The following is a 57,533-nucleotide window of genomic DNA, read 5'->3' on the forward strand; positions in this document are numbered from 1 at the left end:
GTGTAACAAACTGAGGTTTTAGTAGGGGATGCTTTGCATTGATAATAAAGTGCCCATTACTTTGTAGTTACATGGGATATTTGTTACATAGGATGGATTACTGACTCAAGTCTGGTGTCATTGATATACACAGGAGAGTTAATATAGAATATATGATGTTACTAATATATTTATCAATTGATTGCTTTAGTACATGGACGTGTTTTAGTGTATGCAGGCAGCGCGCAATGGCGCACCCTAGCATCTAGTAAAATTAAAGTTTCTCCTGTGCAACCTATGAGTAGGCAATGGTTAGAAAGTATAAAGGTCCCTGCTGCAGTTGATCTGTTCTGTCTCTCAATTGTCTAAGGTGGTGAGAAGCGGGTGTTCTACAATTTTTAGGCGTAAGGGTAAGCCTCCGTGCACATTTACTTAACATGAGAGAGAGTACTCAAACTGTGCACTTGTACATTTTAAATATAACAATGGTAGCAACTCCTGATCAACAACCAAGTTTATTTTCCTTTCGTCCTTTACTTGGGACGAGCAAAGGTTCAAGCTTGGGGGTTTTGTTGACGGTCGTTACAGACAATATTTGACTGCCAATAGAACTAAAATAATGAAGAATTTAGCTATGCTTACAATGTATGTTTGTTTTCAAATAATATATTTTCACTTGTACTTGGAGAATAACATGTTGCAGGAATTTATCAAATAAAATAAAGAGAAAGTGGAGAAAACATCACTCCTAAACAAGCAAATGGATACGGAGGGCCCACATGTCAAGTGTAACCGCCGGAAACAGCCTTAACTGCTAAAATCGCCATGAGGTCCCACCTGTCAGCCACCCTGCCGAAGCTGGAGGCCTGTTGGGCCAGCCCAGGTTCGGCCGAACCCTGGCGGCGTCCAATCAGCCTAGCCTTACACGTGGATGTCCAAGATCGCTTGCTGATGATGGTTACAGGGGTAAAATCGACATTTCGCATATCAGTAACCGTCATACCGACCCTATAAAAGGAGTTCACTTCACTTCTCAACACACTCAAGCAAGCTCAATTCCTCTTCATACATTAGTATTAGTGGTATAATGCTAAGTGTAGTAGTATAGAATAGTGTTCGGAGTCCTCGGAGTCTTCGGAAGAGTTTTCGGTATGGCTCTAGCAGCTCTTGTAATCTCTTCTGTAATACTTTCCGTATTAATGAAATACTCTTCTTTATATATCTTCGGTGCTTTGCTTAGTCTTAGTACTGGTCTTACTTTATATCTGTATTATATTAATTGTTGTGTGGGTAGCCTACCAGAGAGGTGTAATGGTGTGAGTTTAATGTCTAATTTATCAGTTGCTCTATGTCGGGTGCACGGCTATAGAGTAGTATTTAGTAATGTTAGCATGGTGTTTAGATTATTAAATATCATTAATTGGGCATATATGCTGCAGGACAGTAGAGGTGGGCCGCTGATGGTGATAGCACAGTATGGGTATTTCTCCACGTTAGTATATATTCCTAAGACAAATTCCAAGGGAGGGTACTCCTCCATATGTAGCCCCGGTTGGACGGCCATGACAGGTTGTCGTCAGTATCTCGCCAACCCAGGGTGGTCTCTCGAAGTACCAAGAGGACACTGTTAGGGGGTATTGGCCTATTAGCAGATGTAAACTAAGATTTGAGTGTATATTAGAAGAATAGTAATAGAGTGCTTTCTGTTTCTTCCACTTAGTTAAACTTATTTTACTAGTAATATGCCCGTGCTAACGCTACGACATTATTTATAATGTAAAGCAAACAACCAAAAGTAACAATATATGTTTCAAAAGTTTTCTGACATTATGTTCAAACAAGATCACAAGTATTAAGCACAAAAACGTAAAAGAAAGAAAAAAATCTAAATAAATTATGTTCTGGAGCCTTAGCATCGACATCATCGTTAAGAACTAAATTAGATGCAATACTATTGCATCGTGCTTATGGAGCATTAATGTCTTCCATCTTAGAGAAAACCTACCCATCAAAACCATCATCACTACCAGGCAACCATATGCCTATCTTAGTAAATAAAAAACAAGCTAACTTATTCGTCAGGAACCTTTGGATTCTCCCAGTTCTCTCCTCAAGCAACGATCTTATTGAATATGCCACCATCGTAATTCTGATAGACAATTGTAATATATACCATTAGGAATAATACACTGTAGTGTAGCAAAACTGATGTATAGACTGGAGAGATAAACCTTACCTGAATTCAAAAGAAAACCAACTTACAGAGGCTACATATAAATTGTTTATAAATTATATATGTTTAAATCTACAAATAGTACTACTCCATTTCTTTTTCACAATCTTTGCCATGTACTTTCGGCATAAATTCAATGGTTAATTAATCGGGGTCCAATTACATAGAAGCATGAAAACAAACAATTTGCTTGAAAAGTTCAAAAGTGAAAAATTGAAGCTATTAGTGCAGATTAAATCAGAGCACAATGAAAAATCCAAATACACTCCACTAACCCAATTTAATTGCTAGGCTACCTGTATGGTAGCCAAACCCCTCAGCCATTAAATGCTTAGACAGATCCCTCGAGAGTAGTAGAAATCCCTAAGAAAACATGCAGTTGTCGGTTGCTAAATTATGCTTAGCATCCTAATTACATACTTACGGCAACATGATGATGGTGTTTAACCACCTCTTGCAATTTTCCATTTTGCACCCTTTCATTCCTTCGCATGCCTCCCCAGAAATTGGTGCAGCAAACACGATCCCATCTACACCTCCATACAGTCAGATTGGTTCTTTGACTTCTTCTGGACCATGGCTACATTGGTTTCTAAATTTGTTAAATTCAGAAATGGTCTCTCTGTATCATGTACATTTGCTTGTTGAAATTATAAGCACATAATGATTTAATTTATTCCATAAATAAATCATGATATTGCAGATGTAAACTAGCATGAACGCATCATTAGATCTACACATGTAAACTAAGCAGTAAAACATGAACATATCAAATATGCGCAACATATTGAACACGTACCGAGGTGGTGGAAAGACTGGTTGCTCAGCAGGAACTACTCGCGGTTGCGGGCGTCGACGAAGGCGCGCAGCATGCGAGCGGAGAGGAAGGCGAGCCGTAGCGAACGAACAGGGAGCAGTCGCGCGAAGCGCTTCCCAAAAACCTTATTGCCGCCTTCTCCCGGTGCAGGACGTCGAAGGCAGAGGTTCCGGAGACCTGCTCTCCCGATCGCTGGTGCACGCCGGCGAGCGGGATGGAGTAGTCTACGAGCGACGGCGCAGCACAGAGTAGGAGGCAAACCCTAGATTGATTTCGCGTATGTTGCGTGAAGGCGGCGGCTCGGTTTATATAGAGATAGGTCGCTTGATCAGGGCGCCCGCACGATCTCTACTCCGTGTAACCGAACCGGATAAGTCGCGCGTAACTTATCAGGACTCCACGCCGTTTTCACGCACCGGATTTTTCGGAATGTTTCCAAAACAAAAACAAATCCGAATTTCCCGCAGCAAAACAAAACTGCAAAAGGAGGCTGCATCTGCGCAAGGGTGAGGAGCACGACGCACCTGCCCTGCCCTGCCAGGCGAGGCGAGGCGAGGCGAGCGCGTGTGTTCCCCCTCTTCTCTCCACCACACATACTTCAAGTGGCTAGGAGGGCATCCTCCCTTTTAAGGAGGTCCCTCTCTCCTAGAATAAGCAAGGTGGTACTAAACTCCACATGCATGCCATCCCATTAGGTGGGCTTTTGTGATTTTCCAAAAAATTAATCTTCGAATGGGTCTTAGCCCATCTATTAATTCTAACAATCCTCCACCAAATCTCAAAATCCCACTGAGATTTGCCTTTTCCAATGTACTGTTTATATACCAGCGGTTCGATGGAGACCGATTAAGGTTGAACATCCACCTAGAACTCCAAACTACACTTACTCACAACTTGAACAATAGACTACGCTTTGAATTGCAAGTCTTGTGCAAGCAAGTTTCACTCAGAGTCTTATCTAGTACTAGACCGTCTGTAGACTACCCCTCGGGTGGAGCGTATAAGTCATACTTCTAGGTCTTTAGTAAGCTTCCTAGAAGATTCACCCAAAATCTCCATAGATTGCGACCAACAGTCAAGCTTACAAAGGTGAGTTCTTTCAAGAATGCTCTGCAGGACAACATCTTCGCTAATTAAAGCCAACAGAACTCATTAAGCCATAACCAACCTGCCTTGCAGCTCACGAGAGTACATGCATCTTCACTTAGAGAGGGTATAGATTGGTACTCTCCTCTAGTTTACTAATGGTTTGTTCTTCCCAGGTTCTAATTCACGGGATCTCCGATCAAATAGACTGGATTACCACCATTGTATAACTCACATGGGTCTCAAACCCATCTCCTTCGATGCATTGTCTATCACATTTCGTGATAGTCCCTTCGTGAAGGGATCTGCCAGGTTTCTAGCTGTTTGGATGTAATCCAACGTTATAACCCCGGAGTTTCTCAATTTCCTGACAGACTTCAATCGTCTTTTCACATGTCTAGACGATTTCATATTATCCTTAGAACTATTCACTTTGACAATTACCGTTTGATTGTCACAGTTCATAAGGATAGCCGGTATCGGTTTTTCAACAATAGGCAGATCCATTAGTAGATCACGCAGCCATTCTGCCTCAACATTAGCAGTATCCAGTGCCGTCAGTTCTGCTTCCATGGTTGACCTCGTCAAAATGATCTGTTTGTAAGACCTCCACGAAACAGCACCACCACCCAGTGTGAAGACATATCCACTAGTAGCTTTGATCTCATCCACATCAGAGATCCAGTTAGAATCACTATAACCCTCCAGTACCGCAGGATACCCAGTATAGTGAAGCCCCAATTCTATAGTACCTTTCAGATAGCACATTACTCGCTCAAGCGCACGCTAGTGATCATCTCCCGGATTAGAGGTAAACCGGCTCAACTTGCTCACAGCAAAGGAGATATCAGGCCTAGTTGCACTAGCCATGTACATCAGCGAGCCAATGATTTGGGAGTATTCCAGTTGATTCCTAGCAATTCTCTTGTTCTTGCGAAGCAACAAGCTAGGATCATAAGGTGTTGGAGAAGGCTTACTATCAATGTAGCCAAAGCGATTCAAGATCTTCTCCACATAATGGGACTACAAGAGTGTAATCCCATTCTCACCTCTAATTAGCTTAATGTTTAAGATAACATCAGCTACTCCCAAATCCTTCATATCAAAATTTTGAGACAAGAATGATTTAACCTCATTTATCACCTCAAGGTCTGTCCCAAATATCAGTATGTCATCAACATACAAGCACAGAATAACTCCCTCACCCCCACCATGGCGATGGTACACACATTTATCTGCCTCATTGACTGCAAAGCCTGCAGATGTCAATGTTTTGTCAAATTTCTCATGCCATTGCTTTGGAGCTTGTTTCAGACCATACAAAGACTTCAACAATTTGCACACTTTGCCTTCTTGACCTTCAACTACAAACCCATCAGGTTGATCCATATAGATCTCCTCATCCAGCTCTCCATTAAGAAAATCTGTCTTAACGTCCATTTGATGAACGAGAAGACCATGTGAGGCTGCTAAGGAAGGTAGCACACGAATTGTGGTCAATCTAGCAACAGATGAGTAAGTGTTAAAGAAATCTTCGCCTTCTTTCTGAGTATAGCGCTTAGCAACAAGCCGAGCCTTATACTTTTCAATAGTACCGTCAGGCCTGAGCTTCTTCTTGAACATCCACTTGCACCCCACAGGTTTACACCCATAGGGTCGCTCTGTCACCTCCCAAGTCCCGTTAGCGATAATGGAATCCATTTCACTACCGACAGCCTCCTTCCAGTAGTCTGCATCAGGAGATGCATATGCTTCTGAAATTGACTTAGGAGTGTCATCCACGTGGTACACAGTGAAATCATCACTAAAGGACTTAGCCATCCTTTGTCTCTTACTCCTTCGAGGAGTTTCACTGACATCCTCCTTAGTGACATGTTCGTGTGTATGTTTAGTTTGTTCTGGTGGTGTGATCGAACTGGGAATTATTTCAGAGGGTTGGCTCGAACTACTATGTGTATCCTTCATTGGGAAAAAGCTCTCAAAGAAGGTAGCATCACGAGACTCCATAATTGTACCAACATGCATGTCAGGTACATCAGATTTAACTATTAAAAATCTATAGGCAATGCTGTGATGAGCATATCCCAGAAAGACACAGTCCACAGTCTTAGGTCCCAGTTTGCGCTTCTTCGTTATTGGTACATTGACTTTCGCCAAGCACCCCCACGTGCGCAAATAAGAAAGTGATGGTTTTCTCCCAATCCATATCTCATATGGTGTTTTGTCCTTATTTCTATTAGGAACTCTGTTTAACACATGATTCGAGGTCAACAATGCCTCCCCCCACCATGCCTTAGGTAGCCCCGCGGTGTCCAACATGGCATTCACCAAGTCAGTCAGTGTGCGGTTCTTCCTTTCAGCAATCCCATTAGACTCGGGAGAATAAGGAGGCGTCCTCTCATGTATAATGCCATGTTCCTCACAGAATAAGTCAAACTCGTTTGAGAAATACTCTCCACCACGATCAGACCTAAGTCTTTTTATCTTTCTATCAAGTTGATTTTCAACTTCTGCCTTATAAATTTTAAAATAGTCTAGAGCCTCGTCTTTCGTTTTCAACAAGTACACATAGCAAAATCTAGTAGCATCATCAATCAACGTCATGAAATATCGTTTTCCACCCTTCGTCAACACCCCATTCATTTCACAAAGATCTGAATGTAGTTCTAGTGGTGCCAAGTTTCTCTCCTCGGCAGCCTTATAAGGTTTGCGAGGTTGCTTCGATTGCACACAACTATGGCACTTAGAACCTTTGACAATGGAAAACTTAGGAATTAAACCCATGCTGGAAAGCCGAGACATCAAGCCAAAATTAATATGACATAAACGTGAGTGCCAAACATTAGCCTTATCATCCACACTGCCACAAATATGGTTCACAGACTTATTGCCGAAATCAGAAAGGGAAAAGCGGAATAGGCCTCCGCACTCATAACCTTTACCAATAAAATATCCATGTTTAGAAACGACTACTTTATTAGACTCAAAAACCAACTTAAATCCGTCTCTAGTCAGACGGGAGCCACTAACAAGATTCCTGTCTATAGAAGAGACATGCTGCATGTTCTTCAGCTGCACGATCTTTCCCGAAGTAAACTTCAGATCTACTGTGCCAACACCATGAACATAAGCATATGACCCATTCCCCATTAGGACGGTGGAACCCCGTGCGACCTGATAAGAAGAAAACAATGAGATGTCAGCACAAACATGTACATTGGCCCCAGTATAAACCCACCAATCAGTAGACTAATTAACTAAAAAAATAGTAGGTAAATTACCATACCCGCTTCCATCTCCAGTGTTGCCAATGGTCACATTAGCAGACTTAGAAATGCCCTACAGGTGCCTTCATCCCCTTACGTTGTGGACACTTCCTAGCCAGATGACCATGTTAGCCACACACAAAGCAAGTCCTCTCATCCTGATTAGGATTGTTATTGTTCTTCTTCTGCTTCTTGAAGTTGGTGGTCTATTGAGCTTTGTATTTCCCCTTGCTCTTGTTCTGGGCCTTGTGCACAACATTGGCACTGGACTGCCCACCATCGCCCTTAGACGCAGCATCGTTTTCCCGAGCTTTCTCCTCAACATCAAGAGACGCTATCAACCCCTCAACGAAGTATTCCTGTCTCTTGTAATTGAGTGCAGTACCGAAACTTCTCCAAGATGGAGGTAGTTTCGCAATAATGCACCTGGCCACAAATTTGTCGGGTAAGACACACTTAAGGAGTTCGAGTTCCTTAGCCATGGTTTGTATCTCATGAGCCTGTTCGACTATAGAACGGTTGTCAGCCATCTTGTAGTCATGAAACTGCTCCATGATATACAGATCATTGCTAGCATCAGTAGCACCAAATTTAGTATTCAGTGCATCCCACAACTCCTTAGCGTTAGTCAAATGCATATACACCTCGACCAGACGATCGCCAAGAACGCTAAGAATGCATCCCACAAAGAGAGTAGTGGCTTCCTCGAATTGCTTCTGCTGATCAGCAGTAAGAACTCCTTCAGGTTTGCCAGTACTCACCCAGAAGCATTTCATAGCTGTCAACCACAGAGTGACCCTGATCTGCCATCTCTTAAAGTGCACACCGGTGAATTTATCCGGCCTCAGTGCATCGGCAAAACCAGCCATAGTAAAATCATAGCGCCTATAATAAGGTTTTTGGATTGTTGAAATTATAAGCACATAATGATTTAATTTATTCCATAAATAAATCATGACATTGCAGATATAAACTAGCATGAACACATCATTAGATCTACACATGTAAACTAAGCAGTAAAACATGAACAGATCAAATATGCGCAACACGTCGAACACGTACCGAGGTGGCGGAAAAACCGGTTGCTTGGCAGGAACTACTCGCGGTTGCGGGTGTCGACGAAGGCGCGCAGCACGCAAGCGGAGAGGAAGGCGAGCCGTAGCGAATGAACAGGGAGCAGTCACGCGAAGCGCTTCCCAAAAACCTTGTTGTCGCCTTCTCCCCGTGCAGGACATCGAAGGCAGAGGTTCCGGAGACCTGCTCTCCTGATCGCCGGTGCACGCCGGCGAGCGGGATGGAGTAGTCTACGAGCGACGGCGCAGCACAGAGTAGGAGGCAAACCCTAGATTGATTTCGCGTATGTTGTATGAAGGCGACGGCTCGGTTTATATAGAGATAGGTCGCTTGATCAGGGCGCCCGCACGATCTCTACTCCGTGTAACCGAACCGGATAAGTCGCGCGTAACTTATCCGGACTCCACGCTGTTTTCACGCACCGGATTTTTCGGAATGTTTCTAAAACAAAAACAAATCCGAATTTCCTGCAGCAAAACAAAACTGCAAAAGGAGGCTACATCTGCGCAAGGGTGAGGAGCCAATTTTGCGGACCATTCGACGCGTAACATCGTGCACGCGCGCCGCCTGCCAGGCCAGGCGAGCGCGCGCGTGTGTTCCCCCTCTTCTCTCCACCACACATGCTTCAAGTGGCTAGGAGGGCATCCTCCCCCTCTCCTAGAATAAGCAAGGTGGTACTAAACTCCACATGCATGCCATCTCATGAGGTGGGCTTTTGTGATTTTCCAAAGAATTAATCTTCGAATGGGCCTTAGCCCATCTATTAATTCCAACATTGCTTTGGTCCGATAAGTATGTGGCCTTAAAATTTTGAGTTATCAATATACAAAATGCATTACCGATGATGTAGAACAGGTTTAGGTGTTGCAGCTATCAAGACAGAAACTGTACCATTTAGCATTCTAGCAATCTAGCACAGGTAAGAACTCACTAAATGAGCATCACTGATAAAAATGCGACAGATCAAAGGCACTGGTTGATATCGCACCGTACTAACTCAACATAGCCACGCGTAGCTGAACACATGAACCGCGCTGCCACCGGAGGCCACAAGCGTACGAGCAAATGGAACCAGCTCCCAGAAACACCACAACAGGTAAAATTTCATTAATTTTTTCAGGGTTAGCCTGATCATAATTTTCAGTATAACGCTCTCAGCTGGAAGAACCTTAGGTTGAGTATTGCATATAAGTATTTATCATGGGATTAGAGTAGTACCAAATCTTAATTCAGATGATAAGAGTGCACAGGTGTCGATCTGTGCAACATTACTATTCCCAAACAATGATATCTTCAGAAGCTTCTGAAACTTGAAAATGGTTTGCAAAGTTCCTGCCAAGGAAAAAATAAAATAAAATAAAATTTTGCCATCAGTAACATTGGAAACAAGAGCTCTGTTTGATCAAAGTCACAGACATCTAGCGCCAACAGTCTATGAAGGCCAATATCTGTAGCACGATTTGACAATGCTCAAAATTTTAGATCTACTCAAAATTGTGGTAGCATGTTGTTTCCAATAAAAAGTACAATTAAAGCACAACACAGAGATCAATTGAAGTACAATTAAAGTACAACTTATGCTACAGGACCTAACAAGAAACATGGTTTATTCAAAGGACCTAATGCAAACCATCCAATTTTCATTTTTACATATATAGTTGTATGTGACAAGATGATATCAAGGGATTGTTGGGAAATAATCTCTCGGCTAAGGAAACTGAGAGAAAATCACGCGATCCTGTTTTCCACCCGTTGACCAGCGTGATTAGCTCACGATTAAATTTCCTTAAATGCACGCGCAATAGTCGGTAGCGCGACCAACGTTTCCTTTTGGAGCAGCCCCCGATTCCCTCAGTGCAAAATAAAAGGGGAGGCCGGCCCGTGAGAAGGTGACAATCTCACTCACGGTTCCAATCTCTCCGACATCCCAAAACCCTAATTTCCCGATTCTCAGTTGCGCAGGAAGGGATTCGTAGTGCTGTTCCGGGACAATGTAGGTGGTGACCAAAAGGCCGCCGCCACCCCGCAGGTGATCACCGGTGACCTCTTCGGGATCAAGCCGGTGTACTCACTGCTACGACCACTTCTCCTACACCGACAATTCGCGAGGTGGTTCGAGGTTCTGCATCTCTACATCCACTCCGGACCAAGCGAGAACAATTGCAATGGCTTCAAACAACGGTCAGTAATCCTAAATTCTGCATTAGGGTGATCATGTTAGGCCGACCGGAAGGCCGCCGCCACCCCGCAGGTGATCACCGGCGACCTCTTCGGGATCAAGCCGGTGTACTCACTGCTACGACCTCTTCTCCTACACCGACAATTCGCGAGGTGGTTCGAGGTTCTACATCCTCTACATCCACTCCGGACCAAGCGAGAACAATTGCAATGGCTTCAAACAACGGTCAGTAATCCTAAATTCCGCATTAGGGTGATCATGTTAGGCTTAGCACTTATGTCTTAGTAGATCGCAATATCTACAGGGATTACCGTGCTTGCAGGCAGATGTTCTAGATGATTAGCCGAGGGCGTGGAGCTGCGTTGGTTCAGAGACGGTCGTGGAAGTGGAGCAGCTATCAGCGGAGTAGGCAGTGATGCACAACCTGATGGAATACGCGTAGGCTACGATAGCATAAATCAAAATTTTCTACTGCGTAAACTAGGAACCATGCAAGTATTAGATCATAGATCGTTACCACTCGACACGCTGCGTAGCAGAAGAAAGCGCTAAGAAGTCGAAGGAACTTTCGCGAAGTAGCGCGCGTCGATGTAGAGGAAGTAGTCGATCGCACCGGCTCGACCTTCTCCTCCTCATGCGTTCTCCTCGCCGTACTCCCACGTCGACCAGCACCGCAAACCAGCGGCGCCTCTACCGGTATTCACACGTACATGGACGGAACGCCACACGCAGATGTGCTAGCACCCGCGCGCGGCTAGGGTTTTGCTCGGGGAGGGGAGTGGCGGCTAGGGTTTCTCACATGATGCAATACCTCCGCCGATCACACCCCTCACGAATATATAGGATCCATGATTCGGGCCTCCAAGGCCCATAGGACTCCTATTTGAATCCCTATCCAAATTAAACTCATATTGGATCTCCATCCAATCCCCTTATTCCGGCCCATTAAGCGTGCGACCCTGTAGATTCATGTACACTCGGCTGTAACCCGAAAACTCCTTTCGGTCCACGTGTCAATAGCGGTCCCTAGCAGAACGTATTGACCCACCGGGCATACATAAAGATCATATTGGCTGAACCTCTAGTGTATACTTGTATGATCCACTTTGCCTCACGATATCGATTAAGCTCAAGGCTAGATATGTGCTATCCTCTAATCACTCAATCATTCACTCGAACCTGTGATAGATTATATAATTTGTGATTGACTCCTCAATCACCTTTGGCATGGCCATGCATTTCCATAATCTACAACATCGAGGGGCCCAGAGATATCTCTCCATAGGAGGGGCAAATCCCATCTTGATTATTCATATCACACTACATGTTTCACAGCATACCCGGAAACTACTTTTATAACTACCCAATTACGGAGTAGCGTTTAGCAGTCTCTAAGTAAGCTACTACACATGTTGGGAACCGTGATAATCTCAGGTTTAAGGATTCAACACCAACACTAAATGAGATCACTGATGACACAACACATATGGCTCTTGCGGTGTCTCATGTTGGGTCTATCCAACATGTTCCCCAACATGTGTTCACATTATTAATTTGGTATCTCTACTAGTTGGGTGCCCGTGCATTGCAACGGGAAAAAACTAAACAGACATATTAAATTACATTGCGTAAAATGCTGTTAAATAATCATTGAGCCTAAATTTGTTGTAACAAAAACCTTAATATAACATGAACCATAAAAACCAATCTAGTCGCAGTAAAGGCTTGTCATCTACTTCCTCTGTTTCACAATGTAAGTCATTCTAGCATTTCCCACATTCATATTAATGTTAATGCTAGAATGACTTACATTGTGGAACGGAAGGAGTAGAATAAATAGCCGAAAATGATCTAACTTTAACTCATGCCACCTATTATTTGACCTCCTAATCCAGCGGTATGCAAGACCACCATTCCTCCAGGACGCATCAACGCGTACTTTCATTTGTATATGCAGTTCCTTCGAACACGTGAGTACCACGCACCTTTCATATTATTGAGGAGATCAAACTCATAAGAAACCATGAGGGCGGATCCAACATTGTAGAGATGGTGCCACATGACATCAATTAATTTTTACTGCACATAAATGTAGGTCAGAACTTGTACAATGTATGATTTAAAAATATATATTACCAATTTCTACAGAACTTATGGATAAACAGAAACAAAATAAGGCTTATGAATGAAAAAAAAAGAAAATAATTGGCTGGTAGAACATTTTAGTATATTCATAGCTAGAAAATGTGTAACATAGTTCTGATGTTCTATAGATGGCACATCTCAGTTTTGATAATGAAAGGTTGCTAGCACGGGTGCAAAACAAAAGAGTAAATCAAGACACCTCACAGATACTCTAGTCTGGCCTACCAAGTCCAATAGAATTCATAAGCGAAAAATATATGCTACAACTACGTATGAATATACAAGAGAACACAGTTCGTAAGTACATTCTATCAGCTTGCAATTGAGTTCCCTCTGTAGATCAGAATCTTACCTTTTTCCATAGGGTGTTTTCAAAGTTTCAACTTCATGTCAAAAAAGAGAGGAACCATTCAAAACAAATGATCATATGATATGTTACTGAAGATCCATTTGAAAAGAAGTTGAATAAAAAAGGAACTAAATGAAGCTTACTGGCATCTTCTTCCCCGCCAGGGTAGGGATGCAAGCGGGCCGACCCGCGAGTTCACTTATAGGTCAAATAAATCATATTTCATGGGTTTTCGTGTCGGTCCAGTTTACCGCATCATAGATATGAAAACTCATTTATAGGTCAAATTGATAGGTAACCCGCTGGTCAAACCTGCAGGTTACGTACTAATTTTGCCTATAAGCGGGTTCGTGGACAATGTCACGTCCAGAAATTCACTAGTAATTTCCGAACTAATTTGTGCATAGAATCCTCGTCCAGGAATCAGCCGAGGTACACAAACTGACAATTTAATATAGAAATCCATCATAATAATAACGTTACATACTTACAAAACAGAAGAAAATCAGCAGCGGAATAACGGTCTAGCGATGGCTTCAGCTCCACTCCCACAGGCAGTTCAACTGGGGTATAAGCCAAACGTCTTCTTCTGGATCCTTTTCTTCAACTGAGGTTGATTGATTATTGCAAGGTGAGCATATGACATACTCTGCAAGCCACACAGCAAATATGCAAGTGCACAAGGATACCAAAAGATGGCATAATATAGGCTCATTTGCAAAAGCAGCATTTAGCAAACATTTGAGAATTGAAAAACAGTAGAGTAATTAATCAATGTTATTCAACACTGAACAGCACACCCATGCTGCTCAGGCCCAACCATCCTGAACAACCATACCCAGCTGTACAGATCTAACTCCAAACCAGGAGCTAAGCAAATTATTACCAGTTATAGCATCAATAATTACTGTGAGAGGTGTGAGACTAATCACGAAAAAAATTGTTCAACCTGCCCATGACCGCGGGCACGGCTATTCGAATAGTTTTACTCTTGGCCAGAGGTGTACCACCACTGTACCCACAAGACACAGCTCCACGACATGTCACCATGCACCTCAATACCACCACGGTACCTCGGAAAGGAACTGTGACAGTACCCCTCGCACAACACAACTCACCACAGTGCACCATTCCTGGATCATAATCACCCCCTCTACAACCAGAGCCATGGACTCCCCAGCGACCCCCATGGACTTCTCGCCGCTTCTTAGTCTGGTGCCCCGCAATGAACCATGCTATACGAAAGGTAAAGCCGTTGCCCACGCTGGCTTGTGCTTGGCACGATAAATAATTCACAACAATAGCTCGTGAACCGTTCCTTAATTGTCATGAGCACGACCTTCAAAACCATGTGCTTACAACCCACTATTATCAAGTTTTAATTATCAATTAATTATCATAACACGATTAACCATCGTGAGCTACCATTAAATATAACCATAAGTAATAATGTAGTGTGATTCATCCCATTTATGGCTAAGCAATTATATATATAGCATTTAGCTGAACCAATCCAATATATAAAGTCCAAGCTAATCAATTTATTACCCATAGGAAAATAAAGTCATCTTCGGCCATAATTAATTGGGAATGGCTCACCACCCGATGACATTCGAAAATAATGCATAAGTTGAAATAAAACAATAGCTTTAAATAGGTTCAACATGCTCAAAGGGTTGTTTGAGATCTGTGTGACTTGCCTTGCAATAATCGGTCTTCAATTAATCTTCTTGAACACTTCCGACGCACTCACGAACCTTCGCAACGACGGAAACGACAAGCTAACACACAAAACGAAGAAAAAGACTAATAAAAACCAAATAAACAGTACATAAAAAGTAGACAAACATGTAGATCATGATTTTAGATGAATTTAGAGACTTGAACCACTTAATTCCGACTTCATATGAATTAGTTATCAATTTTACAAGATAAATATGATTTTAGCCTTATACAGAATAGGATAAACAATGTCATGACGACATCATTGCCGGCGATGGAGGGTTTAGGCGTCCAAACTGAGGCACCAGAAGAAAGAGCACGACGAGGGGAACTCACTGAGGGGCGGCACGACGATGAAAAACGGCTGGCGATGAGATCGGGAGTGACGACGGGGTACCGATCGATGGTGGCGGCAGAGTTTTAGCGACGGGAGACGACAACCGAGGGGTGGACGGGGTTCTCCTCGCAGCTGCGATGCCGAGGGAGGCTGTGGCGAGGTCCGGCGACTATGGGGTCGATAAGGAGGCTTCACCGGAGATCAAAACAAGGCAGCAACCCACTGGTTCAAGGTGACGGCAATCTCCCGGCGGGATTTGGGGCAAAAGAACCGGCGGCCGGGGTAGAGCTGACCCTTGCGAAGCCGAGGGAGGCGACGGCTCAAGGCGGCGTTGACCAGAGAGGCGGCGCGGCGCTGCTGGAGATGGTGGCGGCGCTGGAGAGAATGGGACTCGCGGGGAGAGACGGCTAGGGCACGGGAGCTCGAGCTAGGGGTTGGAAACGAAAGAGGAGAGCTTGGGGGTTCTATTTATAGCCACGGGAGAGAGATATCTGGCTTGGAACGCAAGGAATCGCGTCGGGAAAACTTAGGGTTTGGTGGAGAGATAAACTCGAAAACGAATCCAAATTCGCGTCGAATTCAAAGGGATAAAACCGGATTTTTGGGGAAAGAGATAGAGGAGGATAAGGGAAACAAGTCCCCTCAACTAATTTTCGGAAAACACGAGAGATAAGGCCGGATTCGGAGGAGAAAAACCGAGCCAACTCGGTCTCAGTTTGGCTGTCCTGAGGTTGAAGATGAACAGTAGCGAGGGACGTAAAGCAGACTTTCTCCGAGAGCTTCCTTTACTAGGCCGGATTGAAGGAGGGACCTGAAATGGACTTCGGAGGAGGGATAAGGCCAGCCGAAAGGGAGGGAGAATGGGCCGAGAACTAAAGGTGAACCTTTCCAGTTTCGGCCCGAAAAGGAAAAGGGGATTTTAATTACTTTTCCAATTAAATTAATCACTGAAATGATCCTTGAATTGTTAAAAATACTTCTATTGCTCAAATAATTTCAACAAAAATCCTGAAAGTACTTGAACACTATAAGTATTTAAAAAAAATTAAAATCAGACCATTTAATGATTAATTTAATATGTGAATAATTACTGAAATGTTGTTTGTATTATTAAAGTTAAGAATTGAGCTCCGAAAAAATCAAAGAAAATTCCAGAGAGTATAATTAACTATGGCGAACTTAATAAAAATTAAATCCAGCCATACTTTATATTTAGGAAATTTTATTTCCCACATTTAACTTCACTTGTAAATTAATGAACATTTAATATAAATTCTAAAAATAATTTTATTAAATAATTTATGAATCCTAAAGCGAAAATCAGGATGTGGCAGACAAGCCCACTTGCACCCCTAGCGAAGGGAGAGGCGACCACACCGGTGCTGCCACCTCCCCCGCCATCTGCGTCGCCGCCTTCCCCCACCATCCGTGTCGCTTCTTCTTCCTCAACTTCGCCGGCGCCGCCCACCACCTACTCCGCCGCCTTCCTGACCGTGCCACCTCCCCCCGCTATTTGCGCCGCCTTTCTCGCCATCCGTGGTGTCGCCTTAACCCACCATCCGTGCCGCTTCTTCTTCCCCAACCTCGCCCGGGCCGCCCACCACCTGCTCCGCCGCCTTCCCGGTTGCACCACCTCCCCGCACCGAGCCGCGCCATCGCAACTACTGCTGCCTGCTCCACATTCTAACCGCCCTCAATGTCGTGGATGGTAGGGGAAGGCGGCGGCGCCGGCATGGTTGCGTTATGACACAAGTCTTGACAAAAAGCAATGGTTTCACTGCCATTGGTAATACTGTTACTATGATCAGCATCTACAATATGAAATAGGGAATTAAGTAATTGTTAATTGTCAAAATAATTATAGCTGTTAAGGGTAGCAGTGTGCGCTTAGGCCATCTCCAATGCTAGGTGCTTATATGGGAGCTTAGAAAAGAAAAAACAAAATCCATTTTACTACCCAAACTAATCCAATAGCTAGATCACTTAATCTCTGAAATATTTTTTATCCTCCAAACTATTGAAAATGGCACTTTATTTCTTAATAACATCTCTTTTTTTTACTCTTTATACAAGACTAGAAAAAATGCCCGTTTGTTGCAATGGGTGAAGGTTATTTTAATCTTATTATTGCTATACTGTTTAGTTGAGATGAAATTCACTGTAGTAATTCGCTTAGATATATATATATATATATTAAAAAAAATCATGAGCTATATTTAGGAGTCCGATTATCTCAAGCTAGCATGCGAGTTTTTTTAAAGAGGCTTCTTATATGACTCCTTTATTTTCAAAAGCGAACGAATTTAAAAACTGACTCATACACGGAAGACGTTCCAAAGTACCGATAAAAACTTCTTCAATTTTTATAAGAGTAGAAATATATTTTAAGATAAAACTTTTTATAATCATAGATGGCGCTATCATCTAATCTAAAGACTTCAAACCGACCCCCATCTGCTCGCTCCCCAGCGTTTTGCGCTGGCGTGGACGTGGCCGGGGCGCGACACGTCAGCAGGCGCTTGAAGGAGGAGGGATTTCGTGAGCGCTCCTGCCTCCGCGTCGTCGCTGGTCATTTTACAAAAAAGCCCTTGATTTACTTGATAATTTGTTATAGGTCCCTATCCCTTAGTTTTAACGTTATGCGTTCTTAATTAGAGGACCTCTATAAACAAAAATATTCTATACGAAGAAGAGAAAATTTGGAAAATAGGACCGCGCTCGGAAACATTGAAACTAAGGGGCTTTTTCGCAAAAACGTTTATCCCAATCAACCCCTCCCCCGAAACCCTAGCCGCCACTGTTCACTCTCCGCCTCTCCTTGGTCCGCGCTCCTCTCCTCTCGTTCGCTCTCTCCCTAGCCCACGCCGCCGCCTCCTCCTCACGGCGCCCTCCCTCCCCCTTAGGCCTCGCCGCCGCATACTCTCTGCCACCTAGCCTCATCACCACACCTCCCTCTCACCACCGCGGGGCCGGTTCCGGTGGATCCGGATCCGGCAGCCACGACCTCCCCGCCGGCGGATCCAGCCACCCGAAGGTATGGGCTGGTTTAGCACGAGGTTTGGAGTGTGAGCCGCAACTGGAGACGATGGAGTTGAAGGAGGCGGCGTTGCTACCAACGCCGACGTTCTTTTTGGTGGGTGAGAGCAGTAGGAGTACTTCGACGGCGTCGCCTCACGCAGCGGCTATGGAGGAGTCGCCGGAGGGAGAGCCAGAGTGGAGGCGATGGAGCTGGAGGCGGCGGTGGTGGCGTTCTTTCCAGCGGCGGACGGAAAAAAAAACATGAGGCTTTTGTAAACGAAGAACACATCATAAAAAAATATATGCCATGTAGCACAACCCATCACTATCAAACACCAAGGGCACTAAGTTGTTCCAACTCGCTGGCCATATTACGGAATTTAGGTCTAACTTAACACTTAGTCAGGCCTTTAGAACATAAACAAACTCAGAACTGCAAGAACTATAAAAGAAAGGGACAATCTTAGCAGAGCCCAATAGCTAAATCATATATCATCAAATTTCTTCCCATGAAACAATGTTTGGATGAAAAACTGAAGCAATCTAGCATGATGGAAAAAAAGTAAAGCAACCTAACATGATGGGACAGAGGAGAAAGCTCACAGTGTTGATAGCGACTTGCTACCCCTCCTGGTGGCACTACTATTGCCGGTTGCTACCCCTCCTGGAGGCAAAACAAAAGAAGGAAACAGTATGAGCCACATTGATAAATCACCACAAATTCTGATTGACTATCACATATTCCAATTTGTATCATAAACTGCTCAAGAACATGTATTCACATCTATACACACAAAAATGCATATACATTCAAACATCAACATGCGCAACATACCATCCCACATGTTCATCAATTTGCACATCCACACCATCACTGTTTTAATCAGTCTACCAAGAACACCAAGAAGAACAGAAACTTACAAGGTCAAATGGAGCCGGGGAAGATCCGCTTTGACCTCAGTCTCCTGCACATCGCCGGTGCATGCTCGGGAAGGATGGCGTGTCTGAGACGTTGCCGTTGTCACTACCGCCACCAAGCTCAACAGATCCGGAGACCCTGGATCTTTCACATCCAACTTCCCCACCGGCTCTGGCTCTGGATTAGAGAGAGGGAGAGCAAGAAGAAAATGGGGGTGGAGGAGCAAAGTCCTTCCCCATGGAGCTCGCCGCTGTGGAGAAATGACAACCGTTGACACTACCGATGAGCCTCTTGTAAAATTGCAGACACCAAAATGAAGGAAATAGGGTGACGGTTTCTTGCCTGGCTGCTGCTACTCCCAGGCCTCGTGTTTTTCGCATCAACAATCGTCATCACCTATTTATCAAGTTTGGTAGTGTGGATGGAGGGGTAAATCCATTTTTCCAGACATATTACCAGTCAGTTGTGCATAACCTGATGTCATTTAACTGTAAGTACATTTATGTTTCTTTAGGTTTCTCGCAGCACTGAACAGAATTTAGCATTCTTTGCTGTGTACAACATGGAGACGACAGATATTGTTTCACTCTATCAGGTACCTATTCTCATTGAAACATGTTGGAGTTGTTTCTTTTTGTTACGTTGAGCTTATCATGCAATTTATCAACAGAATTCTTCGGAGGAGCTCTATTCATTGTTTGAATATTTTTATGACCATTTTCACACAAATCCACAAAATTCATCACATGGAAATTTTATCTCGTCACATTCCAATAATGTTCATGCTCTCGATCAACTTCGGACAATTAAAAATAAAGCAAGCAGCTCCTCACAGGTAATATTGATAGCATCAAGGGTATCATTTTTTTTGACTCACTACAGTTCTTGGCTCTGTTATTCTGTTTTTATTGTTTCCACAAGGTGTGAGGTTGTTTGAAAGTTATTGCGCTAATGCCTACATCTTTTGCAATGTTCTGATTAAAAACCGCACGAGTTTCAATTATTAAGTCAATACTGCTCAGTTCTACATGCTTGGATATAATGTACAGCAACAATAAATCACCAACATTGTACTGAATAATACACTAAATCCCAAATGCATAATGAAAGTTTTCTTATTTTCTGAATCGTCTTGGCATTGAACTGTCTATGATGTGAGGAATTTAAAAGGTATCCCTGTATTACCCTTAAGCCTTGAACCTTGTGAGCTTGAGCAGTCTTCCAGTAAGGGCCTTTTTTTATGTCTGCTTTCTATTAACACCAGGACAAGTGGTTTGCTTGTGAAAATTGTAGAATGAGCCAGATCTTTGTTACGGAAAGCTAGAGGTGTGAAATTACTAGTTGATGATCTTGGATATTTCTTGAAATCCACATTTATTTAATGTTACTCTTACTATTTATATATGGCATAAGGCATATGCTAACTAATTTGTGATGCTGACTTTTGGTAAATGCCTGCTCTATATTTAGCAGTTTGTGAAAAAGATGATGGCGTCACTACCTTACACTTGTCAATCACAAAGTCCTTCACCATACTTTGACCTATCATTGTTTCGGTATGATAAGGTACACTCTTCAACTTGTTTGAAATAACTATACATCAGAAAGCAGTTGATATTTTCAAAATTTCACAGTTTACAGTCAAGTTCAAACTTCAAACACATAGAAGATGCTACCTTGACTAACAAATATGTGACACAATCTTCTCTAAATATAAGCCACGCGAGGCGCTTTTGTCTATTTTCTCCCCCTTTTGACCTTGCTAAATAAAAACTACAACTCGCATGAATTATGGCTGTTCTTTTCCATGTGGGCATAACTGAAGGGTAAGAAAATCATCTACCCACTTTCGTAGGTCCCTTTGATCCACTCCTATGAATAAATGGCAGTTTTTTTTTCTTATTGTTATTTAGTTCTTGACATTTCCTTGTCCCTCGTTTTCAGCTGATTTCAGCGATTGATAGGCACTGACACTGTATAGAGCATCCAATAAAATTCATATCAGTGAAGCAGCCAAATGTTGTCAAATTCAAGATAAAACCAGGTATTTCTTACTAGATCATCATCGTTAGCAATTATCATCTAGATTCTGAAGTTCTTGCTTGTATCTTCATATAATTATCAAGGACATTGTGTAATATTACATTACGAAGGCCACATCATATGAATAAACCAAAATAATGGTTAACATGTTGTGTAACATATAGGCGTACTATATGGCTGAGTGTAGAATAAGTAACTTTCGAGTTTGATCTATTTTTTGTCGGTCATGTAAATCAAAATATCCTTGGTTTAAACTTTTCAGGTTCAGATTCTGGTGCTTCTGACAGCAGGGCAAAAAGAATATCTTCCTTCTTGTTTCACCCATTTTTCCCTCTCGCACTTTCTATTCAGCAGACATATATGCAGCCAACTGTTGTCAATTTACATTTCAGGAGATAGAAAGATATTGCCGTTCCCTCAATTGTATTTGTAACAGTTATGAGCGGTGCACAGCTCAGTAAAAATTTTGGCCGCCTGTAGTAGGATGTTTTATCGGCAAAGATCTTATTATAGGCAAAGGAAAAATGTGGTTTTAGGTTCTCCCTTTGATTATGCTGGAATGTACATTTTGTAGGAATATGGCTGTCTGAAGGCAAATGTGGTTCATCTAAATAAAAGGAAGGTAAAATAGAGTGAACAAAATGAGCTTTTATTTTGAATTCATTACGCTGTCTTTCCCTCCTGATCCCCAAGTCTTTCCCAGGGGCCTAGCTCAATTTGTCACTGTACATAGATCGTCCATCTTGCAACATGGCTTGTAGGGGTGGCAATTTCCCTGTTGGGGTCAGGGACGGGCGGGGGAGAATTCTCACCCACGTGTGAGTGGGGATAAGGCCCCGCAAAATTTCGGGGATGGGGCAGGGATCGGAATTAACTTGCTGGTGACCTAGAGGGACCCTTGATGTGAGTTACTTTTCTAAAAAGTTACCCATTGCAATAATATAGATCCAACAATCTCATTCAAAATTGACATAAAAACTCAACGCTTAATCTTTTTCGTTCCATCAACCAACCCACACTGTCGGGGGCTATTGAAATTTTATCATACTATTATTCAATGTATTGCAATATTTTTATGGAGTGTTAACTCTATTCAGGTAATGCAGGGCCCCGGTCACCCGCCGGGTCCCCTGTGGAGGCGGGGATGGGTGATGTTTTTCACCCGACTTCCATTCCGGGGCCAGGGGCAAGGGCATTCCAAGTTTCCAACCCAACCCAGCCCCCCTGTTGCTACCCCTAATGGCTTGAAAGTGTTACTATTAAATTAGTTAGTTAGTTTGATGCGATCAGTGCAATTCTTGCCTGTGATCATTGACTCGGAGATAAACATCAGTAGTTGTTTATCTAAGGGGTGTGGTTTCTGGATTATGGGCTTCTGCAGTTAACCATTTATTTAGTCCAGGAAACCCCAGCCCTTGACGATAGATCCGTCTGTGTTGAGTGAGTACTTTTGTTAGGTGGGCTCGAAGGAGAGTAATTATATAAGACTTCCAGGGATGTGATAAAGGACATCGAATGAGCATTATGAACTATCAAACTATCCCCAAACTCGTCTCTCTACTGCTTCTTCCTCTCGAGTTTTTTTTCCTGTTCTTCCACCCCTAAACTCTTGATTTCTTCTCTCAAGCTCCCAATCTAGCTTGGCGTGACACCGGCATATCGTGGGTTCGTGACACTTGGATAGTTTGATGGAGTTGGACCATCTATCAATCAAGATGATAGTAGTGAACCATGCAGGAATTGCTAGAATTCCGTTGAATGTTTTTTTTCCCATCCTAGTCTTTTTTATCGGTTCAATCTGTTCAATGATTCGGACCAACTGTTAGGATTCTCTCAATTTACACATGTTCAGATTTCCTCTACCGAGGTTGAACCGAGGGTGGATCTACGAAGCAATCAGAGGAGGAGGGGGGGGGGCTCATCTCCTTCTTTCTCTTTCAGCACCCCTACTTTTAGTCCTCTTCCCTCTCCTCCTTCTCTCAATGCCCCCCTTTAGCACCAATGTTGAATTCACCCCTTTTAGCAATTAACTACCATCCCGATAGAGAATATGTTTCTTTTATATTAGATTCAAGGGGCTTAGATTTTACTAGATATTTTATATTTTAGCCCTATATAAAAACTTTGTTTCACAATTAGACCCCCATTTTAAAAAAAACATATTCTAGATTTGGACCCTGCCTTAGGCCAGAATAGTTGGCGTTGAGGTCCAAAGCCACGGTGTCGATGTCTTTTGCACCGACCCATAGCCTTATTCAGTGCGACGGTGAGATACCCGAATATCCACATTATCCACCCCCACTGATGGAGAAACCATCTTTGATCGGTCGACCAAATTTTACAATAGTCCCAGTTCCATTAAAAACCGGGACTAAAAACGATTTTTAGTCCCGGTTTAAAAAATTTTGATCTTTAGTCCCGGTTGGTAACACTAACCGGCCGGGACTAAAGATGATTTTTAGTCCCGGTTCATCCCCTGTCAGATGTATGTCAGGGGATCGAGGATCTTTAGTCCCGGTTACCACTTTAGTCCCGGTTGGTGGTACCAACCGGGATTAAAGATCGATTGATCTATACTCCCGGTTGGTAGTACCAACCGGGACTAAAGATCGATCTTTAGTCCCGGTTGGAGTTATCAACCGGGAGTAAATATTTCTCTCCCACATCCGATCGGTTAAGTCCCAGACAGATATTTAGATAAGATTGGAACATCCCCTCTCTTCCTCTTCTCAGATCCAATCCTCTTCCTCCTCCCCTCCCCTCTCTTCCTTCCCTCCTCCCCTTCCTCTTCTCCTCCCCTCTCCTTCCTCCTCCTCCCCTCTACTCCGTCTTCTATCAACCGGCCGACGGCCGGCGGCGGCGGCGCGCGGGGAGGCGGGCGGTTGGCGTGGGGAGGCGGGCGGCTCGGCCGTGTGCGTGGAGGCGGGCGGCGGCGCGGCGCGGCCGCGCGTGTGGAGGCGGCCGGCGAGCGGCAGCGCGGCTGCGCGTGGGCAGGCGGCCGACGGGCGCCAGCGGTGGCCGCGGCCGGGCGCCGGCTCGTTTTTTTTTTAATAATTTGTGGATGTATAATTTTTTAGATTTTGTGATTCATTGCATCGCATGGATCTAAGATGTATAATTTGTATAATCTGTGATGTATTTAATTTGTGTGTAGTTTTTTAGGATTTGTGATGTAGTTGATCTGTGTGTAGGATTTGTGATGTATTTGATTTGTGTGTATAAGTAACTTTAATATTTGGGATGTTGATTTGGGGATGTGCATCCCATTAGATTCGGGAGAAAATATATAGATTAACACTAGCCATTAGCAAAATCAACAACAAAATAAAATAAAAAAAAATCTCGAGGAACTATCGCGAACTGTCGCTTCCCAACACCAACCGGGACTACAGATCGATCTTTAGTCCGGATTATTTGAACCAGGACTAAAGATAGCGATCTTTAGTCTCAGATTCGTAGTCCTGGTAGGAAAACCGGGACTACAAAGGGTTCTAAACCGGGAGTAAAGAACATTTCTCCACTAGTGCCTCCTTGGATGTGAATAGCAAAAATGAGTTACTAGACAATGAAGACGCACTGTAGCCCGGAGGCCTTTGCTGTGGATGCTTGGTGCACGTCTAGCAACATGCACACATGCTTCAGAGTTGTCGTCCTTAAGCTAGCCAATGCTCCAATAGCGGCGCTATTAAGCCAGCCAATGGCCCATCAAGGCTTTCACCCGCGTTTTCTCATTCAGTCCCACACAACTAATCCACACAAGGAGCACGATTGTTACCGACCACCACACTGTACATCCAACGTCCAGCATGGGTTCATAGGGTCGTTCTTGTTCATCGCCATCCCTTCATGTGCAAGCCACTGCCTCCACCCTCACACTGGAGCTTCCCATAATCAAATCTAGAAGCAGACTGGCTATAAAAAGGTGAGGAGCTCCATGCACTACACCATGTCCTAAAATTATACCGATCAACGGTCGGTCGGTATAACTTTTCGACGATCGGACAGTTGGGAATTCTAATTTCATTAGCGAACTGTCGGCCGGTAATTATGTAACTTTTTACTGATAAATTATCGGTAGGCAATAATAAACTTTATAAAAAGAGACAGTCGGTCGATAAAAATATAACGATATCTCGTCGGTCGGTAATAGGCTAATAGCCGGTGGAGGAATTTAGGGAGCCAAAATTTTCGCCTCTGCTTGGCCGGCACGCGCGCGCGGTTGCGGTGGAAAATTTTGCGGCATTAATTTTTTTCGGCATTATTTGCACCAAACCCTATCTATCCCTTTGATCCATCGCCTGTGTCCCCTCCGCCACTCCATCGCGCGCGGAGGCCAAGCGCCTCCGGCGCCGCCGCCGCTTCCTCCCGGCGGTGCTGCCTCCAGGCGCCACCGACGCTTCCTCCCCACGGCGCTGCCCCAGGTGCCGCCTCTTCCTCCCCGCGCTGCGCCGCCCTTCTTCGTGCCACCGCCGCCGCCTCTCCGCTTCGCAGCGCCGGCGCCGACTCCACCTCAATCCGCCATCACCAGTCGCCCTAGCCCCCACGTCCACCTTCACAGCCGCCCTAGCCCCTTCCTCCGCCACCCGCACCAGCCACCCTAGCCCCCAGTCCCCCACCTCCGCCACCCCCACCTCCACCTCCACCACCCCACACCTCCGCTGCTTCCTCGAGCTCAGCCTCCCCTTACCCCTTCACCCCCAATCCCTTCCTAAAAAATCAGGGAAGTGTTCAAGAGCCTCTAAGCAAGGTAAAATTGTTTGGTGCTTTTCTCTATTATAGTATAGTTATGTATAATGTGGTAGCAGGAGGGAAAAAAACAAACTATTTACTAATTTCTTTTGCATGGAACAATGTACAGTTATATGGGTATTGAATGATTGAAGACCACGGGTGTTTGCATGCAGCAAGACAACATCATTTGAAAGGAAGACAGCAAGAATTGTAAGTTAGTGTTCAATTTCTCATTTTTGCTGTGATGGCTGTTTGTCCAAATAGAGTCCTGTGTGGAATGGCGATCTGTGTATGCTGTGATGTTCTTTTGTGAAATAGAGCCATGTGTGAAATGACTATATGTGCATGCTGGCAGAACAATATTAAATAAAATCTTGCAGCGACGTTGTGAATTTGGTTATATTATGCAATATGTAACATATAACAACTTCTTTGATATGCAGTTGTAGTTGTATTTTTTTGGTACTTTTTAATAATTGTCTCTCTCCTTGCAAGGTTTATCTAGACAGGGAAGGTATTTACCCTATTGGTAGTTTGAATTGGCTGAAGAGGATGAGCACCTTAACTTATTTCAACAGGCTATCTAGCATCTGCATTTGATAGCTATCATTGGCTCCCTTTCTAATTGCTCTCACGCAGGACTTTGGCTGTTTGTAGGGCCCACCATGTGAAGAACAAGAACTTGCTATTGGGAGTCATGATAGTGATATTGAGGCTGACTGTGCTCATTTGCAAGAAGTGCTTTTCAATGACAATGAAAACATTGTGCACAGAAGAGTTGTACAAAGGGGAACTTCACGATGTGTTTCTGTCACTCCAAGAGGCCGCACAACCTCTTGCAATGAAGATGAAAGCCTTGTAATGTCTACATCCTTCTCTATGCTTATCTTAGGTATATAATTACTTGTGTTATATATTCCCTTTTCTGAACTATACTGTGTTTTAGGTTGGCAAGGATGTTATACTCTATGCTGTCACAAGAAATGATGTCCCAGTAGCCAAGGCAACAATTGTCTCAACGAACCCAAGAACAACAGTGGGAGGTCAAGCTCTTGGAGTCCAATACTATGAGGTGGTTGTGAATGTGGTGTTAAAGAGGGACACCGTGCTTCCTTGTCCATTTCGTATTAAAACTATGGCTGATGCGTAAATGCTGTCTATTGCATGGCCAAATAACAAAGTAAGAACTGCAGTATATTTTTGTTGTTTTGGTACTCATGTATCACCTTAAGATACTAACTAATGCTAATATTGACAGATCAGGGCAAACAAGAGGCCAGGTATCTCCCAATGCGGAGGTATTTTACATATAAACTTTACTTTTTTTCTTGCACTAAAATATGATTTATAGAACCGCTGAATTCTAAATATTAAATATTCTAGTGTTGAGTTCTCTCTGCGACGTATTTAGATGTGAACTTTACTACCATGCACTAAATTATGATATGTTCAAGTTCACTCCAACAATATCCTGCTGCAACATATTGATGTAGCCCTCAAAGTTAGAAGTTACTTAACCTGTCAATTCAATATAACAATCTGATCAGAAAGTTCATTTGAATTAGAAAAAGCCTTGTATATGGACTCCATGCTTTTGTTTCAATCTGAACTGGCCTTGTTTATGCTGGTAACAATTAGTATACATACTGCCTATGGTTCAGCTGAAAGAAACCTGAAGGATTTATCATGTAAATTTATATGGTGAGATAAGGGGAGTTATAAAAGTAGTATTCCTAGTTCTTTAAAATCCTTGAACTTAGTGATTGTTGAGTATTGCTACTTCATGATTCAGGTTGACATGTTAGGTGGTCTAAAATATATCATTTGGAAAATGTAGAAAGTACAGGTTACTGGAGGCATGTATTTGCCCAAGTGATGGGAGGCAACAACAGTACTAGCATGTTTTGTAATTTTTTAGTTAACTACATTTTCTTAAAAGTAATTTGTTTAACTGGAACATAATACCTTTTTCTGTAGGTGGAGGTTCTGGAAGGACATAGAGGTGGACCTTGTCTTATGTTGACAACAAGCTATGGAGGATGACCTTGTTTTGGGGGCAAGACAAGGTCATCCTTTTGTAATGGAGTTTGCTACAGAGGCGAACTTGTTGGGAAATGCCAACATACTGCATGTAATGGAGTTTGCTTCAGGATAGATATGGTGGAACTTGGATGAAATGTAAATCTTTTGGACACCTGTTGTATCTATGCCACATGCGTACTGCATGCATGTATGCTTGAATTAATCTGTGAATGAATTAAAGTTAGTCACTATTTTGATTTGAAGTGTTGTCTTCAGTCCAATATAATGAATCTATGGAGACTAATTTGGTGAGAATATTGGTTTGTCATTTCTAATTGTGATGAACAAGTATATAATTTGATATGGATACATTAATATGAAACTGGAATTGTGATGTTCGACTGACAGTGGGTCAGCAATTCTCATATCTGCGGCAAATAGTCGGTCGGGAATTGTTGTGGGTGGGGATAAATATGTTGGTCGGTATAAATAAGGTCGGTCGGCAAATCTAACAACCACCGTCTGATAGTCGGTCGGTAAAAATATGTTGGTCAGGAAATCTCTTTGCCAACCAGACTTATTCCGACTGTGCAAGTTGGTCGGGAAAACATTTACCGACTGATGGTTGGTCTCTAAATGTGGCCTTCACCAACCGATCCTCTGTTGGGGATTTTGTGTCATGGTGTAGTGATGGAGAAGGAGGATGCGCATCCAACAAAAGGGAAGATAAACCGCCACCGCCGCCTAGAAACTCCCCTACTCTCCATCATTAGCCCTCGAGGTCTGTCATGTCGCCGCCGCCGCCTAGCCACTCCCCTACTCTCTGTCATCAGCCCTCGAGGTCCATCATGTACGCTGTCACCGCCGCTCACTGCTACCTGACCGCCTCCCGCCGGTCCCGCCTAGCTAGCACCGTCACTTCTCCTCGTGACGACGTGATCCTCGCACCACCGCCATCTCACTATCGCCCACATGCCAAGAGCATCAGATGCGCCCTCCTAGAATGTTTAGCCGTTGTTGACCTCTTGGATTTGGTGGAGCGTGGCCTCCACATTGCTGCCCTCGCGCAGGTGTTGCCTCCTCACCGTGCTGGCTTTGTTCATGATTTGTCATGACACTATCATCATTGCACCACCCTCTGCCCAAGTCCGAGATGTGTCGCTTCGGTGGTGGTGAGGCGGAGGATGAGGGAGGGAGGGCTGGGCATAGGGTTTTGTGTTTCGCCTTCCCCTCCGAGTCCCACACACGAGAGGCAACATGGAGGGGTCTCTCACGGTGCCTATCAAGTATCTGTTTTGTCTGTTTTTTATTTTTTAAGTTGGACATATGTAATAAGAATCCAAACCCTTTAGGGAGGAAGAACAAACATGTGAATGTTTGTTATAATGTGTCACTGAATCAGACCGTTCATTTTTTTAAACTGAGATGGCAACGCAAATCATGCGGAATGTTAGGTAGACCGTAGACATGCGGTCCCATGCATGTTTTAATTTTGTTCCTATATATCCACACCAAAATGGATATTAGCTACATAAATGAATGATGAATTAATGCAAGAACACCTAATTAGAGTACATATGAAAACTAGCTAGTCGATCGTATCACCTGAAAATTAAGTTCATAGTATATAATAAGTACACCATACACCATGCATGTTATAATTAAACAAAATAATTAATTCACATAATTCAATCCGTACGGAGGGATAGCAGGCATGCACTGCTAGCTATGTACAACACAATCAAGCTGGGCTCACGCACAAATACATGCAGTACACACATTTATCTATCACGCATGCATGTATACCTATATATATCTTGTATGTATATACCTGTAACTATACCTTGCTATACGGTGCACGGCTGCACGCTCACACACATACATATTGCTGGTACACACATATTATTAGTACATACAGTATATGATAATATAGCTAGCCAATCTATAATAACTAATAATCTCTCAGCAAATCTCACTCACATCGATCACACAAGAAGCCAAAGGCAATGCAAAAGCCATGATGCATATGCATAAAATGGAGTATAGCTAATTAACCCACCACCCTCTGTCATCACACTCGCGCATCGGCGCATGCATGTATGTATGTATGTATGTATGTATGTATGTATGTATGTATGTATCAGTACTTCCAGATGGTAGCATCCATGTTGCATGCCACCGACGAGATGTCGGCGGCGTTGTTCTGGTCGGCAGCATCCTGCGGCGACACCACCAGCGACGACGGCTCGCTCACCACGAAGCCTCCGGCGGCCATGTCCATCTGCTGCTGCTGCTGCTGCTGGTAGTACATCGATGGGTTCCCAACAAACTGCTGGGCGCCGCCGTTGATCTGAAGCGGGAAGCCAGGTAGAGTGGAGTAGGAAGGCGGAGGCGGAGGCGGCGCCATGAGTGAACCGGTGGAGAAGTCGTCCAACATCTGCAGCTGGTCAGACATGGAGGGCATCTGCATCTGCATGGGGGCTTGGATGATGCTGGCGGAGGCCATGGCCATCTGCTGCTGGTAGTTGGCGGCGGGCACCTGATGAGCAACCGGCATCTGCATCTGCATCGGCATCTGCATGGGCACCGGCACCGGCTTCTTGATGCCGGAGCTCTTGTGGAAGATCCTGCACACGGCCCAGTCGTCCTGCCTCGGGGGCTCTGCGGAGGATGGCGGCGGCGGCGGCTGTGGCGGAGAGGCGTCGGCGAGCCTGTACTCGTGCATGACCCAGTTGGTCTTGTCGCCCTTGGGAGCCCTGCCCTTGTAGAAGACGAGCGTCTTCTTCATGCCGATGAGCATGTGGTGGTTGCGGAAGATCTCCTTGTCCTTCCCCGTCGCCTTCCAGTATCCCGCCTCCGTCGCCCTGTTCGTCCTCATCCCCGTCGGATACTTCCGATCCTTCTGGCAGTAGAAATACCACTCCTTCTCCCCGTTCATCTTCGCCTTCCCTACATTTTTTTTTCACATCATATCATATATATAAATTTCCCTAATTATATATATATATATATAATTTCTTTCAATTCAAACTAATACGATATGATGTTTACCTGGCAAGTCCCATGGCTCGCACTTGTTGAGATCCACCTCTCCAATGGCAGCCACGCAAAAGCCCCTGCTGTCCACAACCTTGGGTGCAAGGTAAAAGGTGATGATCTCCTCGTCCGTTGGGTGAAACCTAAAGCCCGGAGGCAGGTCAGGCTGCCGCTCCACCTGCTGCTGCTGCTCTCCCATGCTCACCACGTACTACAGCTCTCAACGATGATCTCGATCGCTTCAACCTGACATATATAACCAATAATACATATATAAGCAAATCATTAACCAAATTTAGCAAATCGATGTAGTTTGTAAATGCCGAAATCTCAACTTCTAAATAGTGCAAACATAATTAAGCTAGTCCTCATATATTGAACATACCTCAACAAGCTCGCATGTAAATTAACAAGCGCCCCAATGTAGAAGCGAATTAAGATGGATGGATGGTGTTGTGATGAATGCAGGAAGATGTAGGCCGGAGGGTTGGGTTAAATAGTGGGAAGGCGTGTGCACACAAGCCACTTGTCAGGGAAGACTCTATCTCTACTTTAACTCCTGCCGTTGTTTGTTTCCGATGGTCTGTTTCATCTTTCCAATTGTGAGTGCTTATGCTCCGCGTGCCATCTATGGATACATCTTCTCGCGGGCTCATTTCTCTGTGGGTGCCACAGCTGGAATCGATCAATATACCGAGGCTTTACTATCCTAGCTCGTCGTATTCTTGCATCGAGATACATCTATCGTTATGATGTATCGCGTGTTTGGCTACTTTAATTCCTTTAGCTATAGCTGCATTGCTTTACCATTTGTCTTGTTCGTTTTTGCATGCTTCCCTAATTGTCTCGCTACATACAAAGTGCATCGCTTTATTGCTGGCCTAATGCTCACAAGCAATACCGATCCTCATGTTGATCACGCATATACAGTCAGGTTATTGCTAAATCTTGTAGGATAAAAAGATATATCAATCCAGACAATATAATTAAACTCGCGTGCAAAGTTAGCGCTAGCATAGTCATAATCTTGTGATCTGCATAGAAACACATGGCTGGAGTAAAGAAGAGGAAAAAAAATATGAGAAATCGAGATGATTCTATTCTACCCCAGTACAAATTTCATATATGTAGTAGATTCAAACATTCACATGTACCACACTGTTTTAATGAAATGGCTCGAATAATATATACTTGTGTGCGTGACGTGGTTCCCCTCAGATTCCAGCAATCCCAACGGGATTTATTCTCATAGATAGATAAATATATAAAAATTGTTTCGTATCCTTCACTAAAACAGAACACGGGTGCCATATTAATTAATTTACACATTTTGCCATGCATGTCTACAAACAGCAGACATGTATATCATATATATTAATTTTGTCTGACTTGCTTAGCTTCTGCAGATACATCCATGTAATTCTATCTCTATCAAACTTCGCACTTGATGATAATATGATTTATATGTATGCAAAACAAATTAATTAAAGCTCTGCATTAATATATATGTGTAATGTCGTCGTACGTCATCTAATATATACAAATGACAGATGTCAATCAAGTGGATGTAGATTGATCACGCTGCTCATGCATATGCATGCAAGCGATGAAGAAATATTATCACTCGTATAATTAATAATCTAGCTGCTGCAGGGTGATCGATGATCCTAGCTTGAAACCATAACGAGGCTGGTTACCATTAAGCTAGCTATCGCAAGCCAGGGGACACATCGATCTGTGCAGCCATCTCTCGTCAATACTAGAAAACTCATTTTCAGCGTAGTAGGGGTTCGATTTTCGCAGATGGGCATGTCCTTCAGAGCCAAAACCCCGCCGGCAAAAATTGTATCTGGGGTGGAGGGGGCGGTCCGCCTGCAAAGATGCCCCTATATAGTCTTCTTCCTCTCCGAGCCCTGTTCATTCTCCCCGAAGTTTCTCTCTCCTAAAGTGACTTAAATATAGGGGGGAGGTTTTGAACTTCAAATCTTCGGGGGATTTTCCTATGGTGCTTAGATCTACTCATTTCCACACTAGGTATGCAATTTTTTTTAAGCTTTTAGACCTCAATTTGTGATGGATTTATGCATGCAAAATTGTGAAGGAAAAACTCCATATTTTTTAATTTACTTTGTTTTGATATGTTGATATTAGATGTATGTTAACACTTGATGCCTCTTGCTATAGTGGTTTAATGTGGTAACATAAATTCTCAATTTTTTTTATTTTGCTATCACATCCACCTTCTAGTTCTAGATCTTATCATATATATATATATATATATATATATATATATATATATAAATATATATATATATATATATATATATATATATATATATATATATATATATATATATATATATATATATATATATATGGGAGCGTATCCTATGCACACAGGCCCTCGCGTGTACACATCGTGTACACCAACTAAAAATTATCACAAAAAAATCTAGGAAAATTCATACATGTACTTTCAATAGTATTACATCTACGTGCAAAGTCGCATCTTCAAATTCATTCTACATAGAGAATAACAAAAAAGATAAAATTCTGACAAAATTGCAACCTTAAAACAGTCAGATTTTTTGTTTTTTTGTTACGGCTAAAATATAATGAATTTGACGTTAAGATTTTAACCCTAGGTGTAATACAATTGAAAGTATGTGTATGATTTTTTCTAAATTTTTTAGTGACATTTTTTAGTTGGTGTGCACATGTGTACACGTGAGGGCCTGTGTGCATAGGATATGTTTCCTATATATATATATATATATATATATATATGAGAGAGAGAGAATAAAATTTTTAATGTCAATATGTTTTTTCAATAAACTCTGCAAATTTGGTATTAATAGTGCAAATATTTTATGTTCTTTTTTTTAGAGATATGGAAAGTCGGGAATGGATGTATCATTGGCTGAGGTTTTTGTCTCCATATAGAGATGAAGTGTCTAAATTTATTGGTATTGCGAAGGCACACGCTAAGAAGAGCAATATGAGGAAGATAATTTGTCCATGTGCTGACTGTAACAATGGAATAGCCTGGGAAGATGCTTATAAAGTGAAGGAGCACTTAGTAACTCGTGGATTTATGGACAAGTACAAAATATGGACATGTCATGGCGAAGAACAAGTGGACGGGCCTGAAAATGTAGTTCCGACATAAGTTGAAGACATGGTGCACGACGATGGTCCTAGGGATGGCAATGGGTCGGGTCGGGCACGGGTAGAGCAAAACCATGCCCGACCTGATGCCCGACATTGTCCACCCAAACCCTACCCACTAGAGTTAGCGGGCAAAACTCCGTGCCCGTACCCATGCCCGGCGGGCGCGGGTATGTCCGGCGGGTACCCAATGAATCTCACATGAATAATAAGTTGAAAGATATATAATTTAAAAAAGAGAAATAAAATCAATAATTTACCAAATTATCGGTTATCAACAATAATTTGAATTACATCACAACTTAGTATCAGTAAGCATCACAAATGAACAGAGAGAAATGGTATAAGAATTAAGAAATGAGTCAAAATTAGCTAATACATATGTATCGGGTCGGGCATGGGTTACCCACTTGTAAAAAATGAAACCCGCCTATTGCCCATAACATCTTCGGGTCTCGGACGGGCGTGCCCATGGGTAAAAAGTCACACCCATGTCCATGTCCATCGGGTCGGGTATCCACAGATATCCGGACCCATGGGTAAAATTGCCATCCCTAGATGGTTCTGTTGAGGACAAAATCGATCTAGAGGAAATGCTACGTCATGCAGAACCCGAGGTGCTGATGGGATCGGCTAGAGGTTTAAATAACTTTGAAGCTTTATAGAAGGCAGCTAAGGAAGTTCTGTACGATGAGTCGAAGGGCTCTGACAGTGAGTTCACAACATTATGGTCAGTTCTTGAACTTATGAGGTTAAAGGCGAGACATGGATGGTCTGATACCAGTTTCGACAGTCTTTTAGAACTTCTGCATAAAATGCTCCCGAGGCCTAACTCACTACCATCCAGCACATATCAAGCGAAGAAACTCATATGCCCCCTTTCACTTGGTGTGGAAAAGATTCATGCGTGCGTTAATCACTGCATACTATACAGGAAAGAGTACGTTTCTTTAGATGAATGTCCAACATGCGGTGCTAGCCGGTACAAATCGAATAGCAATACTGGCCTAGAACCGTCTGACATAACTGAGGGAACTCAGAGAAAAATCCCGCAGCTTGTGATGTGGTACCTTCCTGTCAAAGACCGCATTAAACGGATATACTCAAATCCGTGAGATGCGGAACTAATGCTTTGGCATGAAGAAGGGCGCAAGAAGGATGGGATGATTCGACACCCGACAGATGCTCATCAGTGGATAAACTTTGATGCTCAGTATAGAGAGTTTGCTAAAGACCCACGGAACATTAGGTTTCCCTGAGTACTGATGGAGTTAATCCTGATAAGGCGGAGGAACCCGAGATGCATAAGGAAAATCCAGTGCCGGAAGTGCCACCGGAGATTGAAGTGACGGAGGTGTCCACGGAGATTGCAGTGCCGGATGTCCAAATGTAGATTAAAGTGGCAGAACCAAAGGTGCAATTTGTGGTATCAGTCAGGACAGATATAGAAGAAGTACCAGGATTGCAATGGGACGGTACAGAGCCAGAAATATTTGAAGACCCTTCTCCTGCGAAAGACCCCGAGGTGCAAGAGACCCCGGTCCCTGAGAAGGCCACTACCAGTTCTGAGGTGCCTAGAGTGCTTAGGAGCCACGACTCCAAGTCCAAAGATGAGAACAAGGAGAAGTTCATGGTAACCGTCTTCAGAGGGGGTAAGGAACGTGCCAAACACAAAGATGATGACCCCCAGAAGGCCGCTGAACTAGCCGGACCAACATACTGGCCAACTGATGATTGCCCGGAAAAGTACGAACACGGGAAAGCACTCTTGCCGGATTGGGCACTAAACGAAGGACCATAGGAGATGAGAAGATTACAAACCTTCTACATGGAAGCCAGCAAGAAAGGCTTGGGCAATATAACAGCTCGATCATCGGCAGATTGTTTCGGCGCCGAAGGTTACGTATGGCTAGATTTGTCAGATCTCCACGCCATATATCGTCGGGATAAGATGGACGTCACCTATGTCGGTGTTTGGTGCATGTGAGTATGAGTTTTAATTAATTACATGAAAAATATGTACAATACAAATCCATGTGATTGTTACTAACAAACTTCTTCTGTAGGATGCAAAACATGGATGCTAAGAAGAAAAAAGAACCTATTGGCTTCTTGGATCCAACTCGGATCTGTCAAACACAGCATACCGTGAGGCTAGCACCAGGGTCAGACCAGCTGAAGGGCAAGACTCCAAAAGAGATAGCTGAATATAAGAAGGGCCTGCACAAGGAGAAGTTGATTACTGTCGCACAGTACATTGAACGAGCCTTCTTGCACTTTCAAAATAAGAGAGTCGTCATGGCCGCTCATAATTTTGAGTAAGTCCGGTACATTTATCTTCTACACATATGTCTTATTTTAGCTGGTACTAACTAACTATGCTGTTGTTAATATGTAGAGATCATTATATCTGTTTACTCATCCACCCTAAAGACGGAACCGTGGTAGTCTTGGACCCTCTCGATTACAAACACCAGTCATACAAAGAATTTCTAACAATCTTACAGTAGTAAGTGATTATGATTCTTGCATTTTTATATGAATGTATTATAAATAAATATCCTTCTTAATGTGAAACGGTACGACATCCATACAGTGTGTACCAATGCTACAAGTTCAAGCGTGGAGAACAGACCCGAATAAGGGAGAAGCTGCTAGTACGTACCTATTGGCCGGTAATACTCCACTCACTTAATGTATTCCAATTGTTTCACTAATTGCAAAATTTATCTTTTTTTTTTCTATAATATGTCCTGAAGTGTCACAAGCAACCTAGAGGAACTATCCTCTACGAGTATTACGCGTGCGAATTCCTTAGGGTTAATGGGAGGTACAGGGTTAACGCAGAGGATGTAAGTCTCTATACTATGTACTAGACCGCTTCACATGTTTATGATATTAATATATTGTTTATCTTCAATGCATGCAGTTGCCAAGATTAGAACGTCGAACAAGCTTTGACGATACAGGCATCACAAATGTCCAGCATGATCTGTGCCACTGCATCCACTCTGAGTGCTGTCATGTGAAAGGAGATTTCTTCGACCCAGATGGTGCCCTAGCGACAAGTGACGAATTCAAGGATCTTCGAGAGTGGAACACTGCTATGCCATAATATGACTAGATGGCGTATTTGAAGTCACAATGTAAAAAAATATTGTAATATATATATTTTGGTAACACTTTTGAGTTATGCAATATATGTAGATTTCTCAATACCAAATGCTTGATAATCTTCCAATATATGTACATAATAATCTACCTGCAAGAATTTCTATTAACGGACAAATTATTATTAAATTTCAAAATTTCCTACCTATCTTCGCAGGCGGCTATTTTTTTTCGCAGGTGGCCGCTTCCTATTTTCGCAGGCGGACCGGACTAGCCAACGTCCGCCTGCGAAAATTATCTTCGCAGGCGGACGGCCGCTCCGCCTGAGAAGACCGGCGATCTTCATAGTCGTTTGCTTACAGGCGGACGGCCGCCCCGCCTGCGAAGACCGTTTTTGGCCGCTTGCGATAATGCTTTTTCTAGTAGTGCGTATCACTTGATTTCTACAGCCATGCATGGCAATTAATTAATTAAGTAGCATTTCTAATTAGCTAATTTGTGTTCATTTTAATTTGATCGAACCCACCACGTTGCCATTGCATGCGGCATACATGTATATATACTTATACATATGCTTGTACACGTCATGACTATCTATCTATCTCTCTCTATCTATATATCTATATCATCGTTAGTTATTTTGTTTCATGTATAGCTACCTTTTCCAGATATGCGGACACCAGTACATGCATCGTGCTTATATTTTATAATTACTTTTCTACAAAAGAAAACGCATATGCACATATACGTATACTACGCGCGCGCACATGATACATGCATGCATATGCAGCTAGCTAGCCATGGATATCCGGCCGGTCTCCTGGTGTATAGCATATAGCTAGTAGAGCAGATGAATGGATAGAGCTAGTGATATATTGCTCGATCCCTAATCATACGCCGCGCGGGGGAAACACGTCGGTTTCGCCGGGTTTCTCCACGACGCGCGCGTACTTTTGCGTGCGGGGCGGGCGCTGGGCTGGGCGGGACGTCCGCATCGGTCGATATGGAAGAGTCGAAGAGAACGCGCGTGTTGCTCGGAGTTTTCTTCTTGCATCATTGCGAGACAACGACAAGAGCACAAGGAACGGGAGAAGAAGTGTAAGGGAGGGAAAAAAAATTGAGAGGGGAGACAGGGACCCACAGAAGTGTTACGCTGCGACTGGTACGGCTTGGGGTTTCCTCCGTGAGACCGTGACGTCGGCTCCGCTGCTTCCGTCGTCGTCGTCTCCTCCTCATCGTCGTCGGCCTCCGACTCCGATTCCGCTAGGGCCATCCGGCGGAGCGGGCTGGGGCCGAGGCGCCGCCGCTTGGCGGCGGCCGCGTGGCGGCTCCGGATCACCTCCATCTCGTTGCGCCGCCGCGTGGCCTCCTCGTCGACGACGAACCGCCGCATCAGGATGTCGTCCGTCAGCGACTTGCCGCGGAACACCGGCCGCCTCGCGCTCTCCCCGCCGGGGCCAGGCGTCCTCATCAGCGCCCTCTTCTCGGCCGCGGGCGGCGGCGCCACCAGCGGGTTGCTGTTTCCGCCTCCGCCGCACCCGGACGCCGACGCCGAGGACGCCCGCGGGTAGCTGTAGCTCCGGTGCGGCGTCACGTCGCCCGCCTGGAAGTAGAGCGCCTGCTCGTTGTACATCGAGATGGGCGCGCACAGGCAGACCCGCGTGAACGACGCCGCCACGTTCAGCGACGACGACTTCCTCAGCCGAGCCCCCATCCCCGACGCCGCCGCCTTCCCGCCCGTCACCCCCGCCGCCGCCGCGGCCTTCGTCGTCGTCCCCGTCCCCGTCCCCGCCCCCGTCGGCTGCTTCCATATCAGCAGCAACACCTCAACCGCCCGCTGGTACCACGGCGACTTCTTCGACGACACCCCTCTCGACCTCGCCGCGGCGCCGCCGCCCGCCTCTTTCGACGACCTGCGCATGGAACCATCACGTCAGCCAAACACGTAGAACCGAAGCAATCATCATCATGCCACATGCAAGGTGCGCCTAACTGCGTACCTCGTCTGCTGCTGCTGCTGCGTTGTTGTGTTCTTGGCCATGTTTTGCATCAAGAGGGAGTGGAGAAACATCTGGGCAGGGCGGCGCGCGCGAGGTGGGGAGAAGAGGAGATGGGAGAAGAACTGAGGTCACATCAAGTTGTTACATTCGTGTAGTACTTGGAAGTGAGAAGGGATCATCAGATCAGCTCAGCTCCCACGGCGTGGAGGTACACTGGGGAGTTAGTTAAGGGGGTCGGTGACGGTCATCGTGCTGGGGGGAGGGGCAGTTTGGTCATGTCGCTTTTTGGGCCGTAGGATACTAGGATCAATGTCAAAGTTCTCTGGAGGGAATAAGGCTGCGTCCATGACCCAACAAGGAATGCTTTTTTAGGACCCTTCCAAAACTGAAGCATATGAAGTACACTCCGCAGGTGTGTTGCATACTCGCACTTGCATTATTGCATACATACATTTCCCTTGGAATTTTACAGCTTTCGGTAAAATCCATAGTTCAAAATGGGCTTAATGGTAACACAACATGACACTAGTCATGACTCATGGGTGACATACATACTTGTGATACTTGATACTAACCCCGTTGCAATGGAGAGGTTTAATTATTTGTAGATAGCTACTGCTACATAATATAAGGGAGTTTAAGTTTTTGCTTGTACTGTTTGACTAGGATCAAGCCGCACGCCGCCATCGGAGCGGCCGGATCTGTGGCTTAGTGAAGAAGGAAACGAGAGAAGAGGTGGCGTGCACGCAGCAGCACCTGATGCGACACAAGTCACGACGACCTCGGCTCGAGCCCGCGCCCCGTCTCGTCTTCCCCGCGCGGATTTCTCGTCGGTTTCTCTTGCCGGCGCCGCTTCTTCCTCTTCCACTCCACCGGCCACCACAACGCCGCCACGAAATCGCTGCCGTTGTCTAAAAGAAAGATCTCTCCTTCTCGCTTGACAGGTTGTCGTCTCCTCTTTGTCCCCTCGCCTCTTCTTTCCCTCTCGTCTTTCTCCTAGGTGGATTTCTCTGCCTGTGTCTAGATGGTGCGGAGACGGCGGCAAGCGGTGGGGCAGTGACGGGGACGATATGGGCTTGTGATTCCGATCCGGTTGGGAGGTGACGACGATGACACCGGCGAGGTCGTCGGTCGTCTTGAGAATGGGTGACAAGATCGGTAATTTTGTCCATCTTCTTGTCACATTCCTGAGCAGCTTCGCAGTGGCCTTCGCGCAGCAGAACAGTAAACATTCAGTCTTCCCTTCAGTTAACTTTGTGTACATGTCGCCATGTCTCTGAACATTCGGTCCGACCAATGCAGGTTGCGTCATGAAGAGCACGTACAGCTCCAACGTTCCGGAGAACGTCGCGGCTGGCATGGCCATGGGCACGGTCATAGTGCTCCTCTTCTGTGGCTACTCCCTGGGGATTTCTTATGATGCCAAGCTGATCCTGGAGAAGGGATATACATGCACCGGAGCACAAGTGATGAATGTCATATTCGTCGTGCTCATCGGCTTGCTGTAAGTTTCTCGGCCATCCTCCTAATCAATTCAGTTGCATTGTTCTCGTGATTGACAAATGGTTTCCTTGTAAGAAATATTATGAGCATAAAAGTTTTTAGGATTGAAAAAAATAATATCATCATAGAATTTTCAGTTAGTTATTTGGTGACTGATAAAATGGTCTTTACCCATTGGAGTATTTTGATTTTGTGCTGATTTAGACATGTTCGGCCAGGACAAAAAAAAGGTAAGTTAGCTGCTGTTTGACACTTGACAGTAATAAGGGATTGTTTTCGTTAACATCCTGCTAAACCAACTGTGTGCACGTATATTTTGTTTTCGTGAACATCCTGCTAATAAGGGATTGTTCAGTTAGCAGCAACAAACTAAGAGCATATCCACTTTATATTTTGGTGTCAACACAATACCAATTCACTGTCACAAAAGTTGAATTATCTCATTCGACAAAGGCAATAATGCAACACAGGCCTTTTGGATTTACGTCAATTGTATTTTCATAGCGTCTTCTTTTATTAAAAAATTGCTTCTTCTCATCTCTTTTTCCTTCAAAAAGAACCTTATCAGACAATTTCAGTATATGAGTTTTCAATAGTCAATGAATTAGCTACTACAGTCGGTATGTGCTATTGTATGTTTTCCATGATTGTATATGATATTTCTTTTCAATTAAACTAACAGTAACTACTTATTAGTTCCAGAAGCTGAAACTTTACTGTTGCATTCACCAGAGCTTCAGGTCAGGCATCTCCAAGCATGAGAGAGTTTGCAGGAGGCCAGGCTGCAGTATACAAGATATTGGAAACAATCAACAGGGAACCTAAGATCGATGCATACAGCACCACAGGTAGGAAGCTAGATGACATTCAAGGGGATATTGAGTTCATAAGTGTTTACTTTTCGTACCTGGCACTACCATGGTCCAATGAGAAAATATTCAGTGTTCTCGCTTGCCATACAAAGTGGTACAACTGTTGCATGCATTTGTTCAGAGCTACCGATTGGCCCATTTGGGATTTTGAAAATTGGATTAGCTAAATTTCTGTTGACATTTTTTTCCTACCATTTTCAGTTAGCCATGCACTGCGGTCAGCGTCATGTTTTCTGTTGCCTGTGCACGTCTCAAGAGCCAGGAAATGTATGACTTGAGGAGCTTACAGGACTACTACAGTTCTGCTATTGGTAGGTGCTCTCAAACATATGTGGGATATGCTTCAATGGGGACATATATATGTAGAATGTTTTGAGTTGCAGTAATGATTTATGATTGTGTGCATCTGCTTTGTTTTTGTTTATTGCTGCAGCGTCTAATTTACCTATCAATATTCAAGAATCATATTACTAGCCAATTATTTCATATGACCTAGAATCTAAAGTCAGGAGTATGCAAAAATATGGGTATTTAATCTGTTGGATCGAATCACAAGAACTAAGCCAACCAGAGGGGGGGTGAATGGTTGATATACCCAAAAACCAAAACTTGTAGCGGAAATAAAAGTTACCCTCAAATTCGATGGATTGCGGTCTGACCGAAGGTGTTGCGCTGGTCGAACCGCCTGATGAACGTCGGTCTGACCGAGATCGAACTCCGGTCGAACCGCCGAGATGCCTGCTGCCGACTCCTGTCACCACCAGTCTGACCGCCGTGTGCCCGCCGGTCGGACCGCCGCGATGCTGCCGGTCTGACCGCCGGTTAGACCGTCGAAACCCGGTGAAACACAAATCGAAGAACTCTCAAAGTAGATGACAACTTTATTGCTTCTCTCTGTGTTTACAAAGTGCACCAACAGCACTTCTTACAAAAATCTCGACTAAACTCGAAACCCTAGCTAAACTAGCAACTCAATTGCTCTCCAAAAGCGATACAAAATCGATACCGGGAAGCCTCACGCTCCCCCTCTATTTATACATGAGGTAGGCAGCCTAAAGCCACGAACCAAACTCATACTAAGAGACCTAAACACCTTAGGAAACTCTCTAGTACAAGACACAAACTTAACATAACCAATCGTACCAAATTTGGACTCCTTTCAAATTCGACTCCGCATCCCATACGCACACAATACCTCCATCGTATGCCATATGAAATCTTCACCAACCACGTGCATCAACTCTAGCCTTAGTATCCCGCATGATATCTGACCACCACGGACATCGTCTTACCACCAAGCCGACTCCCGGTCCATCACCGCAAATACTCTCCCGAGGCATCGAGTCACCTACACATGAAACAAACAAAGAAACCATATTCCAAGACCAAGCTATCCCCAACTTGACTCATTGTTAGCAAACAACAGTATTACATACGTATAGTATCCATCTAGAAGCCATAACCATGAAACAATCACGGATATCCAAAGAACCAACCCGAAACCAAAACCAACACAGCGTCGGCCGGTCAGACCGCGGGCCTGGCCGGTCTGACCGCACACATATCTCCGGTCTGACCGGCAGCCTCCACCCGGTCGGACTGGTCACATAAAATAAGAGTGAATCCGATCATCAGCTGAAAATTGATTATCTCCAAAACCACTTCAACGATAATCTCCAAATATCAAAACCAATAATCACAGATGCCAATTGTTCATCACAGAATAAGAATCAAAACACACTTTGATCTTACATGATCATCAATATCTAGCGCCCATTCTTGATTCTAGAATTTATTGGCGATCAATTTACCTATTCATTATACAATGAGTCAGTTCACTACCCTTTTCTTCCATTTCCTTTTTGTAAGATTTTTTTTGACAACACTAAACTAGATTAGTGGCATGTTTATATATCTCACCTTGTAATTTATTATAAGAACTCATATAAAATTATCTCACTATGACTCTGAACTTGCCTTCATATATATATTCTAGGATGAAATTTTTTCATAAAGATTTAAGTGTTGTGCTATTGTACCTAAGAAAGATTCATATCATCCCTGGAACATCGCTTATCCTGCCATGAAATTGAGAAAAGCAATAGTTACATAATTTTGTTTCAGAGGATAATCAATATGTAATATATAGTACTTTAAGATGGTAGGGAAGAAAGTGCTTAGTTTTTAAGATGTTGCAGAAAGTATTTAGAATTTTATATAAGACAGAGGGGATAAAAATGACATTGCGATTTATAGATAGAGACTGTAGGTCAATCATATTCCAATTTAAGGAGACTACTTAGAGATAAAGAAATCCTTAATACATGTAGTAGAAATGTATGTAATTCATAACCTAATATTGTCGAGGAGACCACAGGATTGCTTGAGGATCCTCGTCAATCCTTAATATTAATTCGAGGAGACCAAAGGTGCCTCTTCTGATCTTCTCAATGATGCTTTCACATACTACCATGGTTGTTGGTCATCATGTACTACGGTGATGTTTCCACCTGCTTGCATTGTGCTAATAGATATTTTCAGTGGTGTACCCAGAACAAAAAAAATACCAAGAGTCCAATACATACTAATCATGTAACTATTTATCGATATTGTAGTTAACATGCTGTAATTTAGCTAGAATTTGATAATTTACCAGGGACCCCCAGGATCCCTGGAAACATAACATAAGCATGCCACTAGATACTTCTACGTTTAGCATATGTATGTTTTGTTTCATATTTGCAGCGTGGTTTTCTTTTTATGGTTTTCATGATTAATTGAAACATAATTAGTCAGCTTGCTCATCTCCGTGTTCATCCCTAGGTGCAGGACTGCATGAAGTTGTTCTACTGTCGAACTCCACGAATATGGGCTGCTCGCATGGTCCTCTTGTGCTGACGAATATCGGCTAGTATTGCAGGCTTCGGCGCTGCAAGGGGTGCCAGCGCCGTTAGCAGACCCCAGCTGCCCCTGCTCCCAAGGGACGACGATGACTATTGCAGCCATAGTGGCACCCACGCTTTGTGAGGCAGTGGAAGTAAATTAACGACATGGTCAGCCACAAAGCAGGTCTACTCGGGGATTGCCAGATTAGCAAGATCAGTTTCATGGTAACATCTTGCAGCCCCTCCTCTATATTGTCTTATTCTCCAATTCATTCAAATGTCTTGGCATATTGTTTTGCTGTGTTGTTTTTTATGAGCTCTACTACTGTTGTGTTGGTTTCTTCCCTTGTATGCCTCTTTTATGGTTTCACCCAAGAAACAATTGGAGTATGAAACTAGACTACTAGAGTCACTGACGCTGCATTTGGAAGGAGTTTTCTCTGGCAAACAAAATGATGTATGTATTAACGCATGATTGTATTCGCTAAAAAAACTCGAAGAATGAATTAACATAATTTTTTAAAACAACTTTATATATATATATATATATATATATATATATATATATATATATATATATATGTTGCAAAAAACTCATTGCACGCAAAAAAAAACGAGAGAGATGAGTTGGGAAAGTGACCAAAATAGCTTAGCCTGAGTCAGCAATCAAGCAGTGCACCATCTTAGCTTTTTAAGGAACTCGAATCTGTCTAGACAGTAAAAATCAAATATTTTGGTAATTGATCTGTACTAGATTAAAGGTTAACTATTTTGTCATGTTGAAGGTTTTTCATTTCAAGCGCACATATAGAAGATGGAGTTCTTAATGTTCTGCAAATATTCTGACCATTATCCATATACCAGTGCAGCAGTGCTGGCCATTATTTTAATGTTGTCATATATGTGCTCTGCTATTCATAATGTGAAATACAAATTAGGTTATTGCAGGGTTTGCACTTTTGATTTCTGTGCGAATTTTGGTAGATTTCCCTTTTTTCACTTCAAACTCCCTCTGCTGCCTGTTTCCTTCAAAATATTACATGCCATGTTTCTCTGTTCAAAATTTACCCTCATGTATACATATTCATTTATCTATGGTGTTTTTGCTTACAATAGATACCTAGGTTTTATCCCTGGCTTTTACATCTTTAATTACTACTGCGCTCTCAAAATTAGCTCAAATTATTCTACCACCATGTGTTGTGACAGGATTAAAACATACTAGATGATGGGGCGCGCCTTTGCGCGCCGCCTGAAAGACATCAACACAACCAAAAAGAGATGCTAATTATACTTATTTTCATATTAGTTCGTTTGTCAATAACTATCATCCGATATTTGCAGGCACATTTAATTTCATTTGTCAAGTGAAAAATGACACAATGATAATTATCCCATCACAACTACAAAACAACAAGCACATGGAGTAACCGTGTAGAACACTTGAACCCTCTCCAATTTCTTACAGCTAAAAAATGAAAACAATGTTCCAATGCATTACTTGTACAAATCACTTCATATCCAATATGTCGAAAAATCAAGTTTTAGCGTTTTTTGAACTTTTCGATTCCGGTCAAAAACATCGCACCCTCGTGTGCCAATATTGGCATTAATTGACAAAAGTTCACCGCACGAATCACGTAGTGAGTTTTTGCCACGAACACACCCAATACACTCCAATAGGTCCAAAAATCATGTTTTGGTATTTTTTAAACTTTTTGATTCCGGTAAAAAACATTGCACCCTCGTGTGCCGATATTTGCATTAATTGACAAAACTTCGCCGCGCGAATCACGCAGTGAGTTTTTGCCACGAATGCACCCAATACACTCCAATATGTCCAAAAATCATGTTTTGGTGCTTTTTGAACTTTTCATTCCGGTCAAAAAAAAATCGCACCCGTGTGGGCCAAAATATACCAATATTGACATTAATTGACAAAATTTCGCCGCGCGAATCACGAAGTGAGTTTTTGCCACGAACACACCCAATACACTCCAATATGTCCAAAAATCATGTTTTGGTGCTTTTTGATCTTTCTGATTCCAGTCAAAAACATCTCACCCGCGCGGGCCAAAATATGCCAATATTGGGATTAATTGACAAAAGTTCGCCGCGCAAATCACGAAGTGAGTTTTTGCCACGAACGCACCCAATACACTCCAACATGTCGAAAAATCATGTTTTGGCGCTTTTTGAACTTTTTCATTCCGGTCAAAAACATCGCACCTGTGCGGGCCAAAATATACCAATATTGGAATTAATTGACAAAAGTTCGCCGCGCGAATCATGAATTGAGTTTTTGCCATGAACACACCCAATACACTCCAATATAACCAAAAATCATGTTTTGGCGCTTTTTTGAACTTTTTCATTCTGGTCAAAAATATCGTACTCTCGTGTGCCTATATTGGCATTAATTGACAAAAGTTCGCCGTGCGAATCACGAAGTGAGTTTTTGCCACGAACGCACCCAATACACTCCAATATGTCCAAAATCATGTTTTGGTGATTTTTGAACTTTCTTATTCTGGTCAATAACATCTCACCCGCGCAGGCCAAAATATGCCAATATTGGAATTAATTGACAAAAGTTCGCCGCGCGAATCACGAAGTGAGTTTTTGCCACGAATACACCCAGTACACTCCAATATGTCCAAAAATCATGTTTTGATGATTTTTGAACTTTTTCATTCCGGTCAAAAACATCGCAGCCGTGTGGGCCAAAATATGTCAATATTAGCATTAATTGATAAAAGTTCGCTGCGCGAATCACAAAGTGAGTTTTTGCCACGAACTCACCCAATACACTCCGATATGTCCAAAAATCATGTTTTGGCGCTTTTTGAAATTTTCATTCCGGTCTAAAAAATCGCACCTGTGTGGGCAAAAATACCTGTGTGGGCAAAAATATGCCAATATTAGTATTAATTGACAAAAGTTCGCCGCGCGAATCACGAATTTAGTTTTTGCCACGAACACACCCAATACACTCCAATATGTCCAAAAATCATGTTTTGGTGCTTTTTGATCTTTCTCATTCCAGTCAATAACATCGCACCCGCGCGGGCCAAAATATGCCAATATTGGCATTAATTGACAAAAGTTCGCCGCGCGAATAACAAAGTGAGTTTTTGCCACGAACGCACCCAATAGACTCCAATATGTTCAAAAATTATGTTTTGGCGCTTTTTGAACTTTTCATTCCGGTCGAAAAAATCGCACCCGTGTGGGCAAAAATATGCCAATGTTGGCATTAATTGAGAAAAGTTCGTTGCGCGAATCACGAAGTGAGTTTTTGCCATGAACGCACCCAATAAACTCCAATATGTCCAAAAACCATGTTTTGGTGCATTTTGATCTTTCTCATTCCGGTCAATAACATCTCACCCGCGCGGGACAAAATATGCCAATATTGGCATTAATTAACAAAAGTTCGCCGCGCGAATCAAAAAGTGAGTTTTTGCCAGTGTGGGCCAAAATATGCCAATATTGGCATTAATTGACAAAAGTTCGCCGCGCTAATCATGAAGTGAGTTTTTGCCACGAACACACCCAATACACTCCAATATGTCCAAAAATCATGTTTTGGTGCTTTTTGATCTTTCTCATTCCGGTCAATAACATCTCACCCGCGCAGGCCAAAATATGACAATATTGGAATTAATTGACAAAAGTTCGTCGCGCGAATCACGAAGTGAGTTTTTGCCACGAATACACCCAGTACACTCCAATATGTCCAAAAATTATGTTTTGATGCTTTTTGAACTTTTTCATTCCGGTCAAAAACATCGCAACCGTGTGGGCCAAAATATGCCAATATTAGCATTAATTGACAAAAGTTCGCCGCGCGAATCACAAAGTGAGTTTTTGCCACGAACGCACCCAATACAGTCCAATATGTCCAAAAATCATGTTTTGGCGCTTTTTGAACTTTTCATTCCGGTCAAAAAAATCGCACCTGTGTGGGCAAAAATATGCCAATATTGGCATTAATTGACAAAAGTTCGCCGCGCGAATCATGAAGTGAGTTTTTGCCACGAACACTCACAGTACACTCCAATATGTCCAAAAATCATGTTTTGCTGCTTTTGGAACTTTTTCATTCCGTTCAAAAACATTGCAACCGTGTGGGCCAAAATATGCCAATATTGGAATTAATTGACAAAAGTTCGCCGCGCGAATCACGAAGTGAGTTTTTCCCACGAATAAACCTAGTACACTCCAATATGTCCAAAAATTATGTTTTGATGCTTTTTGAACTTTTTCATTCCGGTCAAAAACATCGCAACCGTGTGGGCCAAAATATGCCAATATTAGCATTAATTGACAAAAGTTCGCTGCGCGAATCACGAAGTGAGTTTTTGCCACGAACGCACCCAATACAATCCAATATGTCCAAAAATCATGTTTTGGTGCTTTTTAAACATTTTCGTTCTGGTAAAAAACATCGCACCCATGTGGGCCATAATATGCCGATATTTGCATTAATTGACAATAGTGCGCCGCTTGAATCACGAAGTGAGTTTTTGCCACGAACGCACCCAATACACTCCAATATGTCCAAAAATCTTGTTTTGGTGCTTTTTGAACTTTTTGATTCCGGTCAAAAACATCGCAACAGTGTGGGTCAAAAACATTGTACCCTCGTGTGGCAATATTAGAATTAATTGACAAAATTTCACCGTGCGAATGACGAAGTGAGTTTTTGCCACGAACGCACCCAATACACTCCAATATGCCCAAAAATTATTTTTTGGCGTTGTCTGAAGTTTTTGATTCCGGTCAAAAATACCGTACCCTCGTGTGTTAATATTGGCATTAATTGACAAAAGTTCGCCGCGCGAATCACGAAGTGAGTTTTTGCCACGAACGCACCCAATACACTCCAAAATATGTCCAAAAATCATGTTTTGGTGCTTTTTCAACTTTTTCATTCCGGTCAAAAACATCGCACCCGTGTGGGCCAATATATGCCAATATTGGCAATAATTGACAAAAGTTCGCCGCGCGAATCACTAAGTGAGTTTTTGTCACGAACGCACCCAATACACTCCAATATGTCCAATAATCATGTTTTGGCGTTTTCTGAAGTTTTTGATTCCGGTCAAAAAGACCGTACCCTCGTGTGTTAATATTGCCATTAATTGACAAAAGTTCGCCGCGCGAATCACGAAGTTAGTTTTTGCCATGAACGCACCCAATACACACCAATATGTCCTAAAATCATGTTTTGGCGCTTTTTCAACTTTTTCATTCCGGTAAAAAACATCGCAACCGTGTGGGCCAAAATATGCCAATATTGGCATTAATTGACAAAAGTTCGCCGCGCGAATCACGAAGTTAGTTTTTGCCACGAACGCACCCAATACACTCCAATATGTCCAAAAATCAAGTTTTGGCGCTTTTTCAACTTTTTCATTCCGGTCAAAAACATCGCAACCGTGTGGGCCAAAATATGCCAATATTAGCATTAATTGACAAAAGTTCGCCGCGCGAATCACGAAGTTAGTTTTTGCCACGAACGCACCCAATACACTCCAATATGTCCAAAAATTATGTTTTGCTGCTTTTTGAACTTTTTCATTCCGTTCAAAAACATCGCAACCGTGTGGGCCAAATGATGCCAATATTGGAATTAATTGACAGAAGTTCGTCGCGCGAATCACAAAGTGAGTTTTTGCCACGAACACTCCCAATACACTCCAATATGTCGAAAAATCATGTTTTGCTGCTTTTTGAACTTTTTCATTCCGTTCAAAAACATCGCAACCGTGTGGGCCAAAATATGCCAATATTGGCATTAATTGACAAAAGTTCGCCGCGCGAATCACAAAGTGAGTTTTTGCCACGAACGCACCCAATACACTCCAATTTGTCTAAAAATCATGTTTTGCTGCTTTTTGAACTTTTTCATTCCGTTCAAAAACATCGCAACCGTGTGGGTCAAAAACATTGTACCCTCGGGTGTCAATATTAGAATTAATTGACAAAATTTCACCGTGCGAATCACGAAGTGAGTTTTTGCCACGAACGCACCCAATACACTCCAATATGTCCAAAAATCATTTTTTGGCGTTTTCTGAAGTTTTTGATTCCGGTCAAAAAGACCGTACCCTCGTGTGTTAATATTGGCATTAATTGACAAAAGTTTGCCGTGCGAATCACGAAGTGAGTTTTTGCCACGAACGCACCCAATACACTCTAATATGTCCAAAAATCATGTTTTGGTGCCTTTTGAACTTTTTCATTCTGGTTAAAAACATCGCAACCGTGTGGGCGAAAATATACCAATATTGGCACTAATTGACAAAAGTTCGCCGCACGAATCACTAAGTGAGTTTTTGCCACGAACACACCCAATACACTCCAAAATATGTCCAAAAATCATGTTTTGGTGCTTTTTCAACTTTTTATTCCGGTCAAAAACATCGCACCCATGTGGGCCAATATATGCCAATATTGGCAATAATTGACAAAAGTTCGCCGCGCGAATCAGTAAGTGAGTTTTTGCCACGAACGCACCCAATACACTCCAATATGTCCAATAATCATGTTTTGGCGTTTTCTGAAGTTTTTGATTCCATTCAAAAAAACCGTACCCTCGTGTGTTAATATTGCCATTAATTGACAAAAGTTCGCCGCGCGAATCACGAAGTTAGTTTCTGCCATGAACGCACCCAATACACTCCAATATGTCCTAAAATCATGTTTTGGCGCCTTTTCAACTTTTTCATTCCGGTCAAAAACATCGCAACCGTGTGGGCCAAAATATGCCAATATTAGCATTAATTGTCAAAAGTTCGCCGCGCGAATCACAAAGTTAGTTTTTTCCACGAACGCACCCAATACACTCCAATATGTCCAAAAATCATGTTTTGGTGCTTTTTCAAGTTTTTCATTCCGGTCAAACACATCGCACCCGTGTTCCGGTCAAAAACATCGCACCCTTTTGGGCCAAAATATGCCAGTATTGGAATTAATTGACAAAAGTTCGCCGCACGAATCACGAAGTGAGGTTTTGCCACGAACACTCCCAATACACTCCAATATGTCGAAAAATAATGTTTTGGCGCTTTTTAACCTTTTTCATTCCGGTCAAAAACATCGCACCCGTGTGGGCTAATATATGCCAATATTGGCAATAATTGACAAAAGTTCGCCGCGCGAATCACGAAGTGAGTTTTTGCCTCGAACACACCCAATACACTCCAATATGTCCAAAAATCATGTTTTGGTGCTTTTTGAACTTTTTCATTCCGGTCAAAAACATCGCACCCGTGTGGTCTAAAATATGCCAATAATGGAATTAATTGACAAAAGTCCAACGTGTGAATCACGAAGTGAGTTTTTGCTACGAATGTACCCAACACACTCCAATATGTCCAAAAACCATGTTTTGGCGTTTTCTGAACTTTTTGATTCCGGTCAAAAACATTGTACCCTCGTGTGCCAATATTGGCATTTGATGCGAACCCGCTAGGGTTTGTTGCCCGATCTTTCGATGAGAGGTAAGGGATAACTCGATTGGATGAAGACGACGTTCACGGCCCGACTACAGCCGTCCAAAGACGCTGCGCCTTAGCAACCGATACACCGTCTCCAATGGTCGCTGCGAACTTGTGGTGCGCGTCAACCCGGCCACGAGGGCACTCGTCCTGCAAGCAATCGAAGAACAAGCACTGAAATTGCTAGATAAAGATGAAAGTTTCACTATCAAACACAATATGGTGGGGTTCCGATTACAGGCAGACGGGCGGTTTAGCCAACACGCGCGCTGCGAGCCAGTAGCAAGTAGCTATCTCTATCATCAAAACCCGAATGTTCTTGGCGGCGACTAGAGGTATAAGAAGAGGGGAAGAACGACCATAGGGTCGTGCTCCAACCCTAGGACGCGCCCCTAATGGGCCCAACTTGGATACACAGCCCATTGGGCCAAAAGAGGTGACGCAGCACCATGGACAGAAAACAGTCGGGAGTAAAATGACAATTGCGGCCGCTCCAGAACAGATATGGACATGTGGCTGGATCCATTTGAAAGTAGACTTGATAAGCTTTCCATGAAGTACTTGCACGCCCAAATCGGAATTCGCTTGAAGTCGTGGTGGCCGTCAGAAGTTGGTGCTGCCCTGCAGTCCAAATCCACCCCGCGCGAATCCTCTTCCCTTTGGATCCTCCCCATCGTTCCTGAGTAAAACACAAGTGCACGCGTCTCCGGGGTATAAAGAAGAGGAATATGAACTCAAGAAAGAACTCACCTGATAATTTAGTTGACGTGCACAAGCGCGGATAATAGGACCATCATGCTGTACATGGGGGGACGTGGATGTATCGATGGTGTTGATGTCCTCATCATCCTCCCCTTCTTGCATTTGAGTCGTCCTCGACTCAAGCTCATCTTCTTCTCCCAAATACGGCTTCAAATCTGCAACGTTAAATGTGGGACTAACCCCGAAATCTGCAGGCAAATCAAGCTTATACGCATTCTCATTAATCTTTGCTAACACTTTAAATGGTCCATCAGCTCTAGGCATCAATTTAGACTTTCTTAAATTAGGAATTCGTTCTTTTCGCAAATGCAACCAAACCAAATCTCCAGGTTCAAAATTCAATTCCCTTCTACCTTTGTCACCAGCAAACTTATACTTAGCATTCATGCGCTCTATGTTTTCTTTAGTTGTCTCATGCACTTTTAACATCAACTCAGCACATTGCCTAGCATCAAAATTCAGTTTTTCAGAAGATGGTAAAGGCATCAAATCAATTGGAGCACGAGGCAACAAACCATACACAATCTGAAATGGGCACATTTTTGTAGTAGAATGCAAGGAACGATTATAAGCAAATTCAATATGAGGCAAGCATTCTTCCCACATCTTGATATTTTTCTTCAAAACAGCCCTAAGCATAGTAGACAAGGTTCTATTCACCACTTCAGTTTGTCCATCAGTTTGGGGATGACAAGTAGTAGAAAACAAAAGTTTAGTCCCCAATTTAGCCCACAAAGTTCTCCAAAAATGGCTAAGAAATTTTGTGTCACGATCAGAAACAATTGTGTTTGGCACACCATGCAAGCGAACAATTTCTTGAAAGAACAAATCAGCGATATGAGAAGCATCATCAGTTTTATGACATGGTATGAAATGTGCCATTTTAGAAAATCTATCCACAACCACAAAAATGCTATCACGCCCCCTCATGGTCCTAGGCAATCCTAACACAAAATCCATTGAAATATCTTCCCAAGGAACAGTAGGAACAGGAAGAGGCATATACAAACCATGTGGATGTAAGCGTGACTTAGCCTTTTGACATGTAGTGCAGCGAGCAATGAACCTGCCAACATCTCTTCGCATCTGTGGCCAAAAGAAATGACTAGCAAGGATGTCATGTGTCTTCTTGGCACCAAAATGTCCCATCAAACCGCCTCCATGCGCTTCCTGCAACAACAACAAGCGAACGGAGCTAGCTGGAATGCATAGCTTGTTAGCTCTGAAAACAAACCCATCATTGATGACGAATTTGTTCCATGTTCTTCCATCCTTACAATGCAGCAACACATCATTAAAATCAGCATCATGCGCATATTGGTCTTTGATTGTTTCCAGGCCAAAAATCTTGTAGTCAAGTTGTGTCAACAAAGTGTATCTCCTAGACAAAGCATCAGTAATGATGTTCTCCTTCCCTTTCTTGTGTTTGATAACATAAGGAAAAGATTCAATAAATTTAACCCATTTAGCATGTCTACGGTTCAGTTTCCCTTGACTACGAATTTGCTTCAAAGACTCATGATAAGAATGTATGACAAATTCCTTGGGCCACAAATAATGCTGCCATGTTTCTAAAGTTCGCACAAGAGCATACAATTCCTTATCATAAGTAGAATAATACAGGCCCACTCAACTTTTCACTAAAATATGCAACAGGTTTTCCTTCTTGTAGCAAAACACCACCCAATCCAATCCCACTAGCATCACATTCAAGTTCAAAAGTCTTATTAAAATCGGGAAGTTGGAGGAGAGGTGCATGGGTCAACTTATCTTTCAACATGTGGAAGGCGTTCTCTTGTGATGTGCCCCAAGTGAAAGGCACTCCGTTCTTTGTAAGCGCATTCAATGGTGCAGCAATGGTGCTGAAATCCTTCACAAAGCGGCGATAGAACCCCGCGAGTCCTAGAAAGCTCCGCACTTGTGAGACCGTTTTAGGAGTCGGCCAACTCTGAATTGCCTCAACCTTGGCTTGATCAACCTCAATCCCCTGCGGAGTTACAACATAGCCAAGAAAAGAAACTCGATCTGTGCAAAAGGTGCACTTCTCAAGGTTACCAAATAAACGTGCATCACGAAGAGCATTAAAAACAGCACGTAAATGATTAAAATGTTCACCCATAGACTTGCTGTAAATCAAGATATCATCAAAGTAGACCATCACAAATTTTCCAATGAAAGGACGCAAAACCTCATTCATCAACCTCATGAAAGTGCTGGGTGCATTAGTTAAACCAAAAGGCATCACTAACCACTCATACAACCCAAACTTCGTTTTAAATGCAGTTTTCCATTCATCACCCAACTTCATACGAATCTGGTGGTAACCACTACGCAAATCAACTTTGGAGAACACAATAGAGCCACTCAATTCATCAAGCATATCATCTAACCTAGGAATAGGATGACGATATCGAATGGTAATGTTATTAATAGCTCTACAATCAACACACATACGCCATGAACCATCTTTCTTTGGTACCAAAATTACCGGAACCGCACATGGACTAAGAGACTCGCGTACATACCCTTTATCAAGCAACTCATGAACTTGACGCTGAATCTCCTTGGTTTCCTCAGGGTTGGTTCGGTATGGCGCACAGTTGAGTAGGGGAGCACCTGGGATCAAGTCGATTTGATGCTCAATGCCGCGCACCGGTGGCAGCCCGGGTGGCACTTCCTTGGGAAACACATCAGAGTACTCCTGCAAAATGTTAGCAATAGCAGGGGGCAAAGAATGCTGCATATCGTGAAGTGAAATCAAAGCATCTTTGCATACCAAAGCATAGGCAACTGAAGGTGATGCAATCAACTCATTAATATCAGATTTAGTAGCAAGTAAGCATTTGGGTTTCAAATTGATTGTCTCAGGTTTCTTGCCATCAGATTGGGCTTTTTTATCACTCTCACATTTGGATTTGGTAGCCTTAGCAACATCATCACGCAAAGTATCTCCAGGAGACATGGGATGCAACACAATTTTCTTATCATGGTACAGAAAAGAGTACTGGTTTGACCTGCCATGATGCATAGAATCCCTATCAAATTGCCATGGTCTACCTAGCAGAATATTACATGCTTGCATGGGCACAACATCACATTCAACAACATCATGGTAATTTCCAATTGCAAAATTAATGTGCACCAGTTTTGTTACCTTCGCCTTACCACTGTTGTTCAGCCATTGGATGTAGTATGGATGTGGGTGCGATTTGGTGCTAAGTGCAAGCTTCTCCACCATCTCGCTGCTAACCAAGTTGTTGCAGCTACCTCCATCGATGATCATGCGGCAACAACGCTCTTTGACGACACACTTTGTTTGGAACAACGTGTGTCGCTGATTTTGCTCCGCCTTCTCCATTTGTGCGCTAAGGACACGCTGCACAATGAGGCTCTCATAGTGATCCGCAAATGCAGCCCCAATGTGCTCTTCCGATGGCTCATTATCTGCATGGTCAGCCGCAAGCAAAGCAAGTGTATCATCATCGAAATCACTAGCAGAGGAGTACTCACCATCTTTTTTGACTACCAAAACTCGCTTGCTAGGGCAGTCACGCTGCACATGCCCAAAGCCCTTGCAACGGTGGCACTGAACATCTCTCCTTCGGCCTGTGGATGCCATTGAAGAAGCACTCGGTGCTGGCTGAGCAGCCTTTATTGCTGACTTGTCACTAGATGGAGGAGGTGCTGCTCGACTGGTTGTGGGTGTGGAAGATGGAGAAGCAGTACGGCCGACCGGAGGAGTGGTGCGTGTCTGCCATGATGAAGTTTTACCTGCAGAAAAATTAGCCTTGGCACTAGCACGTCGTCCCTGCACTTCCCTTTCAGCCTTACAAGCAAGATGAAATAATCGGGTCATATTAGTGTAATCTTTATAGTCTACGATGTCATAAATCTCGCGGTTTAACCCACCCAAAAATCTAGCCATGGCAGCGTCCTCAGTTTCCTCTAAATTACAACGAAGCAAGCCCATTTGTAACTCCTGATAATATTCCTCTACACTTTGTGCACCCTGTCTCAATTATTGTAACCTATTCAGCAAGTCACGTGCATAGTAAGAAGGAACAAATCTAGCCTGCATGACCCGTTTCAAAGCATCCCAAGTTTGTGGCATGTTATTAGGATTTTTCTTGCCATGTTCTATCCACCAAACCGAAGCAAAATTGGTGAACTCACTAGTAGCAGCTCTAACTCTAGTGTTCTCAGGAAACTCATGGCATGCAAATTTTTGGTCAACAGCAATCTCCCAAGAGAGGTACGCATCAGGATCATATTTTCCATCAAAAGGAGGAATCTTAAATTTAATTTTAGAAAAAGCATCATCATTGTTGCGTACCTCGCGTCGGCGGCGACCACCCATACCTCGTCGATTGTTGTGTAGCCGTCGACGATCTCGAGCATCTCGATCATGTTGTTCAGTGTCAGCAATATATTCATCCTCCAAATTATCCTCGACGTACTCTCCGTCAATGTCATCGTCATTACCCCCACCATTGCCTCCAGCATTGAGAGCATCAAAATGCCTCACAAGAGCAGCAAGGCTAGTGTCAATGCGGGCGACCGCTGTCTCCAGCCCGGTAAGCTTAGTGTTGGTGGAGATCTGCGTGGACTCCAATTGTCCAATCTTCTCATTTGTCACCTGCAAATCTGTATCAAGTCCTTCTGTGTGCTGCTTCACTTGCCTTGTAAAGTATTGGATAATGCCTTTGGTGCGTGGGGAATAAGATGCACCCTCCTCATCTTTATCCTCTGGACCTGCCATGAAGGACAA

General features: G+C 43.3%; 2 protein-coding genes, 3 long non-coding RNA genes and 2 pseudogenes across 18 annotated transcripts in view; 5 read left to right on the forward strand and 2 right to left on the reverse strand.

Annotated features, from left to right (window-relative positions):
* The window catches only part of LOC127774575 (uncharacterized), a 7,172-nt gene extending 7,102 nt beyond the window's left edge, over positions 1 to 70 (forward strand). For all 14 annotated transcript variants that reach the window (XR_008017772.1, XR_008017775.1, XR_008017778.1 and 11 more), the window contains one exon: positions 1 to 70. This exon is cut by the window's left edge and continues 208 nt beyond it. This is a non-coding gene — a long non-coding RNA (uncharacterized LOC127774575).
* Positions 71 to 19,514: 19,444 nt separating this feature from the next.
* Positions 19,515 to 21,566, forward strand: LOC127760778 (light-mediated development protein DET1-like; annotated as a pseudogene).
* A 3,786-nt stretch (positions 21,567 to 25,352) lies between these two features.
* LOC127764223 (uncharacterized) lies at positions 25,353 to 26,654 on the forward strand. The gene is made up of 3 exons (XR_008015826.1): positions 25,353 to 25,914; positions 26,026 to 26,108; positions 26,538 to 26,654. It is a non-coding gene; the product is annotated as an uncharacterized LOC127764223 (long non-coding RNA).
* Positions 26,655 to 27,150: 496 nt separating this feature from the next.
* On the forward strand, positions 27,151 to 28,183 carry LOC127764217 (uncharacterized). The gene is made up of 2 exons (XR_008015824.1): positions 27,151 to 27,196; positions 27,876 to 28,183. It is a non-coding gene; the product is annotated as an uncharacterized LOC127764217 (long non-coding RNA).
* A 1,877-nt stretch (positions 28,184 to 30,060) lies between these two features.
* On the reverse strand, positions 30,061 to 31,155 carry LOC127760086 (NAC domain-containing protein 26). The gene is made up of 2 exons (XM_052284295.1): positions 30,972 to 31,155; positions 30,061 to 30,869 (listed from the first exon to the last, which is right to left on the reverse strand). Exons 1-2 carry the CDS (start codon positions 31,153 to 31,155, stop codon positions 30,061 to 30,063), a joined length of 993 nt encoding a protein of 330 aa, XP_052140255.1.
* A 7,228-nt stretch (positions 31,156 to 38,383) lies between these two features.
* Positions 38,384 to 39,306, reverse strand: LOC127780877 (uncharacterized; annotated as a pseudogene).
* Positions 39,307 to 40,056: 750 nt separating this feature from the next.
* On the forward strand, positions 40,057 to 44,931 carry LOC127760355 (ABC transporter B family member 9-like). Its single transcript, XM_052284594.1, has 5 exons — positions 40,057 to 40,459; positions 40,538 to 40,739; positions 41,471 to 41,586; positions 41,812 to 41,921; positions 44,434 to 44,931. Exons 1-4 carry the CDS (start codon positions 40,345 to 40,347, stop codon positions 41,886 to 41,888), a joined length of 510 nt encoding a protein of 169 aa, XP_052140554.1. The 5' UTR covers positions 40,057 to 40,344; the 3' UTR covers positions 41,889 to 41,921; positions 44,434 to 44,931.
* The last annotated feature ends 12,602 nt before the right edge of the window (positions 44,932 to 57,533 follow it).

This window comes from Oryza glaberrima, chromosome 1, assembly GCF_000147395.1.
Source record: "Oryza glaberrima chromosome 1, OglaRS2, whole genome shotgun sequence".
Lineage (NCBI taxonomy): Eukaryota > Viridiplantae > Streptophyta > Magnoliopsida > Poales > Poaceae > Oryza > Oryza glaberrima.

Coding starts and splice junctions, on each gene's coding strand:
- LOC127760086 (XM_052284295.1), bottom strand. CDS start 31,155: ATGGGAGAGCAGCAGCAGCAGGTGGAGCGGCAGCCTGACCTGCCTCCG. Junction 30,870..30,971: donor CGAGCCATGGGACTTGCCAG/GTAAACATCATA, acceptor AAAAAAATGTAG/GGAAGGCGAAGATGAACGGG.
- LOC127760355 (XM_052284594.1), top strand. CDS start 40,345: ATGACACCGGCGAGGTCGTCGGTCGTCTTGAGAATGGGTGACAAGATC. Junction 40,460..40,537: donor GGCCTTCGCGCAGCAGAACA/GTAAACATTCAG, acceptor CGACCAATGCAG/GTTGCGTCATGAAGAGCACG. Junction 40,740..41,470: donor GTCGTGCTCATCGGCTTGCT/GTAAGTTTCTCG, acceptor TGCATTCACCAG/AGCTTCAGGTCAGGCATCTC.